The sequence below is a fragment of the Ovis aries genome, chromosome 10, assembly GCF_016772045.2.
Source record: "Ovis aries strain OAR_USU_Benz2616 breed Rambouillet chromosome 10, ARS-UI_Ramb_v3.0, whole genome shotgun sequence".
In the NCBI taxonomy this organism is placed as follows: Eukaryota; Metazoa; Chordata; class Mammalia; order Artiodactyla; family Bovidae; genus Ovis; species Ovis aries.
Window position 1 is genome coordinate 10,999,126 of NC_056063.1, and position 72,089 is coordinate 11,071,214.

The 72,089-nt window shown below is 45.5% G+C and overlaps 1 protein-coding gene across 1 annotated transcript; it reads right to left on the reverse strand.

Annotated features, from left to right (window-relative positions):
* Positions 1-26,978: 26,978 nt before the first annotated feature.
* OLFM4 (olfactomedin 4) lies at positions 26,979-50,620 on the reverse strand. Its single transcript, XM_012184324.4, has 5 exons — positions 50,414-50,620; positions 45,057-45,209; positions 38,837-39,049; positions 37,489-37,642; positions 26,979-29,047 (listed from the first exon to the last, which is right to left on the reverse strand). Exons 1-5 carry the CDS (start codon positions 50,594-50,596, stop codon positions 28,245-28,247), a joined length of 1,506 nt encoding a protein of 501 aa, XP_012039714.3. The 5' UTR covers positions 50,597-50,620; the 3' UTR covers positions 26,979-28,244.
* Positions 50,621-72,089: the final 21,469 nt, after the last annotated feature.

Sequence of the window (72,089 nt, forward strand, 5' to 3'; positions counted from 1 at the left end):
ATGGCTCTCTTTCCGGAAAGAATTTCCGAGAAACCACAGCTTCCTTTCTTTTCCTGTCGCCCCTGAGGCAGCCCCTCCCAACTACACCTGCCTCCCACAGCTGCTCTTCCCCAGGGGCTCTAGGAAAATGGGTCAGACATTGCGAGGCCCGGAAAAACAACTTCTCCCCCAGCTTATCAGTTTCTAGAAGCAACGGCACCCTCTTTTGCCGGCCTGACTTGGTTCCTTCAAACTCACTGTCTCCCTCCACGCCCTGCCCTGCCCCGTGTCTAGCGCTGGAGTCTTACTCATCCTTCAAGACCCTGACAAATCACACCTCCCCGCAAAGCCTTCCTAGATTTCCCCAGCAGAATTGTGTGTGTAGCTCCCTGCTTGCCTTCCTTTATTTGAAAGTGAACGTGCTGGTCCGCCAGTCATGTTTGACTCTTCGTGAGCGCGTGGACCATAACCCATCAGACTCCTCTGTCCGTGGGATTCTCCAGGCAAGAATACTGGAGTGGGTTGGCAATTCCCTCTCTGCTGTTGGGGCAGAGGCGGGGTTGTAATTTAAAATAACTCTTGAATTTTAGTGGCTGTGGTTCAAAGTTGCTCTTGCACTGTTGATTTTGAGCCCTTGAAGAGCAAGCCTGTGCTCAGTTCACCCATCAGCCTCCCAGTCTGGCCACTTTGAAGCTATGTGGTCATTTGCTGAATTCATTCAATTAGAGTAGAAGCTGCAAGGTTATACTGCTGCCATGAGGAAAGACGGGTGTTGCCGGAGCGGCCTAGGTTTCATAACCTGGCGTTATTGTAGGGGGGCTGAGGGACATCTGGCAGAAGCCATGGTTATAGGTCTGGGAGCATCCGCTGATCAGGGAGGCCAGTGGTTAGAAAGGGCAGCTTCATGCCTCTAGGAAAAGTTCAGGCTCAGGCATGACGGCTTGAATCCAGGCTCCCTCTACCAATCTGGAGCCTTGGACTAACAGGCTAGTCTCTTCTCTTCTCATCCTCAGTTTCTTCATCTGTAAAGTGATAATAGTCATTCTTACCCTTGCAGATAATTATATTTGCACAGTGCCTGGCACCTAATAAGTATGCAATAAGTCTTCTGACCCTGGAGAAGGGAATAGCTACCCTCTTCAGTGTTCTTCTGGAGCAGGAAATGGCAACCCACTCCAGTATTCTTGCCTGGAGAGTTTCATGGACAGAGGAGCCTGACGGGCTACAGTCCATGGGGTCTCAAGAACCGGGCATGGCTCAGCAACTAACACACACCAGTATTCTTGCCTGGAGAATCCCTGTGGACAGAGGAGCCTGGCAGGCTCACAAAGAGTCGGACACGACTGAGCAACTGACACTTAGACTTACATAAGTTCTCTGAAAGTTTGCTCATCACTGATGGAGAACACTAACTACGACAAGGCCCAGCCTGGAGATGGGGGATCCACAGCCCGTGTACAGGGCTGGTTCTTGCGATGCAGGTTAGTGAAAATGACTAGGTGTTGATTCATCTATTATCTGGGCTCTTGAGACCTGAATTCTGTCCCAGAAACTCTGGGTCCCCCATAATTACTTCTCTGAGACTTGACTACACCAGGTCAAAACTGCGGTCCCACTAAGAGTTATCACAAGTAACAAATTACTACAGGACTGTTGGGTCTTTTATGAAAATGCTAACATATTGTGCAGCCCTGTGCTCAGCCCTCAGTTAGCAAGCCATCATTAAGGGCTAGCTTTTACTAAGGTCTTTTCCCTCTAGACTCGAAGCTCCATGGGGTTAGGAACAGTATCTGTTTGTTCCTCCCTCTGTATGCTTAACACAGAACCCAACAGATAGGAGGGTCTCAGTGACTAAAGAAATGAATTAGGACCTGTCTGGCATATTTGAGCGCTAAAGCATGGAAGCCGTGATGATCCGCAGTGTTTGTTTCTATGACATTTCATGATTTCTAGTCAGATGGGGAGACCCATTCAAGTCAGGATGTATTTCAGCTGTTGAATCTGTGGTTGTATTGTATCATGAATAAAGAATAAATCAATATTTTTCTCCTCTTTCTCAGTCTAGTCATTAACTCTGTGCAATAATTGGGGATTGGGAGAAATCCCATGTTCCTTCTTTTTTAATGTTGACCAACAAACTTGAGGACTTGAATGCATGTTAATGATCAGTACTAATTGACTTGATTTACAAGCTCGGGCAGATGACTTTTCTCTTGGAACCCTGTAAATTTTCTTGACCACAGCCACAGATTGCCAGAGGACAAGCTGAATGCATGATCGCTATGAGCTTCCTCTAAACCCAAGATCCATGTTTCTGACCCTGCCCGATCTCATGGCTGCAAGACTGGAAAGAAAGATGGACACTACAGCTTTAATGTGCCAGGCCTTGCACAAGAAGGTAGCATTAGTGTCACAGTAATTCTTGCAGCCTGCCAAAGAGATATTTCAGGTTCTTCTTCTGGGCACACTTCCCTGCCCTCTCTTAGCTGGGTTTAGCCGAGTGACTTGCCTTGGACAGTGATGTTTTAGCAGTAGCAATACAGGTCACTTCTAGGATGAAGTTCTAAGAGGCTGCCTGCTGCTTTGCACACTCACTTTCCCTCTGCCATCACGAGGCCTTCTCAGCTGGGAACCAGAGTAAGGATGGCCTAGAACTCTGTTCCCAGCTGATTCCTCCTGACATTAGCAAGAAATACTTCTTTGAAGGAAATACTGCCATTTACAGCAACATGAGTGGGCCTAGAGACTCTGATGCTAAATGAAGTCAGATAGAGAAAGACAAATACCATATGATAGCACTTATATGTGGAATCTAAAATGTACCAAAAATAAATTTATTTAGGAAACAAATTACAGATATGGAAAAAAAATTACAGATATAGGAAACAAACAAATGGTTACCAAAGGGGAAAGATAGTAGGGGAAGGAGCTTGGGATTAATGAATACAACTAATATATACAAAATAGATAACCAACAAGTGCCTACTGTATAGCACAGAAAACTATATTCAATGTCCTGTAATAAACCACAATGGAAAAGAATATGAAAAAGATTATACATTAATATATATATGTATATGTATATGTGAGTGCATGCTTGGTTGCTAAGTTATATCCAACTCTTTGCAACCCTATGGACTATAGCCCACCAGGTTCCTCTTTCCACAGGATTTTCTAGGCAAGAATACTGGAGTGGGTTGCCATTTCCTTCTCCAGGGGATCTTCCCATTCCAGGGATAAAACCTGGGTATCCTGCATTGGCAGGTGGGTTCTTTACCACTGAGTCACCTGGGAAGCCTCTATATTTATGTATGTATACACATAATACATACACATATATATATAATTGAATCACTTTGCTATACACTAGAAGCTAACACAACATTGTAAATCAACTATACTTCAATTTTTTTTTTTTAAACAAATATATCTTTGGAGGCTTAAGGCACTGAAACTTGGGAAGTCACTTGTTACCTCCGCATAACCTGGATTATCCTGACTGGTGCAATATGATAGTTCATTTAATCTTAGTTTTAAAAAGTCTTAGAAGTTATGTTTGGAGATTATTCTTTCTGAGTCCTGTGCATTTCCACATGTCTTACAAGCAAAGCAATAGACTCCTTCCTTCCAGAATATCTTCTCAAGGATATTTGTGTAGCAAGCAGCTCCAGAGGAAAGGACGAGCATGCTTCCTGCCCATCATAAATTCAGGATTGTGAAAGTGAAAGTCACTCAGTCGTGTCCAACTCTTTGCGACCCCGTGGACTATACAGTCCCTGGAACTCTCCAGGCCAGAATACTGGAGTGGGTAGCCTTTTCCTTTTCCAGGGGATCTTCGCAACCCAGGGATCGAACCCAGGTCTCCCTCACCGCAGGTGGATTCTTTACCAACTGAGCTATGAGGGAAAGCCTGCGGTTTATTTCCTATAACACAGTGCTCTGTGTGTGCGGGCGTCCATCTGAGCCATTTGCAATGGAAACCAACAGAAATACGGTGATAATGTTTTGCTGTGCCACGAGTAATAAAGTCAGTATATCTGACCCAGAACTCCATGTCTTCTGCCAGCATCTTTGAAACTGTGGCAGGCTAGCATGTTAGCTGGAAGCAGGGTAAAATTTTAGACTCTTCACAGTTCTTGACAGCTGGTATTAGCATCATCATTCACACATGACTAAACTGAGCCTCAGAGAGAATAAGTTACTCTACTAAACACCGGAAGATACTATTTCCCCGTTATTCCCCATTGCTTGCCGTGAGAAAAACAAAACTGTAAATATTCACTCACTCATTCATTCATTCCCAGATTCCTGAATTCATTCATTCACTTCTCCAATTAATGTCTATTAAAAAACTATTTCAAGCACTATGTTGGGATGCTGTTTTCTAACACTGGAGTCGGTAAACATTCCCTTCTCCAGGGGATCTTCCCAAACCAGGGATAGAACCGGGGTCTCCCACCTTGCAGGCAGATTCTTTACCATCTGAGCCATCAGGGAAGCCCCTTTAAAAATTAGTATTGACTTATCTCAACATACCCAGTTTTGAGGCCTAAACTAAGATATTTGATACTGTCTTAATCTTGACATATGCTATACCCATTCAACTGTCTTCCCCTCCACCCACCCCCCACCCCCCAAGCAAGAAGATGACCTGGAGAGTGTAGCAAGGGTCAGGCTGCCCATAATTCAGTGTCAAGAATACAGAGGTCTGGAAGCTCTGGAGATTTCAGGAGGAAGCATAGAGTATGGATAGAGCCAGAGATCTTTGGAATCTTATAAATTACCTGCTGCTCACCAAGGAGGGGTTTCGCTCCACTTTCCTATCTCTCCTAACCTGGCAATGGGATCAAGCAGGACTGGGGCTTAGTATACCTAAGCTACAGAGAAGTAAGTACTTCCCTGCCGAAAAGCTTCAGGGTATTCGATCTCAAGAATATTGAATCAGAGCCTCACATACATCGCATCATCCAGCCTCACCCTTAAGTCATCCTTTTCGGGTGGAAATTTCTGGTAAGGACTGAGGCCAGTAGATCTGGGTTTAACTCTTGACTCCAACTCTGATCTACATCTTTAGGGCTACGGTACAGGTTTTTTCAACCTCTCTGAGCTTCCATTCTCTCATCCAGAAAGTAGAATAATACTAGCTAATGTACAAGATTTTTATGAAGATTAGTGAGATCTTATATGTAAAGCACAGTCTAGCACATAGTAGGTGTGTAACACAGAGCAGCAACCCTCATCACCATCAGCATTTGTCTGAGTAGACAGAACGTCCCTTTAAACAAAAAGAAAATTAGAGACTAGGTGCAGAGCCACTGGCTGCAAGCCAAAGGGGGAAGATAAAGTGGTATAATTGCCTCTCCAGGGAAAAGCAATAAATCGTGACAGCTGTGCAGCTCCCCCTCGGTGGCAGCGTGAGAGCAGGGCTGTGTCAGAGAACGTCTGTTTCAGGATGAGTGTCCCCGTGTCTAAAGGCCTCTGCGCAGTGCTATACGGAGCAAAGGGCACAGCCCTGTCCTGCCTTCCAGGAGTTCATTATCTATGGACATGGGGACAAAGCGGGGGTGAGATAAGAGATAGATAATAAAGACTGGTCATCTCTATTATCTGCCAAAATTGGGACAAAGGGAAGATTAGAAATCATCATATTATAAGAGAAACTGGGGAGAGTGGTGTTCTTGGTGGGTGAGCTTTCATGCTGGTGAAAGTGCGTTTCAGACAGATGCAGGTATCTGGGATGGGCACTGTTGCTGTTCAGTAGCTCAGTCGTGCGTGTCCAACTCTTTGCGACCCCATGGACTGCAGCACGCCAGGCTTCCCTGTTTTTTACCATCTCCCAGAGCTTGCTCCAACTCATGGCCATTGAGTTAGTGATGCCGTCCAACCATCTCATCCTCGGTCATCCCCTTCTCCTCCTGCCTTCAATCTTTCCCAGCATCAGGGTCGGAATTTCAAGAGAGACATGGGAAAAGGAAGGCAATTAAAGCCAAGGGGAAATAATGACTCAGACCAGGATGGTGTCCATTCAGGAACAGTGAGTCATGTGGTTTGGCTGGAAACTGTTATGGAGTAACCACGAAACAGAGGCCTTGAGAGGGTGCTTAATCTGGTCATTGGTGAAGAGCGGCCGCCTTGGAACTACGTTAAAGGACGATTAATCTGGCCACTGGGTGTAGGAGGGGTTGGAGGGGGAGAGGTTGGTCACAGAGAGACTGATTGGGTGAGGAGGCAGCACCGAAGCACAAAGAAGGGGTGCCTTGACTGGGGGTGGGGTGGGGGGAGTGGAAGTAAGAACAGAAAGGGTGATCCCAGGAAAGGCAGCTCTCCTGGACTCCAGGAAGGGAAGCTGAGCAATACCTAAGCCATGTGGCAAGCGTTCCTTGTGCTGGACAAAGAGAGGTAGCAGCAAAGCACACCAGGGCCTTGGCCACCCACACGCGGTGGAGAGATGTGTGCCCACAGAGGTCTGCTTCATAGGACCAAACTGGCCAGGGATGTGGGTGTAAACTTCAGCAGTAACTCTCTAGTAAATGGGGGCATTATCCATCCCAACGTGTTAGTCATTCAGTTGTGTCTGACTCTCTGCGACCCCATAGCCCATAGCCTGCCATGGGAGTCTCCAGGCAAGAATACTGGAGTGGGTGTCATTCCCGTCTCCAGGGGATCTTCCTGACCCAGGGATCAAACCCTGGTCTCCTGCATTGCAGGCAGATTCTTTACCATCTGAGCCACTAGGGAAGCGTTATCCATAGAGTAATAGAACAGGCAAATGACCACGGGCTGGACTGTTCTGAAAGCTTTTAAAGGTGAGTATGATGAAGGATGCCTTTCATTTCACTGGTCTGACGACTGGATTAGATCAGCTGAGGCTGCGATGTCAGCTTGTTTGGGTACACGAGCTACCCTAGAAAGAGATACCAACTGGAGACATTTCCAACAGTCCCATATGCAGCCCAGGAACTGAAGGAGAATGAAACCAACTCATGATTACCCAAGGATGTTAGCCATTTGATTCCCCATCTCACAGAGTCAGCCCGGTGGGAAACATCAACCTGGGCAGCTTTGGAGAATGAGCTTTATGAAGTAAAGCATGGCTTCTTTTTGCAAAGCAATTAGGCAGTTCAAATCAAGATTTTGACGTATGTTTATATGTGGGGCCCTAAATGGGAAACCTTAAAAAAGAAGGGCTAGCTTTGCGGTTTAGAGCTAAGATGGCGCCTGGTGGAAGAGATGAGGGCGTGGCCTAAGTTGTTTGTCAAAACTTTTGATTGGCTCTCTTGATTTCCATGCACGTGGACAGCGCGTGATCACCATAGACTCCTGTTACAATGAAGGCACATGACGATTTGACCTTTAACCTGATTGGTGCAACTATAGAAAGTCCCTCGCAAAACCCCCCTGCTTGCCTATATAAACCAAGAGTTTGTGGCAATAAAGCGGGACTGCTTAGAGGGAACCTCTGTCATGTCGGATTGTCTCTCGCTTGCAGAGGGGCTGGGTTGGTGGACAGCAGGCTTACCTCTCCTCAGGACCCCTCGGCTTTGCTGAGGGAAGTTCCACTGTCTCTCTCTTTCTGCGGAGCGCCCCCCCTCCTCCCCGCCGCATTTATGTGTTGACCGAATAATTTTAGTTCTCAGAATCTATCCTGATCAACAGTACAGACAAAGACTCACAGGCCAGGATGTTTATAAAGGGAAAAAGGAAATAATAGGGAAAAGAGACTAAACAGCAATATGGAAATAGTTAAATTATGGTCTGTCTATTTATAAAATGTTGTGCAGACATTAAAAATCATGTCTTTGAGGAGTAAGGCAAGATGTTCACAAAAGAGTGTCAAATGAAAAAGACACAGCCTGCTAAACCACGCATACGTTACAACACCACAAAGATTACATGGGGGGAGAGGAGTCAATTCTGATGAATCAAATTAAGGCAGCTTCCTTCTTCATATTTTTATGAACTTGCAAATTTTTCTGCAAGTATGTACTAGCAATAATAATTATGGGAAACTTGCTATGTGCCAGAACTTTGCATAGACATCAACCCACTTAATCCTCATAACTCTACAAAACAGGCTCAATTAGCAAACCCATTTTACAGCTGAGGAAACAGAGGTTTGGAGACAGTTTCTCTGCTCAGAGTTATCCAGCCAACAAAGGGTGGAGGCAGGACTTAAAGTCAGACCCCTGGGCCGCCCCCCCATCTGCCTACACTGATTTACCATATTACCTCTCCTCCGTGATCAGCAAGTACATAATGTGTGTAATGCTTCTAATTAAAATTGTCCTTCTTTTCCGTCTACATTTCCCTCTACATGGTATAAGGGAGTCTAGGGTGTTGAGTAGAGCTCATGGCCCCAAGGAACTGGACTTTGGTTTCCTGCCAAGATATTTACCTTCTATGCCAATGTCACCAAAACACTGGTGATTGGAACTTCTTTTCTGTGCGAGGAACAAGGATTATAAAAGGTCAAAGAAAATGACTTTCCATTGTTAACAATTAGCTAATTCAGTAAATTATGTTCAGTACTTAGCACAAGGACCAGTCATTAGCGTTTGTATGTAGATGAAGCAAATAGGAAGGTGCTTATTCCCTTTGGAATAAAGTGAAATGGGAAAGAACTGCCCATTTTCCCCCTGGGAAATCTAAATGTGTTTCTTTGAGAGTTGAAGCAATGCTCTCGGATGCTCTCCTGGGCCCGGGTTCCAGACCAGACACTGACCAGCTGCATGAGGACTTGAGCGTGTCACTCACCTTCTTGGGATTTCACTTTCCTCATCTATAAAACTAAGGAGTTGATCTAGACGATGTTTTAGTTCGTGTCTTGCTCTGATTGTCAATGTTCCTATGACAAAATCAGTTTACAGAATAAGCCTGTACCGTAAACCCCTACATATGAACCTTCAATGGAAAGCTCTCAAAGATGCAAAGGTGTGTGCCGGACCCTGTATGCCAGCTTTGTACTGTACTACTGGACTTTTCGAGGTACTGTACTGTCAGATGAAAGTTTTTTTTATTTTCTGAGTTTATTTGTTTTTATGTACATATTATTTGTATGAAAAGTATTATAAACTTTTAGAGTACAGTATCACTGGCTCTCCTGCCAATGCAGGAGACTTAAGAGACCCAGGTTTGATCCCTTGATCAGGAAGATTCCCTGGAGGATGGCATGGCAACCCACTCCAGGATTCTTGCCTGGAGGATCCTATGGACAGAGGAGTCTGGAAGGTTCCAGTCCATGGAATGACAAAGCATCAGACACGACTTAGCATGCACGCAACCAGGCACAGTACAGTACCATATAACTGATTGTATTAGCTGGGTGTTCATTGTTGTTCAATCTCTAAATTGTGTCCGACTCCGCAGTCCCATAGACTGCCGCATGCCAGGCTTCCCTGTCCTTCACTATTTCCCAAAGTTTGCTCAAACTCATGTCCACTGAGTTGGTGACGCCGTCTAATGATCTCATCCTCTGTTGTCCCTTCCCCTCTCACCCTCAATCTTTCCCAGCAGGATCTAGACTAACTTTGTTGGGCTTATGAACAAATTGGACTTCAGAACATGCTCTGGAAATAGAACTCATATGTATGTAGGGGACTTCAGTTCAGTTCAGTTCAGTCGCTCAGTCATGTCCGACTCTTTGCGAACCCATGAATCGCAGCACGCCCAGGCCTCCCTGTCCATCACCAACTCCCGGAATTCACTCAGACTCACGTCCATCGAGTCAGTGATGCTATCCAGCCATCTCATCCTTGGTCGTCCCCTTCTTCTCCTGCCCCCAATCCCTCCCAGCATCACAGTCTTTTCCAATGAGTCAACTCTTCTCATGAGGTGGCCAAAGTACTGGAGTTTCAGCTTCACCATCATTCCTTCCAAAGAAATCCCAGGGCTGATCTCCTTCAGAATGGACTGGTTGGATCTCCTTGCAGTCCAAGGGACCCTCAAGAGTCTTCTCCAACACCACAGTTCAAAAGCATCAATTCTTTGGTGCTCAGCCTTCTTCACAGTCCAACTCTCACATCCATACATGACCACAGGAAAAACCATAGCCTTGACTAGACGGACCTTAGTCGTCAAAGTAATGTCTCTGCTTTTGAATATACTATCTATTTCTGCTTTATTTACTATGCCAAAGCCTTTGACTGTGTGGATCATAAGAAACTGTGGAAAATTCTGAAAGACATGGGAATAACAGACCACCTGACCTGCCTCTTGAGAAATCTGTATGCAGGTCAGGAAGCAACAGTTAGAACTGGACATGGAACAACAGACTGGTTCCAAATAGGAAAAGGAGTATGTCAAGGCTGTATATTGTCACTCTGCTTATTTAACTTACATGCAGAGTACATCATGAGAAACGCTGGACTGGAAGAAACACAAGCTGGAATCAAGATTGCTAGGAGAAATATCAATCACCTTAGATATGCAGATGACACTACCCTTATGGCAGAAAGTGAAGAGGAACTAAAAAGCCTCTTGATGAAAGTGAAAGAGGAGAGTGAAAAATTTGGCTTAAAGCTCAACATTCAGAAAACGAAGATCATGGCATCCGGTCCCATCACTTCATGGGAAATAGATGGGGAAACAGTGGAAACGGTGTCAGACTTTATTTATGGGGGCTCCAAAATCACTGCAGATGGTGACTGCAGCCATGAAATTAAAAGATGCTTACTCCTTGGAAGAAAAGTTATGACCAACCTAGATAGTATATTCAAAAGCAGGGACATTACTTTGCCAACTAAGGACTGAATCTGAGAAGGCACAGATACTACCAGGCACAGGAATCCACCCCTTTCCGTGAACCTTCTTCCTCTAGAAAGCAAGACTCTCTTCCCTTCTCCCCAGCCTGCAGCCCCAGCTGAGATCACAAGCTTTAACCAAAGCTTGGTGGGCTAAAGTAGTCAAAGTGGGGTGATATGAAAGAGAAAAAGTGGGGTCAGCGTGGGTGAAGGATTCTTGGGTGCTGTAAGATGCTTGGGCTTCCCAGGTGACACTAGTGGCAGGAAATGCGTGCTGTGCTTAGTCGTGTCTGACTCTGCGGCCCCGTGGACTGTAGCCTGCCAGGCTCCTCCTCGCCTGCCAGTGCAGTAGATGCAAGAGATACAGGTTCGATCCCCGGGTTGGGAAGTTCCCCTGGAGGAGGGCATGGCAGCCCACTCCAGTATTCCTACCTGGAAAATCCCGTGGACAGAGGAGCTTGGCAGGGTACAGTCCATTGGGTCACAGAGAGTCAGACAGGACTGAAGCGACTTAGCACACACACGTAAAGATGGTCAGATCACATTCCTACGGCACCCGGCTTGCTTTTCCTCCACACCGATTGATATTCTACTCACAGCACAAAACACAGGAGAGTCGAGGCCAAACCCAGATGATGCTCCATAGAAACAGGCCAAGCGCAGGCCATTTGCTGGGTGACAGATCCCGTTATCCTTAATGTGTGGGGACAGGAGAGCACAGAAAGAGCAGCAGGGCCTCCGCAATGTCTTTAAGATGCAAACACCCTTGTTAAACCTCTACAGGGTCCACCTGCAGGGACCTCAAACCGCCTAGAGAGCCTCTGAGCTGCCTGGCCCCTGCTCCACCAAACACTCTCTCCACTCCCCAGGCGAAGTCATTCCCTCAATCAGCAGCAATAACTGCGAGCTGAGCCAGCCAGGGCAGGCACACACGAGGCCCTGCGCAGTACACGAAGTGGGGTGAGTTGGAACTAAATCAAGGACTGCAGGTAGATTTCCTGAACCAGAAGAGCACAGGTTCCTCTTCTGCAAGTCCCTTCTGCTCAACTTAAAGGCTCCTTTTTAAAAAAAATTGAAGTATAGTTGATACACAGTGTTGCGTTGGTATCAGGTGTACAGCAAAGTGCTTCAAATATATGTATATATTTGAATCTATATTTATATTTGAGTTCAGTTCAGTCACTCAGTTGTGTCCAACTCTTTGCAACCCCATGAACTGCAGCACACCAGGCCTCCCTGTCTACCACCAACTCCTAGAGTTTACCTAAACTCATGTCCATTGAGTTGGTGATGCCATCCAACCATCTCGTCCTCTGTCATCCCCTTCTCCTCCTGCCCTCAGTCTTTCCCAGCATCAGGGGCTTTTCAAATGAGTCAGCTCTTTGCCTCAGGTCGCCAAAGTATTGGATTTCAGCTTCAACATCAGTCCTTCCAATGAACACCCAGGACTCATCTCCTTTAGGATGGACTGGTTGGATATCCTGGCAGTCCAAGAGACTCTTAAGTGTCTTCTCCAACACCACACTTCAGAAGCATCAATTCTTCACCAATCAGCTTTCTTTATAGTCCAACTCTCACATCCATGCATGACTACTGGAAAAACCATAGCCTTGACTAGACGGGCCTTTGTTGACAAAATAATGTCTCTGCTTTTTAACATGCTGTTTAGGTTGGTCATAACTTTCCTTCAAGGAGTAAGTGTCTTTTAATTTCACGGCTGCATGCAGTGATTTGGGAGCCCAAAAGATAAAGTTGTCTCTGTTTCCCCATCTATTTCCCATGAAGTGATGGGACCGGATGCCATGATATTAGTTTTTTGAATGTTGAGTTTTAAGCCAACTTTTCACTCTCCTTTCACTTTCAGCAAGAGGCTTTTTAGTTCTTCTTCATTTTCTGCCATAAGGGTGGCGTCATCTGCATATCTGAGGTTATTGATATTTCTCCCAGCAATCTTGATTCCAGCTTGTGCTTCTTCCAGCCCAGCATTTCTCATGATGTACCCTGCATATAAGTTAAATAAGCAGGGTGACAATATACAGCCTTGATGTACTCCTTTACCTATTTGGAACCAGTCTGTTGTTCCATGTCCAGTTCTAACTCTTGCTTCCTGACATGCATATAGATTTCTCAAGAGGCAGGTCAGGTGGTCTGGTATTTCCATCTCTTTCAGAATTTTCCACAGTTTATTGTGATCCACAGTAACACTGAAGAAGCTGAAGTTGAATGGTTCTATGAAGACCTACAAGACCTTTTAGAACTAACACCCAAAAAAAGATATCCTTTTCATTATAGGGGACTGGAATGCAAAAGTAGGAAGTCAAGAAACACCTGGAGTAACAGGCAAATTTAGCCTTGGAGTACAGAATGAAGCAGGGCAAAGGCTAATAGAGTTTTGCCAAGAGAACACACTGGTCATAGAAAACACCCTCTTCCAACAACACAAGAGAAGACTACACACGGACATTGCCGGATGGCCCACATCGAAATCAGACTGATTATATTCTTTGCAGCCAAAGATGGAGAAGCTCTATACAGTCAGCAAAAACAAGACCAGGAGCTGACTGTGACTCAGATCATGAACTCCTTATTGCCAAATTCAGACTTAAATTGAAGAAAGTGGGAAAACCACTAGACCATTCAGGTATGACGTAAATCAAATCCCTTATGATTATACAGTAGAAGTTAGAAATAGATTTAAGGGACTAGATCTGATAAAGTGTCTGATGAACGGTGGATGGCGGTTCATGACATTGTACAGGAGACAGAGATCAAGACCATCCCCAAGAAAAAGAAGTGCAAAAAAGCTAAATCACTGTCTGAGGAGGCCTTACAAATAGCTGTGAAATGAAGAGAAATGAAAAGCAAAGGAGAAAAGGAAAGATATACCCATTTAAATGCAGAGTTCCAAAAAATAGCAAGGAGAGATAAGAAAGTCTTCCTCCAGGATCTATGCAAAGAAATAGAGAAAAACAATTGAATGGGAAAGACTAGAGATCTCTTCAAGAAAGTTAGAGATACCAAGGGAACATTTCATGCAAAGATGGGCTTGATAAAGCACAGAAATTGTATGGACCTAACAAAAGCAGAAGATATTAAGAAGAGGTGGCAAGAATATACAGAAGAACTGTACAAAAAAGATCTTCACTACCCAGATAATCACGATGGTGTGATCACTCACCTAGAGCCAGACATTCTGGAATGTGAAGTCAAATGGGCCTTAGAAAGCATCACTACGAACAAAGATAATGGAGGTGATAGAATTCAGTTGAGCTGTTTCAAATCCTGAAAGATGATGCTGTGAAAGTGCTCCACTCAATATGCCAGCAAATTTGGAAAACTCAGTAGTGACCACAGGACTGGAAAAAGTCAGTTTTCATTCCAGTCCCAAAGAAAGGCAATGCCAGAGAATGCTCAAACTACCGCACAATTGTACTCATCTCACATGCTAGTAAAGTAATGCTCAAAATTCTCCAAGCCAGGATTCAGCAATACGTGAACCTTGAACTTCCAGATGTTGAAGCTGGTTTTAGAAAAGGCAGAGGAACAAGAGATCAAATTGCCAACATCCACTGGATCATGGAAAAAGCAATAGAGTTCCAGAAAGGCATCTATTTCTGTTTTATTGACTATTTATGTGTGAATCTACATTTGAATGTGTATTTATATATTTCAAATATATATATTAACTATATGTAATATATATTATTATCATTTATATATGTATATATACTTGAAGCCTATTTTGAACTGTGGTGCTGGAAAAGACCCTTGAAAGTCCCTTGGACAGTAAGGAGATCCAACCAGTCCATCCTAAAGGAAGTCAATCCTGAAAAATCATTGGAAGGACTGGCGCTGAAGCTGCAACTCCAATACTTTGGCCACCTAATGCAAAGAGCTGACTCATTAGAAAAGACCCTAATGCTGGGAAAGATTGAAGGCAGGAAAAGGGGTAACAGAGGATGAGATGGTTGGATGGCATCACTGACTCAAGGGGCATGAGTTTGAGCAAGCTCCAGGAAATGGGGAAGGACAGGGAAGCCTGGTGTGCTGAATCCACGGGGTCACAAAGCATCGGACACGACTGAGTGACTGAACAACAACAAAAGTGTCTGTGTGTGTGTGTGTGTGTGTATCCCAGTGGTAAAGAATCTGCCTGCAATGCAGGTGATGTGGGTTTAATCCCTGGATCAGGACGATCCCCTAGAGAAGAGAGTGACAACCCACTCCAATATTCTTCCCTGGAGAACCCCACGGTCAAAGGGGCCTAAAGAGTTGGACACGACTAAAGTGACTGAGCATGAATGCATATATATTCTTTTTCAGATTCTTTTCCACTTTAGGTTATCACAAACTATTGAATAGAGTTCCCTGCACTGTACAATGGGACCTTGTTATTTATTCAGCCCAAAGGTTTTAAACATTGGAGCTGGGCTAAGGAGGAAGAAGAGATAGTGACCACCATTTATTTTCTGACCCTATGGGTCAGACCTGGAGCTAAGAACTGGAAAATATTTTATCAGTTCATTTTCAAAAAAGAAACTGAGACACCAGAGAGTTTAAAAATTTTAAAAAACCTGAACAAAGTAACACAGCTAGTAAACTGTGGAGCTAGGATGATTTGAACCCAAATTTGATTGCCCCCCAGATCCAATCTATTTCCTTTAATTCTACACTCTCACCTACCTTCCCTATGGTAAGTGAGGGTTGTATGCTAGATACCATACATAGAAGTGAGTGTGTGAGAGTTTGTGTGTGTGAGAGTGTGTGTGTGTGCGTGTATACAGATCTCCAAACAACCTGGGGTTTGAACACAGATCAGTTTGGCAGAGCAAACTGCCAAGTCCAGCCCGGCCTGTCATTCCCTAATTTTAACAATCCTTCTTGGACTTCCCTGGCGGTTCAGTAGGTTAAGACTCAGCACTTCCACTGCAGGGGGCACCAGTTCGATCCCTGGCTGGGAAACTAAGATCCCATGTACCGTACTGGCCAGAAATAATAAATACATAACAGAATCCTTCTCCCTGGTGGTAGAAGTGGAACCCTCACAGCTGGGGCTAGGAGCCCGTGTGGCAATGACCTTCTCCCACTCTGAGTGCCCCTGTCTCAGGATACCTCTATCACACAGCCGCATCTCCAGCATCGTCGTTGTTGTTCAGTTGCTCAGTCGTGTCTGACTCTTTGCGACCATGTGGACCGCAGCATACCAGGCCTCCCTGTTCCTCACCATTTCCCGGAGTTTGCCCAAGCTCGTGTCTGCTGAATCGGTTGATGCCATTCAACCAATTCATCCTCTGCTGCACTCTTCTCCTTTCGTCTTCAATCTTTCCCAATCTTTCCCCCAGCATATGGTACAAGAAAAGCCACATTCAGGCCACCAGGCCATCAGCAGACCAGCCCAGGAGGGCAGGTCTGATGCTCCTCCCTGCAGCCACCAAGATGAGCATTGGTGTTGAGTGAGCCTCGGGGGCCAGAGAGGAATGAGGGACCCTGTGTTCCATCTAGATCAGCATCACTATGAAGCTTGATTGGTTTTCCCAATCGACTCAACATTTCTGCTTGTCACTTAATTGCTATATGAAAGTAGAAATGTGTGTCTCTTTGCTGCTTCCTCCCAACAGGTAGAAATAAATAAATAGATAAATGAAGAGATTAAATAAAAGAGACAAAACAAATGATGTTTTCCTATGAGATGCCTACGGATAGGGTGACTGTATGATTGTCAGACTAGAACCTTCTGAGAATGAAAGGGCGTCGCTATTCACAATTACAGGAGGGCAGCAAGTATAAACCGACCAGCCCTGGAGAAACAAGCTGTGCAGAGAGAATGTGAGTCTCACTGACCACGGTCCATGTCTCTACTCTTTTCTGTGCAGCTTGGAGCATATTGGAATATGGTCAGTGGTGGTTGTCGTTTTTAATTGTTGTTGTTTAGTCGCTAAATCTAAACTGCTAAAGCCGTGTTGGACTCTTTTGCTATACATGGACTGTATCCTGCCAGGCTCCTCTGTCCACGGCATTCTACAGGCAAGAAAACTGGAGCGGACAGACATTGCCTTCTCCAGGGGATCTTCCCGCCCCAGATTCGGACCTGGGTCTCCTTCAGTGCAGGCGGTCTCGTTACTGATTGAGCTACCAAGGAAGCCCAAGAATACTGGAGTGAGTTGCCATTTTCTTCTCCAGGGGATCTTCCTAATCCTAGGGATTCAACCTGCGTCTCCTGCATTGGCAGGCAGATTCTTAACCCCTGAGCCACCTGGGAAGATGTTGCTTTTAATACTATCTATAAAAACAAGGAGAAAAAAGCAGGAGTTCTCCCTAGTGGGGGCGAGGTGGGGGGTGTCAGTAAATATATTAATAGGCGAAGTGTATGCTTCCTGCCATTTTTTCTCCTTCCCCCAACCTGTAAGCTGTCAAGAGATTCCTTTAGCCAAGAGTAGCCCCACCTTTAAAGTCCTCGAGCTCCCTGTTCCTCAGATCTTTCACGCAAGGTGTCAAAAAGAAAGCAAATTCTCTTGGCGAAATTCTTTGCATTTTAACTGAGAACAAACCCCTAAGGCACTGAGTGACCTTGAGCAGCCCGAGGCCTCTGAATCCTACAAGGCGCAGGCACCCACCCAGGTCTCTGGGCAGGGGAGGCCGGTTCAGAATGAAAAAGCACCTCCTCTTCTTCACTCTGTCCGAGGGCTTAGACTGTCACTATCGAGGACTGACTCTCTAGGATTAACTGGCTCTGGGTTTTGTCGATTCAGGGTTAGCAGGAGCCCGGCCCTGGGAATGGGATGATGTGCGGGCTTGCCATGCTTCCCCACACAAGGAGGAGCCACGGGGAGCATCAGCTCTGAGAAGCACCATCTCTGAGATCTCCTAGCGCTGTGAGGCCCACTCCACAGTCTCCTCTCTCCTGTTGACGAAAAGGAAGCTTCTCTCGCTGCAGGCAGTGATGACAGCCGGGAAACGGGAGCTCTGTCGCTGGCCCGATCTGCAGCCAAATGACAGCAGAGCAGCACCAAGAGAGAGTTTCCAGGATACTTCTTAATTGGGTGCTCAGAATCCAGAGTCTACTAATAGCCATTTACATACAACAGCATTAAGTTGCTTCGCTATAGAACTACCCGCCAGATGCGAAACAACCAGATTTACTGGTCTGTTTGCAGCTGGTTGTACCTTCTCAGGGGCTCATGCCCCATTCGTTCAAATGGCTGCCTCCCCATCTGCTTAAATGCAAGCCTGCAATACAGCCCCAGGGCCCTGGGGTGCCCTGCGCTCCTGCACGATGCCCAGGACAGGGTCGGGAAGGAGGGCAGAGCAGAGGTCAGATGACTGCGGCTCTCTGCTTTTTATTAAAAACAACATTTAAAAAGAACAACAGTTCTATGGCCGCCAGAGCATTTTATTTTTCTGCCGGGAGAAGAAAAGCTCTCCAAATGTTTTATTCAGCAGAAACGAGAACACTGTTATTATAAACTTTCTTTTCCAAACAAATTCCCTGAGCTGTATGCTGCCAGAACCCCTGCTCTCCAGGGTGGCTCTGCCTTCACTCCCTGACTCCTGAGACCCTGCTGGGAAGTCTGCCACCCTGCCGTCCAGCCAGCGGCAGATGGTCTCGGGGGGTAGGGGGAGCTGCGGAACTCAGCCCTTCCCAGGAAGGCTCTGAGAAAATCCACAGCCTGTGCGGTATCCTTAGAAGGAAGATCCTGTTACCGTTCTCACACCTTCCAGGATTCTCTTCAGCAGCAGATCAGAGTCTACTGAAGGCCCTGGGTGTCCCTATCTGCCCTGTCACCTCAGAAATTCTGAGTCAAACATTACCTCCCCAAAGCAGCCCTTCAGCCCGAGGACCCCTGGGGGTGCCGGGGGTGGGGTGGGGGGAATATCATCCAATACTTCAGGGATGACTGATGGGGGAAAATAAGAAACATGGCTTATCCCAGGTTCTGGAAGTTTCTAAATGGTCCCATTAATAGAAGAGAGGGCTTCCCAGGTGGCCCTACTGGTAAAGAATCTGCCTGCCAATGCAAGAGACTCAGGAGACTTGGGTGTGATCCCTGGGTGGGGAAGATCCCCTGGAGGAGGAAATGGCAACCCACTCCAGTATTCTTGCCTGGAGAATCCCATGGACAGAGGAGCTTGGAGGGCTACAGTCCATTAGGTCGCAAAGAGTCAGGCAGGACTGAGCGACTGAGCCTGCACACATATACAATAGAAGAGATCCTTATTCTTAGCCTCAAAAGGGAGTTGAAGAGCATAAGCCTTTTTTAAAGGACGGGTGGGTCCACAGATGGATTCGCCATGGGTTACCATGCCAACACCTCTGATAGAGTCTGGTAGAGGAACTGTAGTTATAAAAAGTCAGGTCTCCTTCCTAAGCTCCTTCAGAGTGAACTGTTGGAGGAGAAACTCTCATTATGGCAGCATCAGGCAAGGCCATCACTTGGTTTGAGCATAAAAAAGAAAATTAAATAGTGATGAAAGATCTGGGAAGGAGGGTGTGCTAAAAGAAGTGGTCAGTTCAGTTCAGTTCAGTTCAGTTGCTCAGTTGTGTCTGACTCTCTGCGACCCCATGAATCGCAGCACGCCAGGACTCCCTGTCCGTCACCATCTCCCGGAGTTCACTCAGACTCAAGTCCATCGAGTCTGTGATGCAATCCAGCCATCTCATCCTCGGTCGTCCCCTTCTCCTCCTGCCCCCAATCCCTCCCAGCATCAGAGTCTTTCCCAGTGAGTCAACTCTTCGCATGAGGTGGCCAAAGTACTGGAGCTTCAGCTTCAGCATCATTCCTTCCAAAGAAATCCCAGGGCTGATCTCCTTCAGAATGGACTGGCTGGATCTCCTTGCAGTCCAAGGGACCCTCAAGAGTCTTCTCCAACACCACAGTTCAAAAGCATCAATTCTTCGGTGCTCAGCCTTCTTCACAGTCCAACTCTCACATCCATACATGACCACAGGAAAAACCATAGCCTTGACTAGACGGACCTTAGTCGGCAAAGTAATGTCTCTGCTTTTGAAAATATTATCTAGTTTGGTCATAACTTTTCTTCCAAGGAGTAAGCATCTTTTAATTTCATGGCTGCAGTCACCATCTGCAGTGATTTTGGAGCCCCAAAAATAAAGTCTGACACTGTTTCCACTGTTTCCCCATCTATTTCCCATGAAGTGATGGGACCGGATGTCATATCTTCATTTTCTGAATGTTGAGCTTTAGGACAACTTTTTCACTCTCCACTTTCACTTTCATCAAGAGGCTTTTTAGTTCCTCTTCACTTTCTGCCATAAGGGTGGTGTCATCTGCATATCTAAGGTGATTGATATTTCTCTCAGCAATCTTGATTCCAGCTTGTGTTTCTTCCAGTCCAGTGTTTCTCACGATGTACTCTGCGTATAAGTTAAATAAGCAGGGTGACAATATACAGCCTTGACATACTCCTTTTCCTATTTGGAACCAGTCTGTTGTTCCATGTCCAGTTCTAACTGCTGCTTCCTGACCTGCATACAGATTTCTCAAGAGGCAGGTCAGGTGGTCTGTTATTCCCATGTCTTTCAGAATTTTCCACAGTTTCTTGTGATCCACATAGTCAAAGGCTTTGGCATAGTCAATCAAGCAGAAATAGATGTTTTTCTGGAACTCTCTTGCTTTTTCAATGATCCAGCGGATGTTGGCAATTTGATCTCTGGTTCCTCTGCCTTTTCTAAAACCAGCTTCAACATCTGGAAGTTCATGGTTCATGTATTGCTGAAGCCTGGCTTGGAGAATTTTGAGCAGTACTTTACTAGCATGTGAGATGAGTGCAATTGTGTGGTAGTTTGAGCATTCTTTGGCATTGCCTTTCTTTGGGATTGGAATGAAAACTGACCTTTTCCAGTCCTGTGGCCACTGCTGAGTTTTCCAAATTTGCTGGCATATTGAGTGCAGCACTTTCACAGCATCATCTTTCAGGATTTGAAATAGCTCCACTGGAATTCCATCACCTCCACTAGCTTTGTTTGTAGCGATGCTTTCCAAGGCCCACTTGACTTCACATTTCAGAATGTCTGGCTCTAGATGAGTGATCACACCATCGTGATTATCTGGGTCCTGAAGATCTTTTTTGTACAGTTCTTCTGTGTATTCTTGCCACCTCTTCTTAATATCTTCTGCTTCTGTTAGGTCCAGACCATTTCTGTCCTTTATCGAGCCCATCTTTGCATGAAATGTTCCCTTGGTATCCCTAATTTTCCTGAAGAGATCTCTAGTCTTTCCCATTCTGTTGTTTTCCTCTATTTCTTTGCATTGATCGCTGAGGAAGGCTTTCTTATCTCTCCCTGCTATTCTTTGGAACTCTGCATTCAGATGCTTATATCTTTCCTTTTCTCCTTTCCTTTTCGCTTCTCTCCTTTTCACAGCTATTTGTAAGGCCTCCCCAGACAGCCATTTTGCTTTTTTGCATTTCTTTTCCATGGGGATGGACTTGATCCCTGTCTTCTGTACAATGTCACGAACCTCCATCTATAGTTCATCAGGCACTCTATCTATCAGATCTAGGCCCTTAATCTATTTCTCACTTCCACTGTATAATCATGAGGGATTTAATTTAGGTCATACCTGAATGGTCTAGCGGTTTTCCCTACTTTCTTCAATTTGAGTCTGAATTTGGTAATAAGGAGTTCATGATCTGAGGCACAGTCAGCTCCTGGTCTCATTTTTGTTGACTGTATAGAGCTTCTCCATCTTTGGCTGCAAAGAATATAATCAATCTGATTTCAGTGTTGACCATCTGGTGATGTCCATGTGTAGAGTCTCCTCTTGTGTTGTTGGAAGAGGGTGTTTGCTATGATCAGAAGTGGTTACCAGAGACCAAATGGGAGCATCAGGAGTAGTGTAAGCCAGAAGTCCCTGGAGATCCAGTGGTTAGGACTCCCCACCTTCACTGCCAAGGGCTCAGGTTCAGTCCCTGGTCAGGGAACTAAAATCCGACAAGCCATGTGGTACAGTGAAAAAGAAAGATGGTGAAAGCAGTGATCATCAAATGAGATTGCCGTGTCCCAGACTTTTCTATCATCTTCCCTGTATCACAGGGGAAAGAAGAATAAACTACATTTCTCAGCATCTTCAGAGACATATTTCTGGGTTCATTTAGGGTCTGGGAAGACAGAAGGGTTTCTTGGTGCACAAGTGGATAAGTCAGCAGAGGTGTGCTGCTGCTGCTGCTGCTGCTAAGTCGCTTCAGTCGTGTCCGACACTGTGCAACCCCATGGACGGCAGCCCACCAGGCTCCCCTGTCCTTGGGATTCTCCAGGCAAGAACACTGGAGTGGGTTGCCATTTCCTTCTCCAATGCGTGAAAGTGAAGTCGCTCAGTCGTGTCCAACTCATAGCGACCCCATGGACTGTAGCCCACCAGGCTGAGTTGGCAGTAAATGGACTCCATTTCGCAATGCCTGGTACCAGTTTGAAGGGCTTCCCTGGTGGCTCAGATGGTAAAGAATCTGCCTGCAATGCAAGAGAATGGGATTTGACCCCTGGGTCAGGAAGATCCCCTGGAGGAGGGCATGGCAACCCACTCCAGTATTCTTGCCTGGAGAATCCCATGGACAGAGGGGCCTGGAGGGCTACAGTCCATGAGATCACAAAGAGTCGGACAGGACTGAGTGACTAAGACACAGGGTACCAATTTGAAGGGCGTGAAGATAACACCAGTGGCTTCCTGATTTCTGTGGTTGATATGTTAGTAGATATGTGTTCTCAGTCTCTGTGTGATTTGTAGGGGCATGACCTCAAAGCTAAACACTAAAACGGCAGCTTCTGGCTCAGTTGGTAAAGAATCCGCCTGCAATGCAGGAGACCCTAGTTCAATTCCTGGATCAGGAAGATCCCCTGGGGAAAGAATAGGCTACCCATTCCTGTATTCTTGGGCTTCCCTTGTGGCTCAGCTGTTAAAGAATCTGCCTGCAATGTGGGAGACCTGGGTTTGATCCCTGGGTTGGGAAGGTCCCCTGAAGGAAGGAAAGGCTGCCCACTCCAGTATCCTGGCCTGGAGAATTCCAAGGACTATATAGTCCATGGCATCACAAAGAGTCAGACAAGACTGAGCAACTTTCACTGGTTGTCATGCCTCCAGCCTTTCCAGGGATTTTGTAAAGTAACTAAATCCTTTTCTCCTTGCAATGCCATTTTCTTTTCTCCTGTGTACCCAGACGCATGCTATGTTTCCCAGCTTCCCTTGCAGCTGGGTGTGGCCTGTGCCCTGGGTGTGGCTCAACGGGTGGTGAGCCATCCCGGTGCATCACAGCTGGACATCAGACCTAAGCCCAACAGCCTCCATCTAGGACCGTCCATGTTGCCCTCCCTTTGCTTGTCTGCCTCAGACAAGCGCCCTGACCTTGGAAGCCATGGGTGGGGACGCTGGAGCCGCAGGTAGGGATGGGCGGAGTCTGCATCCCTGAATCAGGGTTTGGAAGAGAGGCATCTTGGAAAAGAAGCTCTACGTCATCAGGGTGGCACCAGGCACAACCACCACTGGCGTGTTGAGGGTGGAGAAAGTGATGTTGCTGATGAGGAAGACGTTAGAGATGGAATAGCCAAGAATAAAATGGCGAAAGCAGTACCACCAAAGTGAGGGAGGGGAAAGCTGCCCTTGTGCTACGTTCCTGGAGCTGTGAGGTTTATCCAATATGGCGTTAGCATCACCCCAGTTGAAAGAGGTTGTTATGTTTCTGCACTAAACTCTGACTGATAACAGCCACTGGGGTGAAAGTCAGAGTAAGGCACTGGTAATACTGACGTGAAAACAATATATGCCACAAAACCAAAGACAAACGAAGCAAAAAGTGAAAAGAAACAAACCAGAAGCAACACATAAGCTGGCAGACTTCAACTAAAAAAAGAGAGAGGTGGAGATCAGCATAAATTTCTCAGGTGGAAGGTTCAGGAATGAAATTCCTTTCATGTCATAAAAACCCCACCCCTGCTCATCGCTCCATCCTCATCCTCCGTCACCCGCCATATACACCGAACTGCAGAAAAAGTCCATAAAAGCCTTCACATAAACTTAGGTTTCTTAGCCCTTTAGTATTCCTGCAGGGGTGAGGTCTAGAGAACCATCTTCACAGGGGAGCACGTGGTTTCCAGGGAGGGCACCCAAGCAGAAGCCCCCTCTCTGGACGGAGTGGAGTCCGTCTTTCTTCACAGTGGACCTCGATAACAGGGGCTGCTCCCTTTGAAAGTGATCCAGGAGCAGATGCCGATCTCAGAGACAAGTGGGCACATCCCAGGCTACAGATGTGAGGCCTGGCAGCCCAAGTGACAGCTCAAAGAGCATCGCTCACGGATGAGCCAGGCCAGCTGGTCCGTTCCCCTGGCTGGGAGCAGGCCTCAGAAATGCGCCTGCCTCTCATTTTCTGATGTGTCACAGTTTACCCTTTTGTTGTTCCGGAACATTCTGGAGCACAGGAGGCTAATCATCCATCGTGGTGAGACATCTGCTTGTGATGACTGAGGGCTCAAGCCCAGAACATCCCAGCATCATCCCGAAGGCGGCCACATAGTCACGCTCCACCTGTTCACCGCCGTTGCCCTCTCACCGATTCACGAATCAAGAAGAGAGGAAGACAGTGACAACAAATCCCCAAAGATAAATTCATTCTATTAAGAGTGAAGCACAAAATAAATACTCACTCATGTTCTGAGAAGACAAGTCTGCTTATTGATTCCAGTAAAAACTGGGTTTCCATTCCCTTCTCCAGGGGATCTTCCTGACCCAGGGCTCAAAACCACGATTCCCCTATTGCAGGCAGATTCTTCACCATCTGAGCCACCAGGGAAGCTCCAATAGGAGAACACGTCCATCTACTTTGGGCCCATCCATGGGGCTTGATGACCACCAGCCTTCATTTAGATTTTCAGTGGCTCAAAAGCAAAGGGAGGCGGTCTCAGTTCCTGCTGCTCCTGTCAGTGTGTCTCGTGGAGTTCAAGGATAGAAAACATCCACTCTGAGCGTTGATCTTGAACATGAGGACAAGCAGAGTCCCAACAGATGGAGCACTTCTAAGCCAAAAGGGCGTCTGCTCAAAGAGTTACTTTGCCACAAGTTTTAGGGGAGAGGATGTAAACTCTGACCCCAGTAAGCTTTGTATCTTGTCAAGCAATGACCACTTTGAATTTAAAGTCCAAGAGGATAAGCAGGGATAATAACCTTTAGTTGAAGGCAGTGTGTTAAGTCGCTCAGTCATATCCAACTCCTTGCAAACCCATGAACTATAACCCACCAGGCTTCTGTAACTGTAACCCACCAAGGAATTCTCAACGCAAGAATACTGGAGTGGGTTGCCATTCCCTTCTCCAGGAGGTCTTCCCAAGCCAGGGATCGAATCTGGGTCTCCTGCATTGCAGGCAGGCAGATCCTTTTCTATCTGAGCCACCAGGGAAGGCTGCATGTGCCCCAAACTGAACTGGACATTTTATATGCTTAGTGTGATTTAATTCACCCAACAGGACTCTGAGGCAGGTGGTTTTATCCCATGATACAGAAAATGACAGTGAGTGTCAGAAAAATTAAGGAACTTGCCCAAAGCCATACCACCCATGAGCAGCAGAGCAAAGAGTCAAATCCAGTTTGGCTTGACTACAAATCTTGTCCTGTTAAACACAATGCACCACTATTCATCACTCTCAGGGGTCATCTGGATCTGCACGCTGGCGATACAGGGGGTACACATTAGAGAACAAATATCAAAAAGGGCTGCTGGAAAGGGAACTTCCAAGCTTGGGGATTGAGGCCAGGCGGGCTTGATTGACTCTTGGAGCTGGACCCCTCCGCATGCCAATTTCAAGCCGGCCACCAGGGAGCACTTATAAAGGCAGGAGCTCACCATAGCTGTTCACAATCCCCTGTGCACCCTCCTCCCAAATAAGAAAACACAGGGCACCCCAGCACCACTGATAATGTTCAGCTATCCCCTGGGGTAGTTTGATCCCATTAGTTCTCTTTTTCAAGAGGAAACTGAAGAAACCAGGCTCAAAATGCTTCTATGGTTCGGTTTCACAGAGATTGAAAGCAACTCAGTGGTTGCCAGGGCCTAGGAGCTGAGGGGAAGAGCCGACTACCAAAGGGTGCAAGAGAACTTCCTGGAAATGTTTTGTGTGGTAATGATATAGCCTTCGCACAACTGTATACATTTATCCAAACTCATTTAATCATGCACTTATCAGTGGCAGATTTTACTGCATGTAAATTGCTTCTCAATAAAGCAGATTTAAATATACAATACAGTGTTGTTTTTTTTTCCTCCAGAAGGGTGCTGGCTGGTGAACTTGAGCCAAAATTTCCATTGTGTAGCTGCATTGCAGTAAACCCTTGATCCAGAATCCCTAGGTTGTTCAACCTACCCAGCAGGGAGATTTCCTGCAGGCTGATCATACCAGGTCGAGTGGCAAGAAGGGTTAGAGTGGTATTTTCATGCAAACACTTCTGTTGCAGTTTAAATAAGGAGCTGTTTGCTGGCATTACCTTGGCTCCCTGCCTCCTTTCCTGAATCTTCAGAGGTCATCCTGTGTACTTGGTAAAAACATTCATCTGGAAAATTGCCTAGAGCCAGATTAAATATAACATCACTGTTTTTAACTTCTATCTCACATGACATACCTGTCTTTATCTTCAGATCTTGTTGCATTTTGAAGGCCATACCTGTCTCTACGGTCAGCTTTGATACGAAAAAAATCTTGCTAAAAATATTCACAAAGCTTGGCGTGGATTAAAAATAAGCCTTTCAGTTACACTCACTCCTCTCTCCCAGCCTATGTGTCCTTTCAGCTCTAGGTCACTCGTGCCCCAGTGCATTCTTTTTGGTAAAAATATTTCTTTCCCCAGTGTGGCCAGTTAGGCCCTCCGCTCTCTATCCAAGACCTCCTATTTGGGGAAGATCTGAAAGCTTCTGACCCAGGTTAATAGCTCAATCGGAAAAGGAGCATAAGCCACACAAATATAGTCTAACATTGGAAATAATCAGATCAGTCATGCAAATTAATAAGTACATAAGGTTATATCTCAGAGGAAAAGAGTGCAGGCTCATACAGCAAAAGCTGCCAGAGAGAATGGATTTTAAAGGGAAATGAAAACTAAAGAGCCGGGCCTGACTTTGGAGTCTTAAAAGCTATTGATGTTCTCTGCTCTTAGGTGTCCTGGCTTTTGGGAGGAAGCCATTCTCTGAACCTCACAGCAAAGTGTGGACTGGTAAGAGGTTTTTTGGTAATAAAATAAATGAGTGAAAAAACACAAAAGACAACACTTTTTCAAATCACATTTAAATCATTTATTAAAAAGGGCAGAGTACAGCATTTAAGAAGCCAGTCCTATCAACGAGAACTTCTGAACATCAAATGGAAATAGTCCAAGACCAGATGATAAAGGCATTCAAAAGCACAGACACACACATACCTGCAAGGTTTTCAGATTGCACTGATGTTCTACAAACCTTCAATGGTTTTTATTTTCACATTTCTTTCTCAAAAAAAAAAATTGTCATTTTCTTACAAGTTTCAGGCTTCAAGACAAAAATTGCATTGAGCCATTGATATGACTTAATACAAATCTAACATACGCTCTAAGGGCTTTATAATAGGCTATCATTTTATCACTGCCATTTGCTTTTCTTGTGGTCTTAGCATCGTGAAAGTAAAAGTTTATGATGAGATAAAAGAAAATTAGTTTTGCTTATCATCTTATATTCATTCCATAAAAAAAATAGTTTTTTGTTTTTTTTTTTATGTAGGGGGTTGGGAGAGGGTGAGAGGAATTGATGTTTAAGTCCAGTTCTAATCTTCTGAGCTGCCTTTGGAATAAAGTTATGAGGCAGGAGTCTTCTACTGACCCTTATGAAGGTGTCCAACAGGAGAAAAAAAAGCACAAGCGCCTCCTCTGTAGATTCATCTGGGACTGGTTAGACAATTCAATGTCGAAAAAGAATTTTCTCTGGAAAACTCATAGCATTTCATCGATATAACACAAGCACGCTAAATGTACTTATCTGCTACATACCAAACATCATGCCAGGCGCTACTAAGAAAAGCAAAGTTGAAGGTTTGGACCCTCAAGGAGCTTCAGAAATTAATCCGCCTGTTAAGCCCCAGATTTGTTGCAAGTATGGAAGAATCATCCAGGTTATATGAGAACTGGCCCTTGAACCCTCTTTTGTACAAAGAATCTCCAAAAGCCATACAAAGCTCTCCTTATGCCCCTTAATTTTCAGATGTGACCTCATCAAAGGCTTCCTTAGAACCATAATGCCCAAGACCTCAGACAATTCCAGATTATTTCAGTCTGAGAAATGCATCCCAGGAAGCAGATGGCTTCTAAGAGAGCTCATCCAATAAGGCAATGCCCTGAGTCTCTAGCATGGAAGAACCCAACTCCCAAATAGTACAACTAAGCACATATAATTTTGGATCTTGAGCCCTGCCCCATCTCCCCACCCCACTCCCAGCCCCTAAACAGGGGGAGAAGACATATTTTTTCAGTAAAAATTTGATTTCCCTCCACCCTAACACGTGAACGTTTACTGGGGTATGTGCTGGAAGACAAGATCATAATTCAGAAGGTAACCATCGTTATAGACGAAAAGTTTCTGCTCAAAAGGGTGATAGTTAATACTCTGCACAGTCTCCTGCATCTTCTGCATTATGATGTTAAGTCTGCCCTCTTGCCCTGTGTTTGTGTCATAGTAGTAAAAAATTTCTTCTATTCTGGTGTTCAGAGTGCGAGTGGCGTATAGAACCCCACACACCATGAACGTGTTAGTAACAGATGGTTTATACTGCTTGGTATGCCAAGTGTTCAGCACCGCAAGTGTGGTGTCATTGAGTTTACTAATCACGATGTTACCAGTGCTGGCTTCAGTTGCATAAATCACCCACAATCCATCCTCATCCACAGCAAAGTCCATATCTTGCCAACCAACATTAGCATATGAAAAGCGGTTATTATAGGCAGCATCAGGGAGAGCTTGGGACAAATCAACTCTGTTGGTGGTCAGGTTAATTTTGGCCATATTCCGGGTGTTGTACCAATTGACATACATGTTGTTCTTATAAACTACTGTGCCACTGCCTTGGCCATAGGTAATTTGATTCTGTCGGGCATTTGTATACAACAGCAAATCATCCTTCGTATTGTAGAGTCTATAATATTGCAAAGTTTTCCCATTTGTATTCAAAGGTGCCACCCAGTACACTCCATTGCCTGGATTCTGGGGAGAGTAATCCCGACCCCAGGCACCATACTTATAGCTAAACCCTAGCCAGTTGAGCTGAACTACAGCTGGTTTGCTGACATTCACCACACCGCCGTGCGCACAGCTCCCTGGAGGAACAAAACAAATAAAAGGACATTCTTAGAGAAAATGCATGACAAGATACAAACAGTTTAACATTCTAAGAACCAAAGGAATCCATAAACATTTTTCTTGTCAACACCATGGTTCTGATGGAGAAAAGGCAAAAGCTACCCTTGGCCTTGGTCTCAATGCAAACATGTTATCAGTTCTAGAGAGAGCCGTCTCCTGTTGACATGGATGGGCCTTCAATCTGGAAAATGGGTATAGTGGAACTGTGAACAACCATTTTCAATAGTTTAAAAAGGGAAGACTTGGTGAATTTAATGTATTTTCTTCTATGAAATGCATTTCAGCAATATTATTTTATTTCATTTTCCTTATAGAGCAATCAAGAAAGCAAGACCACAGGAGAACGCCTTCCCGTTGCGATAAGGCCGTACTCACAGTGGTGCTTTTCACCAGGGCTGGGAGAATTGGGATGAAGACGTCGATCCTGGGCAAGTCTTTCTTCCTTTCCCTTCCCTCTCCTCTTCCCTGGGGCTCCAAGGGCATGTCCACACCAGGTACCAATGCTGCCCATGTTACCCTCAGGAGAGGAAGTTTCTACCGTGGCATTTTAAAGATACCGAAAGATGGTCCTTGTCCATCCCAAACTCCCTAACTATCCCTTCTCCCCAACAACGACTAGTTTGTTATCTAAGTCTGTGAGTCTCTGTTTTGTAACAAGTTATCTGTATCATTTCTTTCTTACATTCCATATATAAGGCATGCCATATAATATTTCTCCTTCTCTGTCTGACTTACTTGACTCAGTATGACAAGGCACACTGCTATATTTAAAGTGGATAACCAGCAAGGACGTACTGTAGAGCACATGGAACTCTGTTCAGTGTTATGTGGCCGCCTGGATGGGAGGGGACTTTGGGGGAAAAATGGATACATGTGTCTGTATGGCTGAGTCCCTTCACTGTTCGCCTGAAACTGTCACAACGTTGTGAATTGGCTCAATACAAAATAAAAAATGTTTAAAAAGAAAGAAAAGAAAGATGGCCCTCGAGGGACCTCTAAGAGGCCCTCTAATGGTGGGATTTCAGCTTTGAAGTCATGGAAGGTATTTTAGGGTAGCATTGCCTGTTCTGTGCCCAAAGCGTAGATGACGTGGGGACCATCTCGCTGCAGTTACAAGGTGGGCCTTGTGGCTCACAAGCCATAGCCTGCTGGGCCGCAGAATGACAGGCCAGCACGTCATCGTTCCCAGTCTGACGCCGTCGTTGTCACAATGTGTGCAATCAAGTGGGACCAGACTCACCGGTCCACTGAATCTACATTCCCTGAAACACCAGGGTGAATGACTCCGGCTGGGCCTTTTGGCCCTTTGCAGAGTCCTCCCTCTGAAATGCCTGCCAACCCAGACATTTATGAGCTATAAAAAAATAGAATAAAAATCCTCCAGTATTTTTATAATAGCTATCTAAAGATTTGAACAGACAGTTTCTGGAATCTTAATAAATACCCTTAAAAAGCTGGCCAGAAATTTTATTGGAATTACAGAGGAAAGTCAACTCTAAGTACATTAGAGGTCATTTTCCCTCATCCTGCTGCCTAGAGCAGAGCAGGTGAGGAAGGAGGGGACAGAACCTGGCTGTAAATGTGTCGAGGGACTCAGGGAGCCACGAGGGCACATGAGGTGAGCTCAGGCCAGAATCAGAGCTCCAGAGAACTGCCCGATATTAACACTACAGGGAGCAAGGGGGTGCAAAGCATTCGCCTCTGAGTCTCCGCCTCTGATGGCTACAGAAAGACCCATTTCTTTCCTTGTTAAATGCCTCTCCTCTCACCCCTCCTCATTCAAGGACTGTTCAGAGGTGAAACCATTACTAGAAATCCTGCTTTTATTTTTCCAATCTGCTGGGGCTTTTTGGTCCCGGAATTAAATATGTGCTCCTTAAATGCTCTCATAAATCCGCAGTTGGTGGGAAAGCCAGCCAACCATACAACAGGTAGAGAAATGAAACTGCTCTGTACCCAACCTCAAATAATTTTGCATATCATTAAGCAGAACACAGTCGCGGGTTTATTTTAATAATGCATGCACCATTTCATAAATAAAAAAGCAACGCTTGTTCAGCCAAGAGACTGCTCTTCACTAAAGAAATAATAAATAAAATTATAAAGTATTATTTCCTCTTCTAAAAGTGATCTCTCAGATGAATGCTTGTTTGCTTTTGTTTATGAAACAATGCATGAATTATTAAAATAAAGTTAGTGGTGTGTTCAGTTTAATGATAACAAAAACTGTTTGAGTTTCCATATGCTACTAACCAGATATTCTAGTTAAAATATCTTCCTGAGAACTTATTTATTCAACGACATTTCACCCTCAGGAAATGAAAGAAAGTCTTTTTTCTTGCAGGTTAGAAGACTTAGGCATTGTTTGCTTAATTGAATCTTGCCCTCCTGGAAAAGAAATATCCCAAACCAACAGCAACAAAATATTTAAGGAAAACTTATGTGCTATAACATAGTCAAACATTTTATTATGGGATTAAAGATAATAAACTGTTCTGTCCTAGAGGGAGAAATCCTTAGATATGAAGGATCCAAAATAAACTTCCCTTAAAAATTACTACTACTACTACTAGTAACATTTATTATTTCACAAGTTGACCAAGAGATTAAAATTGTACCTCTTATAAAAATTCAAAAAGACACATGTACCGCAGTGTTCACTGCAGCATTACTTACAATATCTGAACATGGAGGCCAACTAAATGTCCGTCAACAGATAAATGGATGAAGATTTGGTATGTATATACGATGGAACTTTACTCAGCCATAAAAAGGAAAGATTGGGTCATTTATAGAGATGTGAATGGACCTAGAGTCTGTCATACAGAGTGAAGTAAGTCAGAAAGAGAAAAACAAATATTGCATATCAACACATATGTGTGGAACCTAAAAAAGAAAAAAATGGTACAGAGGAACCTATTTGCAGGGCAGGAATAGAGATGCAGATGCAGGAAACGGGTGTGTGGACACAGGGGGAGAGAGGGAGGGTGAGACGAATTGGGAGATTGGGCTTGACATATATCCACGACCGTGTGTAAGCTAGATAGCCAGTGCGGACCTGCCGCATAGCACCGGGAGCTCAGCTTTGTGCTCTGCGATCCCTGGAGAGGCAGGGTGGGGTGGGGGTGGCAGGGAGGGCCAAAAGGGAGGGGCTGTCTGTGGACACAGAGCTGATTCCCTTCTTTGCACAGAGGAAACTAATGCAACACTGTAAAACAATTATACTCCAATTAAAAAATAAGATTGCACCTGGTATGAAATTTGAATCTCTTTTCCTCACCCCACAATCGTTCCTAAGCACTCTCATGTCCTTTCTGTTATCCTCCCTTTATCCTCTAACTCTTTTGGACCGTTTTTATAGCCCTGGCCCCCAACGAAGGAAGAGGAAGTAAGACAAGAACAAATTACTGTTGTCAATGCTACCGATGTGGCCGCAACAGTGACAGCCCAGTGGCAAGGCTACAGCAGACTTCCTCAACTCACAGCTGCAAACTGTCCTAGAAACAAGGATGAAACTGACAGGCAGCCTGGTGCCCACTGCCAGCGCAGAGCCTTGCATCCCCATCTCATCTAGCCCAGCGAGAGACCCCATCCCCTACCCTGTCTACACTGAGCCTCTCCCTACCCTGCCTTATCTCATACCCCTTCCCAGCCCCTTCCTGCATCTCAAGGACTTGAGATACCCCATGCCTTTCCTTCTTTATCCCAAATTTTTCCTGCCACTGGAACAACAACCCACTGCCCAACCAAGACCCAAGAGTTGTGAAAGATCAACAAATCCTTTTGCATTTTCTGATGGAAGAGGACACACCACAGAACTGAGAACAAAAGTACCCTTTCAGCTACTCCACAGGCACGAAAGCCAAGATAATTTGGTGTTAATCAGGTTAGTGAGCTGTTGGAACTTTCTTATCACCCCAGGAATCACAGGTGCAACCTCTCTCTCCATTTGAGCATCTGTGGAAGGCAGCCTGGTACAGTGAAAATATTGCCAGACAGGTTCCAGTTCCAATCCTGCTCCAGCACTAGTGAGCTGAGCATCCTTGAATGGCTTGCCTAACCTTCTGAGTGTCTGCTTCCTTGTGTTAGAAGAAAAAATAATAATACCTACTCTGTAACCCTACTCTGCAGGTATTATAATACCTACTCTGTAGAACGGTTAAGAGTACGGAAGACAGGTACGTTTAGCTCAATAAATGATCAGCATTATAACCACATCATGGTACAACTGAAGGTTTACATTAAATAGTGGTTTCTGGAGGTTTATGGACCCATCCTGGTAGCCAGGTACCCAGAACAGTACCAACCACACAGTGGCACTAAATTATGGAATGAAAAGCTGTTCAGACATCCCAAACTCACCTTTGTTGTCACGGTTATCATTTTAATCGCTAAGTTGTGTCCTTAGCTTTAATTATAAAAACACTAGCTCTTTACCCGAGAACATATCTGAATGCTTCCAAGAGCCTGGTAATTACTGCACAAATCATAATGCAAGGAACTCGCCATACCAGGTAGCCTTGTTTGGCAATCTCTTCTTCATCATGGAAGTTATTAGACACTGCCATGGTATTCTGAAAATATCCTGGGAGGCCACAAGGTAAAACTTTAAAATACTCTAACTCGACTTTTTTTTTTTTTTTAAGTCTCTTTTAAAAAAAAAAAAAAAAAACTAAAGATTATACACCAGCAGAGGAAACATAGGGCTTCCCCAATGCTTCAGTGGGTAAAGAATCTGCCTGCAATGCAGGAGCTGCAGGAGCTGCGGGTTCAATCCCTGGGTCAAGAAGATCCCCTGGAAGAGGTAACAGCAAACCCCTCCAGTATCCTTGCCTGGAAAAATCCCATGGACGGAGGAGCCTGGTGGGCTACAGTCCATGGGGTCACAAAGAGTCGGACACGACTGAGCACACTCAACAGAAGGAAACTTAATCTTGGATCCACCAATGCTCCCTCTCACCTGGGCAACTGAACTTGGAGCAAAGATGAGAATACAATTTGCTTGTGAGACTCAGGCAATCAAAATGGTGATAATCAGAAAATAATTAAGATGAAATTGACTCTGAATTGTTGGATGTATGCTCCCCAACGCTCAGCTCTTCCCTTGGCTCGGGATTTTGGCCAAGCAGCTTACATCTTTCATGGGTCATTTACTGTGCACCTACTATGCGCCAGCACAGAGCCTTGCGCCTCCACCTATAACAGTAATGATCCTAGGCATTCGCATCCCATTTTCCTATCTACAGTCCTTTAGATCCAGGGAGAAGAACAGAGAGAACCCAAGTTGGTTGTTTTTAGAGAAAACAGTTAATCAACATCAGGCCAATTATCTTAGATTAGGAAGTTCTATGAAATGAAGCAGAAAAGGATGCCATTTGTGGCATAAAGCATCTATAAAGCACATTTTATCGAACCCTAACGCTATGTACTGGTTCTCAGATCAAGCTGATCATGGGGGTAGCAAACGGCAGCTGCCTGCAGGGGCCAAGACAGCGCAGAATTACTTTATAGCTGAAACTTGCAGCGAGTCTTTCTTTCTTTCTTATTCTCTGCAACTCTGCAGTGAAGAAAAGCAAACAGGCCAGATTTTAAAGTCCCATAATAGTGAGTAACTTTAATTAAAGTCTCCACAGGCTAACAACGCCGCGGTGCCTGGGGATTTTCCAATCCTGCATTATCAACCAGTCCAAATAGAAAGAGAGCGAGTGAAAGAAATTGATTTCAAAACATGACAAAAAGTCAGTTTAATATAAACATCATAAATATAATATGAACAGAGCTGGAGGAGGGCCAAGCGGCCTGGCAGGGATCCAGCTGCAGCCAAGGTTGTGGGAAAGTGAGAGGGAGTCTGCGTCCAATTTGTTTAAACAACACAGCTGGGCTGGGCTGGCTCACAAAAGCCTAAGTGTGGAGGACTGGGAGAAAGTTCTAGGGAAAAAAAAGCTAACGAAAATAGGAAAACAGACTGACCGTTTTCTTTCTTAGATCCTAAGCAGTGTGCTTTCTCCCCCATCACCGGCCTTCAGGTGCTGACGCCTGAGGTCCTAAGCAGTCTGCTTTCTCTCCCATCACCGGCATTGAGGTGCTGACGCCTGAGGTCCCCAGATGATAGGCAGGAAGGGGTCTGGCACCTCAGCGTCAGCTCCATCTCCTGCAGCCTGCGTGATCCCAGGAAAAGCTGCACCCTCCCCACCACGCCCCGTCCTCTGAGACATGGCAGCCCCGAACCTTCTTTCCTGCCCTAAGCTGTCTTCATTCCAAGGGATGCATAGAAAACTGCCAGGAAAGTTATTCCATGAGGACAGTTTGCTGAGGTTTAAAAAGAGACAGGGGACTTCCCTGGTGGTCCAGTGGTTAAAAATCCAGCTGCCAAGACAGGGAACGGGGGCTCGATCCCACATGGCACCGGGCAACGAAGCCTGCGGGCCGCAGTCACTAAAGCCTGTGCACCTAGAGCCCGCTCTCTGCCCCCGGAGAAGCCAGGGCGATCAGAAGCCGGCGCATGGCAGCTAGAGTGGGCCCCGCCCACCGCGGCCACAGACAGGCTCGCCCAGCAGCGAAGAGCCGGTGCAGCCAAAAATAATACATAAATAAGCGAATGACAATCAAAATATAAAAAGAGAGGAAGAAGGGGGAAAGGAAGGGGCGGATGAAGGGAGGAAAGAAAGACACGCTCACGTAGTATCGAGAGGGGGTCACTGTTTGACTCCTGCCCTCGGGGGGCCCTTCGCGGCCCCGCAGACCGAGCTCTCGTTTCCTAGCCTAGTTTATTACAGAGAACAAGACCTCCTCTGCGGGTCATACTGTGACAGAGCCTCAACCGCAGAGGAAGGAAAGATAGGCCTCTGAACGGCACCAAGAGGATTATACCAATGGCAGTATTTGATTAAAACCTTAAAGAAATCCGTGACGGTGACATGGACCCAGAAATGCATGGCCTGAAAGGAAGCAGCTTGTGACAATAAGAGTGAATGAGAATCGCAAGAGCTGTATGATTTGGTGAACGGATACCATCCCCATTAAGGCTGAGATGCTCAGGACTTGCAGAGAGAGCTTCTCTGTGACTCCGGCTCCAGGGCTGGACGCTACGGCTTTAGTTCACCGGGAGGGATGTGCTGAAAGGCACAGGGATCTAGATCTGCTTTTTTTTTTTTTAATTTTTTAAATTTTAAAATCTTTAATTCTTACATGCGTTCCCAAACATGACCCCCCCTCCCACCTCCCTCCCACAACATCTCTCTGGGTCATCCCCATGCACCAGCCCCAAGCAATCTGCTTTTGTTTGCAGCAAGGTGTTCACTTTAATTATCCGCATTAATGCAATAACAATCGCCAGTGCATAAATGTCAGTCACAGAGCTGTGAGCTTCTCAAAAACTGTTTTGTGAATCGTCACTGCAACCCTGCAAGGTACCTAGTACTGTTCTTCCATTTTACCAAGGAGGAGATTAAGGGTATTTTTGCCGTGGCTATGTAGCTGGGAAGCTCAGGCCTTTGGCATCCCAATGCCGAGCTCCTGATCCCTACACTCTACCACCCCATTCAAGAAGGCAGTTCAGTTACAGGCTAGCGTCTCTAGGCTACACCTAACCCCCTTAACGGATGGTTCCTGAGAGAGGGACACACCATTCCTGCCCTCCAAGAACTCACAGTCTAAGGAAGATGGCACTGGACGTGTAGGTCCAGTTTATGCTTAGTCGTGTCTGACTGTTTACAACTCTTTGGGCCATAGCCTGCCAGGCTCCTCTATTCATAAAATATTTCAGGCAAGAAAACTGGAGTAAGTTGCCACTTCCTCCTCTAGGGCATCTTCCTGACCCAAGGATCAAACCTACATCTCCTGCGTTACAGGCTGATTCTTGACCCATTAAGCCATTGGGCCATCCATTACATCCTCACTGAATCCTAGGACATGCTACATAGCATGTGCATTTAATGGGAGCAGGAAGGAGAAATAAAGAGGTGGAAGAAGAGAGGGAAGTTGGGGGAGATGGAAAAGAGGCAAGGAGGATTCTAGGCACGACCCAGCTCGTCAGATAAATGGGCCAACCAGCCCTTGGAATCCCCAAAACAACGGAGGTGACGTCATGCAGACTGCAGACGCTTTCACCTGGCCCCCGCTAACCAGTCCATCACCACAGAGACGTTCTCCCTGTTAGCAACTGCAAAAAGGTTATGTGCAACTTGTGGATTTTATTTTAAATCAACTCATCATCTGCACTTCTCTGTGCCCCCCAGAATGTGATTATGCGTAGAACGGGTAGGTGAGATTTAAAAGCACAGGAGAATAAACTCAGAGCTGCAAAAATCCCATCCTCCCTTCACCTCCACCATTCCAGCGCCTTTCCCCACCCCAGCTTCAGCTCCTCCAGAGCCTAGGAAAGACAGCGCACCCTTACCTGGCGCAGGGGGCGGGGGCGGATTTTCTTCCTTAGAGGCCTCCTCGCATTCCTTGAGCCTGTTCTTCAGAGCCATGATTTGTCGGCGAATGGCAAGGACATTGTTTTTGTCCAGCGTCTCAAGCTGCCCTACCAGGATGGTCATATTCCTGATCTAAGGAAATCAAAATTCAGAGTGATTTTCTGTTATCGTGCAACGTAATTCATAAACATTCCAGGGCTGCACTTGTCAGTTAGGGAAAGGTTGCAGGAGAATACACCTGAGATGCTCCTGAACGGTTTCATTTGGAAGAATACATTTCATGGTTTAGCGTGAATGCCTGTCGCATCGCAAGCCGCTGTGTGTGACAAGAAGAAAATGGCGAAGATTTTAAAAGCTGTAATGACGGAGGACAGGTTCCATCGAAGCATCCCCAAATGTCCATTAAAGTTCATCTCTGACAACCTTCCTCTGTAAACTCGTGTTTACTCATGCCATATTATAATTAAGTTCCTAATGAATGGTAAGGGCCAGAGAAAGCCTGAATCCTAAAACACAGACCTGGAATTCTCAATGATAGTCCATGTCATGACTGTGCTAGGAAACTCCTCATTGATATAAATTATCCAAGCCTAATATTAATGGAATGGCCTTTATTCACAGAGCTTAAAAGCCTTCAGAAAAACGTACTTACAAGAAACTCCTTTAAAGAGACTTGCCAGTATGTGGAGAAATGTTCCAAGAGGGATTAAAGATTATATGCTCATTGGAAAGGGGAAAGAGACCTAGGCCGTCCAAAATCAGGTAAATCATGACTTTCAAGTCCCATGAGGATAAACCCAGAATGAAGAAGATCCCCTGATCTAGCTTGGCCTTGGAGGTTTTCACACTTATATATCATCTTTTTTCTAGAGATATTGAAAGTCATTTGGCTCTGGAGTGGGACTCTGACCATAGCTACTCCTCAGTTAGTATGTTCCCCATGTGTGTAATTTGCTATTCAAAGCCAGGCATCCATCTAAAGTGGAACACAGGACATGCCAGATGGTCATGAACAAGTATAGAATTAGACATCAGAAGAGAAAGATTCCTCTCCAGATCCTAGCACTTGCTCACCAAAGAGTGGCAGTGTTAGTCACTCGGTCGTGTCCAATTCTTTGCAACCCCATGGACTGTAGCCTGCCAGGCTCCTCTGTCCATGAGATTCTCCAGGCAAGAATACTGGAGTGGGAAGCCATTCCCTTCTCCAGGGAATCTGCCCAACCCAAGGATCGGACCTGGGTCTCCTGCTCTGCAGGCAGATTCTTTACTGTCTGGGTCACCAGAGAAAGAGACTTTGTCACTAATACGCAAGCAGTGATTTCATACCTCCACTTCCAACTGGTCAATGATCACTGTGCTTCCGGCAAAGCCGACCTTCAGCTGCTTGATCAGCTTCTCCATCTCCTTCACTTCCACCTTGATCAGCTCAAAGTCCAGCTCAGTGTAAGAAATGGAATCTTTTTCCATGATCGATACTCGGACAGTTAGGTTTAAGAGTTTCTCTTCATACTTGCTGATTAATTGGACATACTCCTTTACCTGAAGGGCAAACAGCTCACGTCAATTCTCAGGGGGATGTCACGCAGCCTTCCTCCACTACCAACTCCTCAGGGACTATTTGATCACGGTCAATCTTTTTGAAGTAAAGCCAAGTATCAAAAATATATTTAACTAGATATTTTAAAAAATCAATCCAAGTACAAACTAAAAAGAATTCATTGTTATGATAGGGAAGGAGGTGACTTTTACACTTGCCTAGACTAAAAATAATTGTGCTTCAGATCATCATTCACAACTACAGTTTAATCTCCACTTTAATGTTTGAGAAGATATTCTCTCTCCAAACTACAGTGGTTTGAATCAGGCTTTGGCCCACCCTCTTCCACTCAACACACATGCTCTAAATCAGGGTTTCTCAACCTCAGCACTATTGACATTTGGGGCTAGATCATTCTTTCTTGTGTATTGTAGGATATTTAACAGCATCCCTAGCCTCTAAGTGCAAACAGCGCCCACCCACCCACCCCCAGCTGTGACAACCAAAAATGTCGCAGACATTGCTAAATGTTCCCCAGGTGCAAAACCACCCCACCTGCAACCACCACCCTCCTTCCATTTAGAACCACTGCTTTAAATGGAATTATTTTCTAGAAGAGAGAGACATGCTCTCAGAAGAATTCCCGCTTTGATTACCATATGCAATGAGTTTTGAATCCCTCTGCCTGCTACAGAGTACCATAAAGACTCAACCTACAAAGTATGGTTTTCTCTGGAGTGTCTAAGATTTGCTGGGTCATATGGGAGCTCTTTCTTTAAGTGTTTTAAGGGATCTCCATACTGTTTTCCATAGTGGTGGTACCAGTTTGCATTTCCACCAGCAGTGTGGGAGGTTTCCTTCTTCTCCACACCTTGTTCAGCATTTATTATTTATAGACTTTTTGATGATGGCCATTCTGGCAGATGTGAGGTGATGCCTCCTTGTAGCTTTGATATGCATTTCTCCAACAATTAGTAAAGTTGTCATCTTTTTGTGTGCTTTTTTTTGTCATCTGTATGTCTTTGGAGAAATGTCTATTTAGTAACCAACAAGGACCTACCATATAACACAGAAAACTATACTCAGTTTGAAATAACCTGTAAGGGGAAAGAATCTGAAAACAACAGATACATATGTATGTGTAACTGAATCACTTTGCTGTGCACTTGGAACTAACACAGAACTGTAAATCAACTACACTTCAATTTTAAAAAAGAGACCCAACTTACTCCTCAACATGTGAGATATGTGCTATTATAAAGTACCCATCTCACTAACTGCATCCACATATTTATTCCAAGTTTTTTCCAAGAACTGATTATTGCAATCAGACCTTTAAATTACACATTTGTTGCATATATTTGAATGTCTGATCATTAAGCTAAAATACTTCCAAAAATTCCCTTGGTGGCTTAGTGTATAATTGGAATCTCCAAATGGATATTTCAATAAACACAGTTGGTGGTTCTTTCAGTATCTGATCTCTAAAAGAAATGCCATGGCTTTTTTTAAGGACCTGCTCATTAAAAGTTGCCAGTTTTTACACTCTTTTAAAAATTTGAAGAGAAGTGATGCTTTTCCCTCCAAACTGTGCTAATGTCAAGTAGCTGATCCACAGGGCCTGGATGAAGTCAGAGCCAGATGTCAGCTTCTAATCCTTCTAATACCAAAGGCAGCCCTAACTTCTGTCATTTTAGCCCTTCCACTTAACCCCACTGTACAAATTAGAGTAGACTCGTAGGCCACAGACCTAAAGGCCTAAGGCTGCAGGCAAAGAGGATTTTAATTAAAGTTGAAAACACAGCCCTTGGCACTGCTAGTATATCTCCTCGGGCAATGGATGCTCATTGCCATCAGAAGAGGCTGATAAGGCTGGTGACATTTCGGTGGATAAGGAGGTTAAAAAAAAAAAATATATATATATATATACATATATATATATATACCTAATAAGTTTCACTCAAAAGCACAAACTCAGATATAAGGTAGCCAGGTTTCACCTTCTCAAAAAATCAGGCATAAGATTTCTGGCTGTGAGAAAAACAATAATAATAATGAAGTGCCAACCCACGGCAGAAATGGGAGTTCACAAAATGAATATTCTTGTTGGCATTTGGCCTTGCCAGCTCTTGGAACGAATGAAACACCCTCAGCTTTCCTGGAACATTTTGGTGGCATATCACAGCTGTTGTTCTATAAAAATGAGTGATTCAACTGTCATTTCTGCTAAATGAAATGTGGCTCTCCCAAATTCACCCTGCACACCAAGGCCGATCCTGACATTTGTTGCCTCAGAGTGCATGCGGTGGGCCTGCCTTGCTTCTGCCACAGAGTGGAGGGTCTCGAAAGGTCTGTTTGGGGAAAATCTTGAGGTTCTCTCAACTAACATTTCAAGAATAGCTCCAGGATGTTCAGGAAAATTGGAATCATCCACAGAGTGACAGAAGGTAGAGGAGAATTTGAGAATGGGCCAGAAAGACTTCATGGTGTGCACCGTAATCATTTAAAGAGATGGTAAGTCTGAACCCTTCCCATGTACGGATCTCTAGTGTTGAGATGGAACAGACAATTCTGGAAACATCCCAGCTCTCTCTGGAAGGTGCAGCCTCAGCAGAGGCAGCCCAGCTCGCCCAGGGTCATCTTCCCCTAAGGGGACACCTCCCTGTGTCAACATTGTTACTGCAGAGCTCCCCATCACTACAAATATGAGCTTTAGATGACTCATCTATGCTTGCCTTCAAGCCCTCAGCCCTTCATACAGAGCTTTTCATTCTTTTATTTGTTACACACATATCATTGCTGGTTTCTCAGGATCAGACTCTACAGAACAACAACCATTGGGGGCTGGCTATTGTTCTCTACATCGTGGTCTTGCAATAGGCAAGAATGCAGCTCAACTGGCTTTTAGACTAAAGAATTAATCTGGCTCACGTTTCTGCCAATTCCTCAAAACCTGTGATCATCACCATAGCCAGATTATTCAAAACAAGTAAATGCACTTTGCCACATACTGTCATTTTAATATGTTTTTGACAACAAGATTAATTGAGCGTGAATTGATCATCAAGACATATGAAGCACTGTGGAGCGAGACCCACCTAAGCACAAATCAGACTTCTGTACTTCATGGACAAATCACTTAATTTCTCCAAGCCTCCATTTTCTCCTATAAACTGGGGATAATGGTATCACATTTACACGATGATTGCAAACACTAGAGATAATGTATATTAAGTGCCTGGTATAGTGGGTGCCCTATAAATTACAGCAATTATTAGACAGACAGTGATTTAAGGCTTTTTTTTTTCAATCTGACCTTTTAATTTATTATATTTCACTGCACAAAACATCGCTCAATCGATGTTGTTTGTTTATGGGTTGCCTAAATGTCTCCCTGGCTGCCTCAACCCTCTCATGCATGAGGGACTATTAGCAAAAGTGTCATATTAAATAACTTGCCCTGAAGACCATACCCTCTCGAGAAAAAAAATCCTGAGCCGCCTTGTGTGCTGTCTCCTTCCTAAGTACAGTCACAAGAGGACATCTCAGAAACCACAGCAAAGTATCAAACGCTTTCAGCATCTTAGGTGGGGGCCATCCCTGTCTTCTTCGTGTCCTGATAGATAATGAATCAATGTCTGGCAGTCTAAATCCTTTTCTACCAGCCTGCTTGAATGGGCATTCCCCCAGGCCTCCAGACAAACGGGGATTTCCAAGGCAACTAAGGACAGCTATAATAATTCACCTGGAACTCAAAAGCCCTCAGCTGAAGAGATAACTTTGGATGGAAAGCATTATTGACCTGCTGCATCTCTTCTTGTGTGTGCTGTGCTTAGTTGCTCAGTCATGTCCAACTCCTGAGCTCATGAACCGTAGCCCACCAGGCTCCTCTGTCCATGGGATTCTCCAGGACAGAATACTGGAGCGGGTTGCCATTTCCTCCTCCAGGGGATCTTCCTAACCCAGGGATCTTTGAATCTGTGTCTCTTGCATCTCCTGCATTGGCAGGGGGCTGCTTTACCACTGAGCCTCCAGGAAAGCACGCGTCCCTTCTTAGAGGATGGTAACGGTGTGGCCGAGAGGGAAAACAAATGGACAGATTCCAAGACCCAGATTCCTAATTTGGCTTAGCCGGCCAAGAGACCTTTACATTTATGCCTCTTTACCCGTATGAACCTCAGTTGACCCATCCCTACCATGGCGGAAAGAACACTGACCTACCTGCCTTAAAGGGTTTATTGAGTGTAGAACCGGAAACATTCAGAAAAAGCACAGAGGGAAGTTGTTCATGTCACTGCTGTCATCCTTAGCTGGCACACCCTGAATCCATTATGTAAATCTCAGGGGGCAGGTCAATTCCTTTCTTAGGCCTCAGTCGAGAATTTTTTTTAGGACCAGCTCCTGACACTTCCAGAATTGAAATTTCCTTCATCTACGCTACACTCCTTCCCCATCAATTATTAGCAAGACTGATGCTTCCTGCCCCCCTCACAGGATTAGGATTATGCGTCCCAGATTCACAAACCTTTCCCTGGAGCAGCCTGGGGTTTCAAACTGCCCTTCACATCCCTGCCAGCCAAGAAGACATGCAAATCAGTAGCTCCCACTATTTCAAAGCAAATGACTCTAACTGAAAAGATCCTTACCTAGGATTTTCCTCCACTTGTTATGTTTTTATGCATAACTTCTTATCTGTACTTGATTATGCTGGAATAAGACTATGAATATTAATGATTGGAATTTATAATTTAGTGCTGTGCCTTTTCTGCTGATTAATTCAAGGACATTTTATTTCCTAAGAAGCTGGGCTCCTGGAGTCGTCAAACACATTTTCCTGGACACTCATTTAAACTCAGAATATTTATCTACCAATTCAGGTTGAAAGCAGGGGCTCAGCCTCATTGGAATTTTTGTCTTAAAAGATAACTAGGCTGGATGTTGAGGTAGTGGAGCTGAAATTTCTTGGGAAAATTTATTTTGAATCTTGCAGGAAAGCCAGAGCCCCTTGTAAGTTAATGGAGTGGTATTATTAATAAATAATGCATCATGTGATGATAGCCTAGAGTGGACTTCACCTGTGCAGAAAGCAGGAGGCTTTCTATCTGATTTTGACTTGGCTAAAAAGGTTAAAGGGGTCAAAGCTGGAATGCCAAGTTCATTGTTCCAACCAGCTCGGAGAAGGGCTAATTCAGGGATATGATGTCCTCGGGCTGGAGGAAGCAGTAATCAGGGGTTTGGGAGGTTTCTACCAAGGCTGAGTGACCTGCTAGATTCAAATTCCCAGGGAAGTCTTCAATTTGGGGTTAATGCGAGATGCATCTGATATAATGTCCCTGCTGAGACAACAGAGGCTAACTCCAAGAAAAAGAGAGAGGCAGAGATGGAAGAGAGTGAACTGACGAAACAGAAAGAAGGGAGGAAAAGAAGGGAGAGCGAGGAAGGTGAGAGAGAGATTCGGGGGAGGAAAGGAGGAGAAAGAAGGGGAGAGACCATGCAAGAGAAGACCCAAACGAGTGAAAAACGAAAACAAAATGAGAACGAAGAGGAAAGAAAGGACTGAGGCAAGAGGGGAAATAATGGAATAGGAAGAGGATGAGAAAAACGCAAGGACAGGAAGACAGAACCTAAGGACAGAGGAGAGGAAAGGAAAGAAGGCAAAGCTGGCAGGACACCAAAGAGGAAGACCAAAAGGAAGAAGAAACCACAGAACCAAATAAAGGTTTCAGGCTTGAAATTTACAGGCTTTCTTCCGGCTTCCTGGAAGGATGTTGAAGAGAGTTTATCCTGTGGGGCGAATCATCTCCAGCCCGTCTTTGTCCTGCGCGCTCACCCCTCCTGCTATGGGGGGCTCCATAGTTTACTGCAAAGCGAACGCTAAAGCGTCCATTAGATGCAAATGTGCTCCTTGATGGAGTGAAGAATGGCTGCTTACATAGTCCTGAAGAAAAGCCATGTGGTCTGTGCGGAACAAGATCTTGTTGGGAGAGGCAAAAAGAGTAAAATGCTTACTTTAGAAAGCTCTTTCTCGAACTTCTTGGAGATGGTCTGAGCTGTGATTTCCAGGCGTTCCACTCTCACCACAGGAAAGGTGTTGTCCGGCAGGATGACAGAGCACTGGCAGACCCCACGGTCATCTCTGTTGCCAGTGAAGTTGGAAAATGACTGCGAATAAAAGTAAGTTCAACATCAGTGATAAGCTGGGCAATGAGCTTTTTGGCAAGGGGAGTGGCAGAAATTGACTTGTCCAAAGAGTGTTTCAGTTCAGTCGCTCAGTCATGTCCAACTCTTTGCAACCCCATGGACTGCAGCAGGCCGGGCCTCCCTGTCCATCAACAACTCCCAGAGTTTACCCAAACTCCTGTCCATTGAGTCGGTGATGCCATCCAACCATCTCATCCTCTGTCATCCCCTTCTCTTAGAGGCAAGCAAATGGAACCCAACACATAAATGAATGGAATCCCAAAAACACCCAAAGCTGCCGCCATGTCTCACAGGCACAGCTCATTCAGTGGTCAGCCACCTCTCCACCTGTTAAGTAAACCATATGGTTCACCTTTCCAGAAGAGTCTTAAAGGAAATGATTACCGTCCCCATGTAAGGAAAATGAGAGTCCTAAGATTGAATTTTAATTCTGCCATTTACTGGATCTGAATTCTCTTCAAGTCTTGGTTTCCTCATCTGTCAAACAGAGAAAATCTACTTCACAGGGTTGTCCCCAAGAGGAACCAAGTAATGTAAACCAAGTCCCTGGCACATGGTAGGTGATCAGCAAATGTCCCTTCCTTTTCCTTCTGCTTACTCCTTTTCTTTCCTACACCTCTATGCCAGTCCCAATTCATTGCCTTCCAGAAGCATGAGGAAAACATCAAAGATATGGGTTACAGTGAAGTTGTACGGTGCAAATTCACATTCTCTCTTCACCTGGGAAAATATATAATTAATATCCTTCAAAATGGCAACAAACCAACCATTTGTCACAAACTGAACAATGTATGAGTCTGAAGGTTTTTTACAAATTTTTTAAAAGTTTTCCAGCTTACCACTTGCTGAAAAATCGTTTTAAAATATTTGATGTTTCTTTAATATATTCAGGCTCACACTTTGGTGCCAATGCATATTTTAAAATGACAGGTTTGAAAGATCCTGTTTTTCTTTTGTCCCCTTTGAACTTCCCCAAGGGGATCCTGGCACAATTAACATTTTTTTTTATTACTCCAATTGCTTTGCAGAGTAACTCTTGGCAGCCCACTGACTATGCCTTTCAATGATCTTCTCTGACGGCAAGCCCAAAGCTCACCTGTACAACATCTGTCCGAAGGGTCTCTTTCCGACACTACCAAGGGCAAAGGGATGGTTTTCAGAATTTGAAGAGATGCAGGCTACACTTCTCAAAGTTTCAGAGGTCAGTTGGCTATTGATGAGGTTGTGTGCTCTGTGATTTAATGTCTACCAACTTCCCTAATTCCTAAACAAGCTGAACCTGGATGCTTGTATAATCAAGACCTAGTCCACCAGCGACCCCTGGACCAATTAATTCAGGCTTTTGAAGCTAAATTGCTTGTTTGTGTGTGCACACTAAGTTGCTTCAATCATGTCCGACTCTTTGTGACCCTATGGACCATAACCCACCAGGTTCCTCTGTCCGTGGGGATCTCCAGGCAAAAATACACGCCCTCCTCCAGGGGATCTTCCCGACCCAGGGATCAAACCGGGGTCTCCTACATAGCAGGCGGACCTCTTTACCAGCTGAGCTACCAGGGAAGACAAATATATGCATTTATTTGTACCCCAAACACTGTATGGCATGTTAATTCTTAACACTGGCCTCGACTTGTTTTGCCAGTCACACTCCACACCTGCAAACCTTGGGGAGTAAGAGGAAGGACAAGCAGGTTTGTGCTGGACACCGGGGCTGGGAGGAAGGGAAGGAAGGGTCTTTACCAGGGACGAATAAGGACTAGACAGGTCACACCAGGAGCCTGTTAGAGAGGCCAGCCTTCTTGGGAACCAGCTTTATCACTTGCATGGAAGGTAGAAAGCCTCCAGTTAAGGGTGCCAAAGTTTTTACAGGAGGAACCATATATCATAGACCTTTGAAGAAATAGCTTATTATAACAACTGTCTACCAAAAGAAAGGTCTTGCATTGCATTTTGACAAGGGGAGGTTAATTAGCTGCACAAGACAGGGTTAGGCCATTCTGAGAGTTCTTGGAAAAGCTCTGTCAACTCCCCAAACAGCAGAGATCATCAAGCAGTTTCTAGACAATCCACTAGAAACTACCAGCTCACAACTTTTCGTCCTGAAGTTCGCCTGAAAGGCAGGCAGATAATTATGAGCGCTGCTGACAGCCGTTGCACCGTCTTGCACTGAACATCTCTGTCCTGGCGCTGTGGACTCCCCAGCTCCCATCCTGTTTATCATCAGCCCAGGGTGCTCAGCTGACATCACAATGGTCCATAAGTTTGATCAGTGTTTCCCATTAGAGATATTTCTGTTCCTTGCATTCAGAGATGATGAAACTAATGGTGATGGGTCTCCCTCCCTGGCAGATGCTTAATCTCTATGTGAATATAATGCGGGGGATGGGCAGCAAAAATAAGTGTGTGTCCCGTTGGCCTTTGGAAGGGTACGAGATCCACCCTGTGGACCCCACAGACACCTTACACTGATCAATTCTCACTCAAGCTGTGTTCAATTCACATTTACTGGCATCTACAATTTTCCAGGCTCTGACTAAAGGAGACAAATAAGGCCCAATTCCTGCCCAGTGAATCAGGCCCACTGTCATTATGAAAGCCTTAGAGTCTTTCTTCTCAACAAGTCCCTCAGTCTGATGACAAAAGCACCTGGCTCATGGTTCTGACTCTGCCTGCTGCTGTGTGGGGTGAAGCATGGAGTCTTACCTTGTCTGGGAAACGAGGGCCATGATAGCGCCCCCACCCCCACTTTGGAGGGTGCCATCTGAGGCATCTGAAGTGCCCTGAGCATGCCAGCAGAAAGTGAGGTGCACATTTGTGATTGCAGGCTGCAATTGGCTCTAATTAGCAGCCAAGTCTAAGTGCCTGTAAAGATTCAAGGCATAAAATAATGGTACTCAACATTTTCAAAGTACAGAAAATGATACGTTTGGAACTTGCTCAATGACAGCTATAAAGGGGTTTTCTACCACTTTCCAAAGAGCTCATCAAACTGACAGCCAGCTCTAGAAAACTGGATTTATAGCGGAAGTGACACCTAGCCTGCTCTAAAAAAAGAAGTTGGAGTCGCGATACTAACTCACCAGAGGCAGATAAGTAAACCAGGAAGGACATTAAAGCCTCTAAGTATAATTTAACTACCATTCGTTATCTCCTTTTAAATATTTATTTCCTTACCAAACAACAGACACTTTGGATTTCTCTGTTTGTTGACTTATATTTTCTTTTCTAGTATTTTAGGTGATCATCTTACCCAAAAGCTGGTTTCTAATTGGTGATCAAACTCTGTCCTCATTTTTAAAGAAAATGCTAACTGGGTCTCGTTGTCCCCAGAAATCATTTAGTATCATGGAGTAAAATGAGGTGTCTTCTGGCTACAAAGAAGCAGGGTGCATATTCATGGTTCTCAAACCATTCTCTTTAAAATGAGCACTTCTCATCTATTCTCTCTGAAAATGAAAGCTGCGTGGAGGCAGATGGTGGAAAGCATGAGCAGCTAGGGGTTTCCCAGCTGGCTCCGTGGGTAAAGAATCTGCCTGCAACCCATGAGACACGGAGATATGGGTTTGATTCCTGGGTTGGGAAGATCCCCTGGAAGAGGGCATGGCAATCCAGTATTCTTCCCTGGAGAATACCATGGACAGAGCTACAGTCCACAGGTCACAGACAGTCAGACACAACTGAAGTGACTGAGCATATGAACAGCTAAGTTTGAGCTGTATCAGTGGCTGCTTTAGCGACTTTAAGCCGATAACATTATCTCACTAAGCCTCAGTTTTCACATCTCTATAATGGGACCATAAATTTTACTTACCTCTGCGGATTAAATAATATATATTATATACTTAATGTAGTTATGGCATTTATAAAAGTCATTCAGAGAACATTATTGCTGCCTTTTCTATCTGAGCCCTATGCAAACAATTTGATAACTGCCTTGAGGTTATCAAATGGTTTTCATTGCCTTGAGGTTCTGATGGTGACATGGAAACAAACAAAAGCCTTTTCCTCCTCTTGTCCTATTGGCCCTCCCAGTCCAATGATCACAGAAGCAGCCACCTGAAATGTGAGTAAAGATCATAGAAATACAGAGGACAGAAATCATGCCTTAGCACAGAAAGCCTAGTTGTTACAGAGTAAGACTCCTACAGAAATATCCAGAGCTGATGTGGGCTGAGGTGGAGGATGCTTCCTGCGCCCAACCTCTCACCCCTCCAGGCCTCTTCCCGCTTCCTCAAAAGAGATCCATCCCCTAAACTAAGGTCACTGTACGTCCCAGTGACATGGACCAGCTGCTGTGCTTATTCAGTTGTGTCCAACTCTTCATGATCCTATGGACTGTAGCCCACCAGGCTCCTCTGTCCATGGAATTCTCTCGGCAAGAATACTGGAGTGGGCTGCCATTTCCTCCTCCAGGGATCTTCCCAACCCAGGGATCGAACCCAGGTCTCCTGTGTCTTCTGAGTTGAGGGTGGATTCTTTACCTGCTGAGCCACTGGACCAGACCCTTTCTAGCCCTTGCTTCCTTTTCATTTGTTTGTTGGTCTTGTTTTTCGCTCCTGCTATTGTCATTTTGAGCTGAAAATGACTCTTAAGATTCCTTACAAGAAAGGTTGAAAAGCGTTAACACTCCTCCAGGGACATACCACGTATAACAGCACTCTCCCAAAGACCAGGGTCCCCTCCTCCTACTCTGTCACCCATCTCCCTTGCAAACAAGGCTCAGAGTCACTTTCAAGGCTCCAACAGAAACATCGAGGGTCTCCGAGGGCAGCAAATCAACTAGACAAACTTTTCTGGAGCTTCTCCTGGCAGGGCTCATCCCGTTACCATTTGTATCTGGGTTAGAACCCAGGCAACTTCATTTTTTTAAGTCTCTCTCCACTCCGCCCCAATTCTAAAGTACAGTCAGGTTGGAGAACCTCTTGAAAGCTTAGATTTCTTTCTCTAAAGCCCCCAGCTGGAGAACCAAAATGCTGTCTCTCTTGCTAACAATTTAATTATTTCACCCGGGGTTTTAACTCATTTTCAAGGCACCTGCAGTTAACAAAGGGAGTCGTAAATCTTTTAGAGTGTTCAGGACTACCCATCCGTGAAATTATATTCAGGTCTCCAAAAAGCCAAAGGAAGGGACAGAATGCAGTTCTTAGACTCTGGGGCCTCCTTACCTGGGACTTGGAGCTGGAGGTGGACCAGGCAGAGTCAGGGGCGTAGCTGGAGCTGAAGTTGGAGGTAGGGAAGGAGACAGGGGTGGGGAAGGAGGGGAAGGTGGTTGTGACCCCCCAAACACTCATGATAGCTGAGTGGAGGAGGCCCAGGACGACCAACAGGCAGGAGAAGCCCGGCTTCATCTTGTGCCCTAGGCTGAAGTCACTGAGTTTTGCAGGAGTCCCTGGGCTTCTTAAAGGACCCAGTGGGGATTTCCCCCCAGGCCCGTTTACAGGCAAAGAGGAAGCTTCCAGAGTACACATGACCACCCAGGAAGGTGAGGACACCCAGGATCCTGAGTCATCTGCCCACCAGGTCCCGGGCCCCACTCTGCCAGCTGCCCTTAGATCTGAGTACCGCCTGCCAAATATTAACTCAAATGAGCTTGTTGAAGCCCAATATCTGGTTTCTGACTTGACACTTCCTTGAGACAGATGAGATGAAAGTAGTCTTTGTGAATGAAACAGAGGTTTGGAGCACCGGGAAAGAAAAGCAAATCTCAGCACTGTTCCCAGAAGCCACCTCTATTTGTCCCCTGAGCCTCCCCCAACATTGTCCTGAATGCCGCCTTCCATGGGCAGTAGGGGAACTCCATCTAGAGACCGTGACTCTCCCCAGGGATTCCGTCTTCACTGGTTACTGCCCAGGCTGTCTCCAACCTCAGCCCTGCAGGGTATGCGTCTAAACAGAATATCTCAACAGCCCCACTAGGAAGGAGACACCTGCAGTGAGTCTACCCTGGAAAACCCAGTCAAGGACTCTGTGCTCTCAAGCATTTGCCCCTGCGAGCTTGACAGGGCAGAAAGGACCCAGGCAGGAGACTGTGCCACACCTGGTCCGGAGGCCCATGTTGGTTACTTTCTTTCTCCAGAAGGTTCTCTCTTGAGCTCCTTGTCCCAGGCCCTGTTGTGATCCAGGTGGGCATTCAAGAGCTAAAGGTGTATTAATGAAACTGAGAATTAGGGGTGGTCTTCAGCCCCCATGTGCAAAGGCCCCAGAGGATGAGATGGCTGGATGGCATCACCGATGCAATGGACATGAACTTGGGCAGACTCCGGGAGTTGGTGAGGGACAGAGAGGCCTGGCATGCTGCCGTCCATGGGATCGCAAAGCGTGGAAATGACTGGGTGGTTGAACAGCAGTCAGGCCCCAAGTGCACCTCTCCACCATCTCACACACCCCTGTGACCTCCGCCTGCCTTCTGCAGAGGAAGCAAGTGTGTTGGCCTGAATAATAAAAACTAGCTCTCCTTAGTCAGTGACCTTAGGCAAATCCCTGAGCCTCCTAGAGTTAGAACAATTGCTAAGTCATTAGAGTTTAATGAAACATTGTATAAGAAGTTGCTTCTAAGCTTTGAAAGTGTTAAGTCTCTCAGTGGAGTCCAGCTGCAATCTCATGGACTGTAGCCTCTGAGGCTCCTCAGTCCATGGGATTGTCCGGGCAGGAATGCTGGAGTGGTTGCCATTCCCTTCTCCAGGGGATCTTCCCGACCCAGGAATCGAACCCGGGTCTCCTGCGTTGCAGGTACATTCTATACCATCTAAGCCACTCACATTTTTTTGTGTACTTTTTTGGTTTTATTTTTAATTTCCTAACCCAGCCCAGTAGCTGTTGGGTTCCAAAGTGGAAAGGAGGCCCCTGCCCCGCTCCATCCCCACCGCCTCCCAGGAGTGCTTTGGAAGACCAGATCTGAAGGGTGCTTTGACCTCAGGGGCTGCACAAACTCAGAATGAACACCAACCATGCTCTTGTGAGAAACAGGATCTTAAACTCTTAACATATTATTCAGATACGGGGGAGGAGATGAGCAGGAAAAATAAGAACGAACAAATGAATAGAGAGTGAGGCAAGGAAAAGAGACAGAGAGGAAGGGTACACTCAAGGCACCCTGAGGCCACACCCCTGGTTGCACGCCCCACGCAACCCCCGACCCAAAGTGTTAACTAGACACTAACCCACAGCAGCCCCCCAGGCTTTAGGGCCCAGCCCACTCCCACCATCCAGCCTATCATCACTGCCTCCCCCGCTGAAACACACCTGTCCAGCCACAGAGACGCCTTCTGCGGCCAACCTAATACCCACATTCGGGTGGACACAGTGATCAGAGGCAGTTAGAGCAGACCCAGGAAGATCACAAGCATTTTCCCAGAAGCTTTCTGGGAGCAGCAGGGTCTGTCTACATGATCTGCTCCAAGGCAGTCTGCAAAGAAGACTGAGGTCAGGGACAGGGGATCCATGGCCTGGGTCAGGAAGATGCCCTGGAGAAGGAAATGGCTACCCACTCCAGTGTTCCTGCCTGGAGAACCCCTGGGCAGCAGAGTCTGGATAGCTATAATCCATGGGGTCACAAAGAGTTGGACATGACTGAACCACTGAGACACATCCACGGCCAGCTGTTAAGGGATAGGAGGTGGACTTTTTGTTTTTTCTTTCTTTATTGAAGTATAGTTGATTTATAATGTATTAGTCTGAGGCATCCAGCAGAGTGGTTCAAATTTTTATTTATTTGTGTGTACTCGTATGTGTGTGTATGTATATGTATATTCTTTTCCACTATAGGTTTTTGCAAGATGTTATACAGTCCCCGCGCTGAATACAGTGGGTCCTTATTGTTTACATATTTTCTATATAGTAGTGTGTATATGTTAATCCAAACTCCTAATTTATAAAATTAGGAAGAGTGTTTTGAAGCCCTTACCTCTCATATTCTGCCCGAGGATGGGTTGTCAGATGTAGCAAACAAAAATACAGGACACCTAGTCCAAAATTTCAGACAAATAACAAATCATTTTTTAGGATAAGTCTGTTCCATGTCATAGATTTGGGATAAACATATACTAGAGTGATTATCGATTGCTTATTTAACATTTGATTTAAATTGGCTGTCCTGTGCTTTGTCTGAGAACCTGAAGGCTGCTGGCTGCACCTCGGCAGGGTCTCCTGGGCAAAGGTGTGAGACTCAAAGTTCACTGTTCTCCATGGGAAGCAGTTCAGCTTTGGCCTCAGTGTTCCAGCCACTGAGATGTCTGACCCAAAACAAAAAAAGCAGAGGGCATGTGTCAGAGTGGAAATTGGTGCGCTGAGCATGTTAAGGGAACCACCGACTGAAACCGCCTACCCTGGCCAGGCAAGAGAGTAACCACTTGCAGGAGTTAACTTCAAACCAGAGGTCCTGGCAAGGAACGCAGAACTAACAAGTTACCACAACTGGAAGAACTCAGAAAAGGTCGAAAGAAGAGAGGTGACATCAGCCCCTATGTCTTGCTAACCTCCAAACTGGCTGGAATCCATCTTCACTGAGGGATGCACACACCACCAGCAAGGACCTGAGTCAGAATAACTGGCCAGAGACCACCCAGACACTAATTCTGTCACCATAAAACCGGAGCCAGCCAGCCCCATAGAAAAGCGGTTCTCCTGGATCCCCTCGCCCTGCAGCTCTCCACCTTGCCACCTTTTCCCAATTAAGTCTCTTGTTTAGACAATGCCTTTCCAAACGTTAGACACGAGCCCACTCTCGGGTCCCAGAAGGCAACAAATCCATGACCCTGAGATGAACACTGTGCATATGGAGACAGGGAGGAGAGCTTTTCTCCGTCTCCCATCTCAGTTTCCCTCTTCTTCCTGCTTCCCATCAAAGCAAAGGGCAAAATCTCCTCTCATTTGCTAGTAGCCTCTGTCTGTGGCAATAATGAGCTTTCCTTGTTCCTTTTCTCAAGGAGCATGTCAGTGCCCTTGTCAAAAAAAAAAAAAATCTCATTAACGATGGTAGCTGGTAGTCATGACTACCTTCAGGGCCCTCTATGGCCAATCCTTTTGCAGACCCCCTTCCAGAGGGGTTGCATTCCTACAGGAATGAGACAGCAGTTCTCTCAAATCCAAGTGTGCCCTAGATAGGAAAGGTAGCCCCCCACTCCGCCACTGCACTCACGAGCTGCTGTGTTCCCGTGTGCCCCTCTAGTTTGCAGATTCTGTGCTTCTTGGCAGCAGCAAAGGCACAAAAGCATTGGTGGTGACTCAGCAATGAGATTATTAATAATAAGAGTTTGATCAGTTCCTCTGCAAATAAGAAACACCAGCCTCTTGGTTATCAGCACTGCAAAGCAAACAGTGCATTATTTATAAAAATTTGTTCCTACCCTGGGCTCTCTCTAGAGTAAGAGGTCACTGAAATTCACTTGAGTAACAGTGCATTCTTCACTGACAGCTTGCAGCAAAGTTACTGTGTGTGCATTTCATTAGGGGAACTTCCTAAATCTGTACTACTTGAAAAAAAATGGTAATACACAGGAAAAATTCCCATCTAGATAAAGATTTAATTAAATTCCCCATCATTAAAAAGCAATGTCAAACATACCATGGTACTTTCAGAAGACAGTGTCTTAGGGTATCTGATCTATAAAAGGGCAATAGAGGCCATGTTTAGTCAACAGACTGACCACAGAAGTTGCGTTGGGGTGACACTTTCCTTATCTGCTGACCGCATCCCCAGCAACCCTCAAATCTCTCTTAGCCATACTCAGAAATGATATGTAAAATGTAATAATCAACTGCCATCATTCAGGTACCCTCAAAAGAAGGTTGACAATGGGTATTGGGCCTTCATTGACAATGTGTATCAGGCCCCACTCTGTATAAAGTATCAGACCCTGGAAGATTTACAAAGAAAGAAGAAAGCATAATTATCGATAATGAAAATGTCTCATCACTCAAGGGGAGGCAGTTTACTTCAGAGAATATCCTAGGAATGAAAACAACAGATTGGACCCGAAACTAATTACATGAATACTGAGGAGTGGCAGGACGGATGATGGGGCCCCAGTCTGAGTGGGTTGATGTGGGAATATAAGCCAGGCGATGAGCTTCTTAAGGATGGAGACAAAGGACAGAGACCTTGTTGGTTTCGAACCTCCAGCACCCAGCCAGGTGCTGGTGTCCAATAGACATTTGCAACTGAAAAGGGACGTATTTAACAAATACACAAGTGAACAAATGAATGAATGAGTTGATTCAAGAACTGTCAAGAGTCGTGAATTTTTTTAATTATTGGAGAAAAGGGAGTGAGTTCCCAGCGAGAGAAATTACAAGAGTATATGAACTCAGGCAACCTGAATTCTCTCCAAGGTCATGGTGCTGGTCATGCCCCTGTGATCTCATGTAGCCACCCTAACACTTGGGTCAATTTCTAAGGTTGTTTCTCGTGCATGCGTGCACACTAAGACTCTTTAGTCATGTCCAGCCCCCTGCCACCCTATGGGCCATAGCCTGCCAGGCTCCTCTGTTCATGGGATTCTCCAGGCAAGAATCCTGGAGTGAGTTGCCATGGCTTCCTCCAGGGAATCTTCCCAACCCAGAAGTTGAACACACATCTCTTATGTCTCCTGCATTGGCAGATAGATTCTTCACCACCTGGGAAGCCCAAAGTTTTCTTCAGCCTGACCCAGACATTCTAATTCCCTAAGCAACTAAACCACCACCACCGAGGATATCCTGTATCAGGAACTACACAGATTTGGCCATCCGATCATGGTTTAGAAAATCCACCTTCAAAATACAGGATTTTCCAACCAAATGCTTACTTTCTTAATCTGCAGCAAAATCATCAATGTTGACTCAATGCAGAACCAAGCTAGTCCAATGAGCAACTGATGGAAACCAGTGCAAAGTTCTGTGCAAATGCTCAAACGCAAAAAACAATAACCCAAAAAGTGTTAAAAGTTAACATATGCTAATTTTTTAGGAAAAAGAGAAATTCTACACCCTCAAAACATAGAGCTTGGACTAATAAGCCATTTGTTCAGTCACTTCAGTTGTGTCTGAATCTTTTTGACCGTGGACTGTAGCCCGAGAGGCTCCTCTGTCCCTGGAATTCTCCAGGCAAGAACACTGGAATGGGTTTCCATTTCCTTCTCCAATGCAGGAGAGTGAAAAGTGAAAGTGAAGTTGCTCAGTTGTGTCTGACTCTTGGTGACCCCATGGACTCCATGGAGGAGCCCACCAGGCTCAGCTCCTCCATCCATGGGATTTTCCAGGCAAGAGCACTGGAGTGGGGTGCCATTGCCTTCTCCATAATAAGCCACAAGTGTATTCAAAACTGTTTCCCTTAGGGATGTCTGGGTACAGTCAGGAAAGACCATCATCAGAGTCCAGTGGACATGGGAAGCACAGGATCCCAAACTTAATCTTTGGACCCCTCCAGAGAGACTCTGTCCAGAGACTTTCGACTGAGGACTGACCCATAACTTCCTCTTGCTGTCTCCTAACCTCTGCCTTCACTTCACCCCACAGCAGCAACTGTATTTCCCACACCAGTTAGATATTATAAATCACCCCAGTCATCCTTTTAAAGGCTGGTTAAGTTGGTTTCTCCAACCTGAGGTGAAGCTTCCTCCTCTTGCTTATCTGCCCCACTGCAGAAGCTCTGCCTGCCTCTCACCCAAACCAGAGGTTGTAATACCAGCCATCCCATTTTCCCCAGCATTCCTTGCCCACGTTCAGCCTCATAAACCTCTCATGGTGAAAAAAGAGGCATGCTTTCTACACATACGAGAAGTTGTCACTTGGAAATTCTAATTGTGACCCCTGCCACTCCTGCAGCATTTTCAGATTTCATCCCATCTTTTATTTTTCTGTTTCCATTACCTCCCTGCTTGAAATTTCTCAAACCCTATAAATGCCAAGCCCTTCAAGCAAGGTGTCAGAAATCTGCTCTTAGAGACAAGTTCATGTAGTGAAAAGACAAAGAGTCTAAAATACTGAGCAAAACTACTAGATCTCCCAATTTCCTAGCTGAGGGACTTGGGACATGTAATCACAGCAGGATATGTCACACCTGAGCTTTCAATACGGTAGCTACTAGCCAGGTGTGTCCGCTGAGCAGTTGAAATGTGGCTGGTACATACCTAAGTGTGTTGTAAGTATAAAATACACATGGGATTTCAAACACTTAGTATAAAAGAAAAGGATGTAATATATCTCATTAGTTATTTTATACTGATCACCAGTTGTAGTAGTTACATTGTATAGCTATATAATTTTAGATTTATTGACTTTAATAAAATATGTTATTATAATTCATTTTACCTGTCTTTTAAAAATTTTTTTAATGGAACTCCTAGGGAAAAAACTGACACCTTATGGGGTTTACATTATACTTCTATTGTTATGATGGAGAAGCTTCTGGAGGTTACAGAAACATCGGAAGCTGTACCAATATCCGAAGCTGCCCCTTCCCACTGACAGGAGGTTAGCCAAGCAGGTGAGTTGCTGTCATTAGATTTCAAATTTAACATTTCTTCATAAGTGTTAAATGTTACAGACATTCTCTCTAAAGACCTTCAAAAGGAAACTACAGTGTTTTTTTTTTTTTTCTTTTTCTTTTTCTTTAAAGGTTTTATCACATAAGAGAAAAGAAAACTATTTCAGAACCATTTAGGACCGAGGGAGGGGACCATGTTAAGAATTACCTCTAAGGGCTTCCCTGGTGGCTCAGTGGTAAAGAATCCACCTGCCAACGCAGGGGGCACGGGTTTGATCCCTGGTCGGGGAAGATCCCGCGTGCGGCAGAACAAGTAAGCCCGGGGGCCACAAATACGGAGCCCGCGCTCTGGAATCCAGGGGCTGCTACTACTGAACTCACACGCCGCAACTACAGAAGCCCGAGTGCCCTAGGACCCGTGCTCTGCAACAAGAAAGCCACCGCAATGAGGAGTCCACGCACTGCAACCAGAGCGTAACCCCTACTCGCCACAGCTAGAGAAAAGCCTTAGCGGCAATGAAGACCAAGCACAGCCAAAAATAAAAACAGGTAAATAAAATTATACGTAAAAAAGAACTGCCTCTGCAAGAACGGTCACATGGGATGGGATTTAATTTGAGCCCACCTTTTTAAAAACCAAGAGATGTCACATGAATTCCTATGCTGGGAGTTCCTTTGGGAGCAAAAGAAAATTCTGGTAACAGCAGACGTACATTCCCCACATCAGTAGGCCGGAGTGGCAAAGCAGCTGCCCCCTTAGACCGCATGCCTGTTGCCCAGTTGGCCACATTCCCATCATTCACACCCAGTCTATTTCCTTTATGTGCATGACTTATCTAGCCTGTATAGTCCTTTTAGATATGCAGCTATTGTGCTAACGCTTTTAGATTTGGTAAACCAGCTTTTCAAAGGCAAAGTAAATTTCCTCAAAAAAAAAAAGAAGAAAGAAAAAGAATGTGGCAATTTGGATATTGCATTTCCCCTATTTCATCAGAAGAATAGCATCATGTTAGAATGAATTACCAAGGATTACATGCCATATCACTAAACTTAGATTTATGAGTTTTGGGAAACTATCAGAACACAATGAAACAAATTTTGAAACTGCAATTTAAACAGAACAAAATTTAATGAATCATAAAATGAAGCCATAGCCAAACATGTGCAGGAAATTTATGCAAATATGATCACAAAACTATCAAATAACCCAACCTCATCTATGATCATTTAAACATAATTGAAGTTGGCTCTTGCCTTGTCCGTCCTGAGCCCCACTTAACACTCCCTACCCAGCTCAGCTATGACTTAAAAATGAGGTTGGCCCATGTGGGCCTAGTGCAAAACGAAAATGTGGACTCCCTTGTTTAAAAATGATTAAGAATTTTAAGACCTTGATAGCAAAGAGTTAAACTAAGTGTGAAGCCCTTGTAAGTAGGAAGCCCTGTGTGACCTTACAGGTGGCATACCCTTGAAGCCAAACCTGACTACAGCAAGCAAATTCTGGGGGTTTAAGAAAGCAGAGACATTACTTTACCAACAAAGGTCCATCTAGTCAAGGCTATGGTTTTGCCACTAATCATGTATGGATATGACAGTTGGACTATAAAGAAAGCTGAGCACTGAAAAATTGATGCTTTTGAACTGTGGTGTTGGAGAAGACTCTTGAGACTCCCTTGGACTACAAGGAGATCCAACCAGTCCATCCTAAAGGAGATCAGTCCTGGGTGTTCATTGGAAGGACTGCTGTTGAAGCTCAAACGCCAATATCTTGGCCACCTGATGCAAAGAGTTGACTCATTGGAAAAGACTCTGATGCTGGGAAAGATTGAAGGCAGGAGGAGAAGGGGACGACAGAGGATGAGATGGTTGGATGGCATCACCTACTCAATGGACATGAGTTTGGGTAAACTCTGGGAGTTGGTGATGGACAGGGAGGCCTGGCGTGCTGCGATTCATGGGGTCACAAATAGTCGGACACAACTGAGTGACTGAACTGAACTGAAGAAAGTCTTCCTGCACGCAGGCTAAGTCGCTTCAGTCGTGTCTGACCCTGTGACCCCATGGACTGCAGCCCACCAGGCTCCTCTGTCCATGGGATTCTCCAGGCAAGAATACTGAAGTGGGCTGCCATGCCCTCCTCCAGGAGGTCTTCCCAAGCCAGGATCGAGCCTGGGTCTCTTATGCCTCCTTTAGCAGGTGGGTTCTTTACCACGAGCGCCACCAGGGAAGCCCCGAGAAAGTCTTCCTACAGGAGGTAAAAGCCCCAAATGAGACTTGAAACCTTATTTTCTAATCTGTATCATCTAAAAATGGGCTTTGCAGCATCAGGTTGGAAGAGGCACTCTGTGAGCTCTCCCTGGCCTAACCAAACTGCCATTGGCAACTGGCAAGCAGGACTTAAAGATGCCAGCAACACTGTGATGAGAGGGACTCTGAACCTCCTCTGATTTAATCTCACTTTTAAGAACTTCCAACCCTGGCTGCTGTATAATGACATTTTACACTTTCAACTTTTCTTACAGGATGTGAAGCTTAGAGTTAGAATGATGGTGACTTTGATGTCATGAAAATTAATATTTAATGAAAAGCTTCCAAGATTATTTGAAAAATAAGTAACATGTATAAAACATTAACCTGAGTTTTTTTCAGTGCTTGCTTAGTTACAGCCCTCTGGCGACCTGACCAACCATTAGCAAAAATAAGTAATCTCTACATAATCTTGAACGTATGTTCCTTCTGATCCGCTTCCTTTAGTCAAACACATCGGTTATGCCACGCCTGTGTTCAGTTAAATTATGTTTTGTTCTGTTCTGTACGTGTAGGTATCTGTAGATGTGAATACACGTTTGGTGTTACTTTGGGTCCGTTGTTTGAACTTCTCTTTTAATTTATTTCCCTGCCCTGGGGCTTAGTGCACTGGGTCTTCGCAACACTCAAGATCTTCGTTGCTGCATCCAGCGCCTTCAGTCGCCGCACACACACTCCTGGTTGCAGTGTGTGGGACCGGCTTCCCTGACCAGGGATCGAACCCAGGCCCCCTGCATTGGGAGTGCAGAGTCTCAACCACTGACCCCCAGGGAAGTCTCTGGCTCCTTATTAAGTTCCCAATTCTTTCATTCATAGAAGGGAGAAAAGAATAATAATAATACTTAGTTGAGAAAACCATTCATTTATTTATAAACCTTTAATGAGTATGTCCTATGTGTCAGGCATTGTTCTAGACGCCAGGTGTTACAGTAATTAAAATGCCTACCTTCATGGATCTAACATTTTAATACAAGACAGGCAATAAAAAATACAAATAAGTAAAATATATAGTGTGTTAGATGGTTTTGAGGCCATGGAGAAAGAATAGGGAAAGGAAGCAGGGAGATTTGGGGTTCCGGGCAGGAAGAAGGGGCTTCCCTGGTGGCTCATCAGTAAAGAATGCACATGTAAGGCAGGGGACGCGGGTTCAGTTCCCGGGTGGGGAAGATCCCCTGGAGGAGGGCATGGCAACTCAGTCCAGTATTCTTGCCTGGGGACTCCCATGGACAGAGGAGCCTGGCGGGCTGCAGTCCATGGGGTCGCAGAGTTGGACATGAAGTGACTGAGCACGCACGTGGGAAGACATTTGAGTCAAGTGTAAAGGGGATGGAGGGGGCGGGAAGACACGCGGCTCCCTGAGGGGAAGGAAATCCAGGGAAAAGCAAAGGCAACCACACAGGGCACACGTGCCACCTGGAATTGAGTGACACAACACGGAGGTCAGGCTGGCTGGCATGGAATGGGGCAGGAGGGGTCTGCCAGCGGCGCCACAGGAAGTGCCGTATCGCACCGAGCTTTTGAGACGGTTACAGAGACGTTGCCTCGTCTCCGGGTAAACGGGGACCATTTGAGGAGAGGGATGACGCGAGCTGGTTTTTGTTTGAGCAGAATCACTCTGATGACGCTTTGGAGATCAGACTGCCCTGAGCCTGTTGTCAGACTTCTGCAATAATCCAGGCAAGAGACGGCGGTGAACAGAGCCGACTGACAGCAGCGGGGATGGTGAGCAGTGGTCAAGTTCTAGATGAAATTTTATGTTAGAGATGAACATGTCCTCTATGTGCTGGCAAACCAAGAGAGGAGCCTGATGTCTCTGGTCTTCGCAATGGAAGGATGACTTCGGCATTAACTGGAAGGAAAAAGACCACAGATGCAGCCTGTCCAGAGGGGAAGTTCGCGGGCCCAGCTTGGGAATGTAAAGCTGGAGGTGCTTTTTAGACATGCGAGTTGCCATGTTGTATACGCAGTGGGATATATATAAGTCTGAAATTTAGAGCAGAGGTCCAGGCTCAGAGAATTGTTGGTGTATTGATGACATTTAAAACCACGGGACTTGGTGAAATCACCAATGAAGTGATTATAGATTTTTTTAATGTCTTAGATATAAGACCTAGAAGACTCTAAGATTAAAAGTCAGGGAGATTTGGAGGTAACAGCCGAAGAGATGGAGAACCAACTGCTTTTGAGGTCAGAAGAAAGCCAGGCTAGTGTGACATTCGTGAAGCCAAGTGAAGAAAGAATTTCAAGAGGGAAAGCAACCAACTGTGTCAAACAATCTAAATGAGTCAAGTAAAATGAGGAAACGGAATTGATGATTGGACTTAGCAATGTGTGGGTCAGGGTGACCCTTGACAGAGCAGTTTTAACAGAATGGTGAGCCTTGAAACCATGATTGAGGACATTTAGCAGCGAGAAGAAAGAAATCAAAGCCACTAAGTACAGGCAATTCAATCAGAGATTTGTTTAACAGGCACCAGTAAAAGGTAAGGACCAAATGAGGTACTACGTGGGAAAGTGCTTTGAAATTATAAATGCACTATGTAAATGCTGGCTGTGATTATAAGAACCTGAATCTTCTGTGCTCTAAGAATATGGCTTTCAGAATGTCAGCCAGACTCAAGCATTTCTGTCCTCAGTTAGGGCCTTAGCACCTCAGAAGACTGTGTTCTCACTATACTCACAGTTGTTCCAAGCAATCGCTAAATCTTCCCCCAAAAAATCAGAGTTCAAAGACTCATCACAGGGACAAGCATGGTCTACTCAACTCCCCTTTCCAAGCTGGCTTTACAATCGCAATCACACCCACAAAGTACAGAGTGAGGGAAAAAAATCAAAGTTCTATACACAAAAGAAAGCTACAGATAGTCTTTAAGAAAAGAGGTCTTTGTCCTGCAAGGGTACAGAGCCTTGGAAAATTTCCAAATCAATCAACACATCTTAATTACGACATCAAGATAATATAAAATGAGAAGTTTCCAGTAAGAGAAGTGTCCTCACCCACTGCTAATGAGAGCAAATGCCCCTGATGGTTATTGAAGGGCGCTGCGATTTTTCAAAATGAGCATCTGTCCTTTTCCCACTTGAGGATGTCAAGTGAATATTTTATGACTGAAGATGTGGGCGAGGTGCACTATGTGCCTGCAGGACTGAGCCCGTAGACTCTAGGCAACATATTTCACCCCAGTTTTCCTCATTCCTTGGGGATCCAGGCCTATTGGAAGACTGCCCAACTCAGAGCATTCAGCATGAGAGGGCCATGGGGTCACACCTGAAACAAAGTCAGCTCTTACAGCAACATAAGCTAAGGCTGAGGTTGGAAGACAGTTACCCACCCTTTCTCTTTCCCATAGACCTATCCACCAATTCATTCACTTAGCCCATGTGCCAGGCTATAAACTCTAGGCCAGTACAGTTCAAAGGAGATATGATAAAATCACATAGGATTTTATGTGCAACTCACAGATGCAAAGCCTCATATGTGGTTGTAAAATTTTTAGTAGCCAATGAAGTAAAAAAATACAAGTGAAATTAATATTAGGAGTATGTTTTATTTAACTCAGTATATCCTACATCTTATCATTCCAACAAGTGTTGTTGTTCTTGTTCAGTTGCTAAATTGTATCTGGTTCTTTGCAACCCCATGGACTGTAGCCCGCCAGGTTCCTCTGTCCTCCACTATCTCCTGGAGTTTGCTCAAATTCACGTCCACTGAGTCAGCGGCACTATCGAAGCATTTCATCCTCTGTGGTCCCCTTCTCCATTTGCCTTCAATCTCTCCCAACAAGTAATCATTAAAAAAAAGTTATGAAAACTATAAAAATTCTTTTTCATTTTTTGTACTAAAATCTTCAAAACTCAGTGTCTGCCTTATACTACTAGCACATCTCAATTCAGAATATCCACATCTCAAGCACTTGATAGCCACAAGTGGCCTGTGGCTAACCCTATTGGCCAGGACATATCTAGGCCCTGGGGATTCCACCAGGAACGAGTCACAGATCTTGCCTTGGAGAAGCCTGCAGAAATGGTGGAGTGGACAGGGTTCAGACAAGTAACCAGGCTATTAGAATTGTGCCAAGATAGAGATAAAGGCAGAGTGTCCGTGGCTTGCAGGAAAATAGCTCCTAACAGGATCTGAGTCGGTGGGGTCAGAAAGACTACTTCAGGAAGTGAGATGTTCGCTGAGCCCCCCAAAGTATGTAAGAATTAAAGGGGCAGAGAGGCAGGGAAGGGCATAGGAAATGCACAGCTAAGACTGCAAATTCTGAGAATAAGAGAGACCATGGCATGTTCTGGGAACTGCAAGGCATTCGTTATCACCAGAAGCTGGAATCTGAGAAGGAGACTAAGAAGCCTTCCAAGTAAAGACAAGCCAGACCACACAAAAGGCTCTGTGAGCCCTAGTGAGACGATTGGGCTTCCTCCTGATGGAGATGGGAGTCCTTAAAGAATGCTGAGGAGGGGTCTTGGTTGCCTCATTTTCCAAGTTCACCTGCTTCAAGCCCATCTTTTTTTTTTTTTAATTTTTAATTTTTTAATTTTTTAAATTTTTATTTTTACTTTATTTTGCTTTACAATACTGTATTGGTTTTGCCATACATTGACATGAATCAGCCACGGGTGTACATGAGTTCCCAATCCTGAACCCCCCTCCCACCTCCCACCCCATATCATCTCTCTGGATCATCCCCGTGCACCAGCCCCAAGCATCCTGTATCCTGTATCAAATATAGACTAGTGATTTGTTTCTTACATGATGGTATACATGTTTCAATGCCATTCTCTCCCAAATCATCCCACCCTCTCCCTCTCCCACAGAGTCCAAAAGTCCGTTCTATACATCTGTGTCTCTTTTGCTGTCTCGCATAAGCCCATCTTTTTAATTGAGGAATGGTTCGCTCATACAGGCAAGGGAAGCTGCTTGGCGTTGCAGCTGGCTGATGGCAGAACTGGAGACCCAGACCCACAGAGCCCTTCCATGGCCCCTGCCGCTTCAGGACACAAGTGTGTCCGAGCAAAACGGGAAGTGCTGTTGCTCTACACTGCAAATGAGGTACCAGAGCCCCTCGTACCAGACTGTGAGGCAAGACGATCAGGAACTAACCCCAGGCAAAGAAAAGAGGGAAATGGGGTTGTCCAAGAGGGGCACCGTCTCACCTGTTGAACTTCTGGGCGGCCAGCTCTGGGTTCTCTTCACCTGCCTGATCCCAGGGTTGGAGTACAGGAAAATGTAAATGAGATCAGGGCCAGTAGCCCAAGCCCCCGCTGGCTGTACCTAAGGCCACGTTGTGAGGGAGGGCTGGCCCTGCCCAGAGGTGTAGCAGATGAGACAGTGGGTCTGAAATGTGTCCGTGTTTGTTTGAATACAACCGCATTTGAAATGGACGCAAGGTAGGCAAACTAAGCGCCTAGACTGAGGCATTCTTGACCTCAATGTGCCAGGAGGGTAGAAAGCCACAGGATAAATGCGTGTCCTCCAGTTGTGTCCAGGTACATGTTATTTTATCGATTTATCTATTTATTTATCTTGGCTGTGCTGGGTCTCCATTGCTGGGCAGGCTTTTCTCTAGTTGCAGTGCATGGGCTTCTCATTGCTGTGGCTTTTCTTGTTGCAAAGCAGAGGCTCTGGGCATGACAGCTTCAGCAGCTGCAGCTCCCAGGCTCTAGAGCAGAGACTCAAAAGGTGTGGCTCACAGGCTGAGTAACTCCTCAGCATGTGGCATCTTCCCAGAACAGTGATCAAACCCATGTCTACAATAAAAGGTGGATTCTTTACCACTAAGCCACTAGGGAAGCCCTGAATATTATTTTTATACGAAAACAAACAGGGGGTACGTTCTGGACTCACTGTCTCACTTGCTGAATGTCTGAGCAGGGTCAGCCCTCACCCCATTTCTTGAGGCGGCCTGGTGCTACAGCCTGTGAAGTTCAGTTCAGTAAATTCAGTCGTGTCCAACGCTTTGAGACCCCATGGACTGCAGCACACCAGGCTTCCCTGTCCACCACCAACTCCCAGAAGTTGCTCAAACTCATGTCCATCCAGTCGGTGATGCCATCCAACCATCTCATCCTCTGTCGTCCCCTTCTCCTCCCGCCCTCAATCTTTCCCATAATCAGGGTCTTTTCAAATGAATCAGCTCTTCACATCAAGTGGCCAGAGTATTGGAGTTTCAGCTTCAGCATCAATCCTTCCAATGAACACCCAGGACTGATCTCCTTTAAGATGGACTGGCTGGATCTCCTTGCAGTCCAAGAGACTTTCAAGAGTCTTCTCCAACACCACAGTTCAAAAGCATCAATTCTTCAGTGCTTAGCTTTCTTTACAGTCCAACTCTCATATCCATACATGACTCCTGCAAAAACCATAGCTTTGCCTAGATGGACCTTTGTTAGTAATTTCTCTGCTTTTTAATATGCTGTCTAGGTTTGTCATAGCTTTTCCTCCAAGGAGCAAGTATCTTTAATTTCATGGCTGCAGTCACAATCTGCAGTGATTTTGGAGCCCCCCAAAATAAAGTCTGACACTGTTTCCACTGTTTCCCCATCTATTTGGCATGAAGTGATGGGACCAGATGCCATGATCTTTGTTTTCTGAATGTCGAGCTTTAAGCCAGCTTTTTCACTCTCCTCTTTTACTTTCATCAAGACGCTCTTTAGTTCCTCTTCACTTTCTGCCATCAGGGTGGTGTCATCTGCATGTCTGAGGTTATTAATATTTCTCCCAGCAATCTTGATTCCAGCATGTGCTTCTTCCAGTCCAGTATTTCTCACGATGTACTCTGCATATAAGTTAAATAAGCAGGGTGACAATATACAGCCTTGACGTACTCCTTTTCCTATTTGGAACCAATCTGTTGTTCCATCCAGTTCTAACTGTTGCTTCCTGACCTGTATACAGATTTCTCAAGAGGCAGATCAGGTGGTCTTGAAGAATTTTCCACAGTTTGTGGGAATCCACACAGTCAAAGGCTTTGGCATAGTCAATAAAGCAGAAATAGATGTTTTTCTGGAATTCTCTTGCTTTCTCAATAATCCATGGGGATGGTCTTGATCCCTGTCTCCTGTACAATGTCACAAACCTCATTCCATATTTCATCAGGCACTCTATCTATCAGATCTAGGCCCTTAAATCTATTTCTCACTTCCACTGTATAATCATAAGGGATTTGATTTAGGTCATACCTGAATGGTCTAGTGGTTTTCCCTATGTTCTTCAATTTAAGTCAGAATTTGGTAATAAGGGATTCATGATCTGAGCCACAGTCAGCTCCTGGTCTTGTTTTTGTTGACTGTATACAGCTTCTCCATCTTTGGCTCAGAAAATATAATCAATCTGATTTCGGTGTTGACCATCTGGTGATGTCCATGTGTAGAGTCTTCTCTTGTGTTGTTGGAAGAGGGTGTTTGCTATGACCAGTGCATTTTCTTGGCAAAACTCTATGGAAACAGTGTCAGACTTTATTTTTTTGGCTTCCAAAATCACCACAGATGGTGACTGCAGCCATGAAATTAAAAGACGCTTACTCCTTGGAAGAAAAGTTATGACCAACCTAGATAGCATATTCAAAAGCAGGGACATTACTCTGCCGACTAAGGTCAGTCTGGTCAAGGCTATGGTTTTTCCTGTGGTCATGTATGGATATGAGAGTTGGACTGTGAAGAAGGCTGAGTGCCAAAGAATTGATACTTTTGAACTGTGGTGTTGGAGAAGACTCTTGAGAGTCCCTTGGACTACAAGGAGATTCAACCAGTCCAATCTGAAGGAGATCAACCCTGGGATTTCCTTCAAGGGAATGATGCTGAAGCTGAAACTCCAGTACTTTGGCCACCTCATGCGAAGAGTTGACTCACTGGAAAAGACTCTGATGCTGGGAGGGATTGGGGGCAGTAGGAGAAGGGGACAACCAAGGATGAGATGGCTGGATGGCATCACGGACTTGATGGACATGAGTCTGAGTGAACTCCGGGAGATGGTGATGAACAGAGAGGCCTGGCGTGCTGCGATTCATGGGGTCGGACACAACTGAGCGACTGAAATGAACTGAACTGAACTCAATAATCCAGCAGATGTTGGCAATTTGATCTCTGGTTCCTCTGCCTTTTCTAAAACCTACTTGAACTTCTGGCAGTACATGGTTCATGTACTGTTGAAGCCTGACTTAGAGAATTTTGAGCATTACTTTGTTAGTGTGTGAGATGAGTGCAATTGTGCAGTAGTTTGAGCATTCCTTGGCATTGCCTTTCTTTGAGACCATCACAGCAAGACCCAGATTCTCCCAAAGCCAGTCCCTCCCATCAGGAAGCTTCCACAAGCCTCTTATCCTTATCCATCAGAGGACAGACAGAACTGAAACCAGAATTACAGAAAACTAACCAAATTAACCAAACTGATCACTTGTATCACAGCCCTGTCTAACTCAATGAAACTCTGATCCACGCCATGTAGGGCCAACAAAGATGGATGGGTCTTGGTGGAGAGTGCTGACAAAATGTGGTCCACTGGAGAAGTTGTCAGTCCACTGGAGAAGGGAATGGCAATGACTTCAGTACTCTCGCCTTGAGAACCCCATGAAAAGGCAAAAAGATAGGACATTGAAAGGTGAACTTCCCAGGTCAGTAGGTACCCTATGCTACTGGAGAAGAGTGGAGAAATAGCCCCAGAAAGAAGGAAGAGGTTGATCCAGAGCAAACACAATGCCCGGTTGTGGATGTGGCTGGTGATGGAAGTAAAGTCTGATGCTGTAAACAACAATATGGCATAGGAACCTGGGATGTTAGGTGCGTGAATCAAGGGAAACTGAAAGTGGTCAAACAGGAGATGGCCTGTGAGGGAGAGCTTATTAACCAGTTCCTCAGCGGCAGGAAGATTAAGTGATTGCTCTAAAGATACCTGGGACATTGGTAGAGAAACCGAGTTTAGGACCCACATCTTCTGATTTCTTGTGCATCAAAGTAGAAATGGGCAAGGAGAAACAATAAGCCCATAGGAAGCTGGTTCAAGGCCACAGACAAGTAAGCCGGTTCACAGCCTACTTCTTCCACCATTGTGGCTTAATGCTTTTGGGCGTGGATGTGTTTATAGCTCCAGGGCTACTCTTTCAAGTCTAAATATTCCCAGGAAGTGTTCAGTCTTAAAATATTATCCATTAACAGAGATTACATAAGGTCAGGACTGGGGCACAGAAAACGTTGGTAACGAGGGGCAGGATGAGGGCACAGGAGGGCATCACTGGGCTCTGAGGGGGTGACAGTAAGGTGCAAAGGCTGGCTTTGTGCTCCCCAGTTTCCTGGAACTAGTCTGCAGCCACAGAGCAAACATTTGCTGAGCCCACCATGCATGCAAGGCAGTATGCTGCACTGCACAGGACACGTGAAGAAGCGTAAGGGGTGTCTTCTGCCCGCTGTGTGCTCAAATTTTAGCTGGGAGTGCATTAGTTTTCTGTTGATGGTATTAAAAATTACCACAAAAGTGGCTGGAAACAACACAAATTTATTGTCTTGTAAATCTAGGGCAGATCATACTGGGCTGAAATCAAAGGCGTTATCAGGGCTGGGTTCCTTCCTGGAGTATCCGTGTCCTTACCTTTTCAGCTTCTAGAGGTTGTCTGCAAAGTTTCCCAGATGGCACAGTGGTAAAGAATCTGCCTGTCAACGCAGGAGATACGGGAGATGCAGGTTCAATCCCTGGGCCAGACATGTCCCCTGGAGTAGAAAATGGCACCCCACTCCAGTACTCTTGCCCGGAGAATCCCATGGACGGAGGATCTTGCTAGGCTACAGTCCACGGGGTCGCAAAGAGTCACACACGACTGAGCGGCTTCACTTTTACTTTTAAGGATCCTTGTGATTACACTGAGCTCATGTGAATAATCCAAGATTATCTCCTCATCTCAAGATCAGCTGATCTTGAATCTCAATTCCATCTGCACTCTCATTCCCCTTTGCCTGGTAACATCACAGTCCAGCCCAGGGATTAGGACATGGATGTCTTTGGTGGGTGTGGGGAGCGTGACTCTTGCAAACACGGGGAGGCTAAACACTCAGATATAAAATTAATTCTGAATAAGGTGAGAGCTGCACAGGTAATAAATGTCATGGGGCTCAAGAAGGGAAAGATCACTTCCTGCAGGGAACATCAAGAAACGCTCCCCAAGCCAAGGGCTGTGTGATGGGCAAAAGGTACCAAGACACTCGATGTGATGAAGACCTAGATCTCTGTGATCCCACTCATCCATCCAGTGCCAGAACGTTTTGTCCCTCAGAAGCAGCAACGGAAAGAGAGGCAAAGGCTGAGCTGGGGCTGAGGGTGCCTGCAGCAATCACAGGATCTCCGCTGAGATGAGTTCCTGGGGACAAGCCGCAGCTGGCTTGGATGCCCCGCCAACAAGTGCAGCTTTGTCCCAGAGGCTCTGCACAGCGAAGGAAGGCTGACTGAACAGCACATCCCGTGATGATAGACGGACTATGGGTACAGAGAGATATGAGGCGAGAAGGGCCGCATTTCCAACAACCCAGATGGAGGCAAAAAGGGAGGGGATGAGGCTGGTGGCAAGAGGACCAGAAAAATGGCCCAGACACACAGGCATCTCGCAGGTAGGATGAAGAGACGGGTGGGCTGCGGAGGGGTGGGTGAGGAGAGACGCACAGCGGTGCTGGTGGGCGAGGGGAGAAAAGAGGCAGTTTAGGAACAGGAGTCTTGCGTGGGCAAGACCCCAGGAGGGAAAGGTCTTCTGGTGTGACAATGCAGGCATCAGGAGTTCTTGGAGGTGTGGAACTAATATCTATGACCAAGAGCAGTGTCATAAAGAGAGGGACACGCAGACTCAACATTGGGTGATAGCCTCTTTAAGGGAGGGAAGAAGCCACTGAAGGAGAGGGAAGCAAACAGGCCCCACGGGTCATCCTCCCAGAGCAGGGCTGCCCTGCACCCAATGATGTTATTAAGATACAAGCACCATATCAGGCAGGTGGTGCGGTAAATTGTTACCATCCATACACTTACTATCAGCAAGCTGTTGCTGTTTAGTCCTAGGCTATCGGGAAACAAACAGCCAGGAGGGCTCTGAGAGCCAAGAACAGTGGGTCAGAAGGTCCCAGCCCGTGCTCCGCCAGGAAAGGAAAGGAGAGGAAAGCTTGAGAGAGCACTATGGGCTCCCTTTCTCCACTGGGCAGGTCAGGAGGGCTGCCCACCCTTGGAGGGGGCACTTTGGAGAGGACAGACTCGGGGCTGAGGGCAGTTCTGAGGCAACAGAGGCCCCTTTCTGGTGTCCCCATCGCTGCTCTCTGTAACATCCTTTAGGCAACTGTGTGTGTCCACAGTCTCTGGCACAATGTCCCGTGTGCAATGGAGCTACCGGCTGTGTGGTGTGCAAGGAGAGATGAACGAGGAGGACCGGACACCCAGAGCATTTCTCATCATGGTATTTCCCCACAAGAAACGAGGCTGTGGTGTACCGTGCTGTCTCCTTATATGGAACGCAAAGGTTAAATTCATGTGTATTGCTACAGGTCTGTATAGAGGTCGCCCTCAAGGGTCAGGAGTAGTGACCAGGGTGGAACACAAGGGGGGCTTCTGAGGACTGAGAATGCCCTCTTTCTGGGTCTGGGACTGGTTCCATGAAGGTGAAAACTCATCAAGCTGTGCTCTTATGGTTTGTACGTGTTTCTGGATGTATATTACATGCAGACGAAAGACTGTTACTTTCAAAACTGCTGTTGTGGAAATGCCCTTGCCCCTGTGTGAGAGGTCAGGAATGTTGAGTTAGGAAGAGGGGCAGTGATGCCATAGAGAGGGAAGAGGTACACAGAAAGAAACCTCGGCCCTCCTGCAAAAGAGCCACGCTGAGCTTTTCTCCAAAGGAGGGAATCAGTTCGATGCAGGAAACTGCCAACTGCAGGAGCTCACCAGGTGTAGTCAGGGTGACAGGCAGCTTTGGAGTTCCCTGCTTGTCACGCGAGGAAGGCGCTGCAGACCCCGCAGTGAGCAAGATGCTTGGTTCTCGGTGCTGGTCAGTTATATGTGCCAACTTGGCTGGGTTAGGATGCTGAGTTATTAGGTCAAATGCTCACCA

What these genes read in the sequence shown, in the direction of transcription:
- OLFM4 (XM_012184324.4), bottom strand. Translation starts at nt 50,596, where the DNA reads ATGAAGCCGGGCTTCTCCTGCCTGTTGGTCGTCCTGGGCCTCCTCCAC. An exon ending in CCTCCAGCTCCAAGTCCCAG is followed by an intron (nt 45,210 to 50,413) that starts GTAAGGAGGCCC and finishes TTTTATTCGCAG; the next exon opens with TCATTTTCCAACTTCACTGG. An exon ending in GCCCCCGCCCCCTGCGCCAG is followed by an intron (nt 29,048 to 37,488) that starts GTAAGGGTGCGC and finishes TTGTTCCTCCAG; the next exon opens with GGAGCTGTGCGCACGGCGGT.